The 70577-nt window shown below is 39.8% G+C and overlaps 7 protein-coding genes, 1 long non-coding RNA gene and 3 pseudogenes across 17 annotated transcripts in view; 4 read left to right on the forward strand and 7 right to left on the reverse strand.

Annotated features, from left to right (window-relative positions):
- Nucleotides 1-2530, reverse strand: part of LOC148202552 (uncharacterized) — a 4373-nt gene extending 1843 nt beyond the window's left edge. Inside the window, exons 1-3 of the mRNA XM_088109651.1 lie at nucleotides 653-2530; nucleotides 326-478; nucleotides 84-188 (exon numbers count right to left, since the gene is read on the reverse strand). Of these exons, the coding sequence (XP_087965777.1) occupies nucleotides 84-188; nucleotides 326-478; nucleotides 653-2530 (2136 nt within the window). The remainder of the gene's footprint in view (nucleotides 1-83; nucleotides 189-325; nucleotides 479-652) is intronic.
- A 6195-nt stretch (nucleotides 2531-8725) lies between these two features.
- Nucleotides 8726-9937, reverse strand: LOC148202553 (uncharacterized; annotated as a pseudogene).
- A 4481-nt stretch (nucleotides 9938-14418) lies between these two features.
- LOC148202554 (uncharacterized) lies at nucleotides 14419-15555 on the reverse strand. Its single transcript, XM_088110392.1, has 3 exons — nucleotides 15355-15555; nucleotides 15024-15278; nucleotides 14419-14935 (listed from the first exon to the last, which is right to left on the reverse strand). Exons 1-3 carry the CDS (start codon nucleotides 15462-15464, stop codon nucleotides 14419-14421), a joined length of 882 nt encoding a protein of 293 aa, XP_087966518.1. The 5' UTR covers nucleotides 15465-15555.
- A 5637-nt stretch (nucleotides 15556-21192) lies between these two features.
- Nucleotides 21193-22221, forward strand: LOC124826861 (octanoyltransferase LIP2p, chloroplastic-like; annotated as a pseudogene). Its single transcript, XR_015785130.1, has 3 exons — nucleotides 21193-21599; nucleotides 21676-21940; nucleotides 22033-22221. The product of XR_015785130.1 is annotated as an octanoyltransferase LIP2p, chloroplastic-like (transcript).
- Nucleotides 22222-22264: 43 nt separating this feature from the next.
- LOC148202555 (uncharacterized) lies at nucleotides 22265-24777 on the reverse strand. Its single transcript, XR_015785131.1, has 2 exons — nucleotides 24350-24777; nucleotides 22265-22475 (listed from the first exon to the last, which is right to left on the reverse strand). It is a non-coding gene; the product is annotated as an uncharacterized LOC148202555 (long non-coding RNA).
- A 7460-nt stretch (nucleotides 24778-32237) lies between these two features.
- Nucleotides 32238-32780, reverse strand: LOC148202556 (uncharacterized). Its single transcript, XM_088109652.1, has one exon. It carries the CDS (start codon nucleotides 32778-32780, stop codon nucleotides 32238-32240), a length of 543 nt encoding a protein of 180 aa, XP_087965778.1.
- Nucleotides 32781-33092: 312 nt separating this feature from the next.
- On the reverse strand, nucleotides 33093-37381 carry LOC148202557 (uncharacterized). The gene is made up of 5 exons (XM_088109653.1): nucleotides 35512-37381; nucleotides 34271-35379; nucleotides 34012-34209; nucleotides 33717-33806; nucleotides 33093-33593 (listed from the first exon to the last, which is right to left on the reverse strand). Exons 1-5 carry the CDS (start codon nucleotides 37379-37381, stop codon nucleotides 33093-33095), a joined length of 3768 nt encoding a protein of 1255 aa, XP_087965779.1.
- Nucleotides 37382-38111: 730 nt separating this feature from the next.
- LOC124844329 (putative disease resistance protein At3g14460) lies at nucleotides 38112-41208 on the forward strand (annotated as a pseudogene).
- Nucleotides 41209-49328: 8120 nt separating this feature from the next.
- LOC124828207 (Cyclophilin-like peptidyl-prolyl cis-trans isomerase family protein) lies at nucleotides 49329-58355 on the forward strand. Its single transcript, XM_047301445.2, has 7 exons — nucleotides 49329-49573; nucleotides 50198-50221; nucleotides 51112-51199; nucleotides 56797-56889; nucleotides 57312-57344; nucleotides 57444-57500; nucleotides 57993-58355. The coding sequence occupies exons 1-7, from the start codon at nucleotides 49389-49391 to the stop codon at nucleotides 58101-58103; spliced, it is 591 nt and encodes a 196-aa protein (XP_047157401.1). The 5' UTR covers nucleotides 49329-49388; the 3' UTR covers nucleotides 58104-58355.
- Nucleotides 58356-59644: 1289 nt separating this feature from the next.
- Nucleotides 59645-62146, forward strand: LOC124828210 (LYR family of Fe/S cluster biogenesis protein). Its single transcript, XM_047301455.2, has 2 exons — nucleotides 59645-59965; nucleotides 61683-62146. The coding sequence occupies exons 1-2, from the start codon at nucleotides 59753-59755 to the stop codon at nucleotides 61866-61868; spliced, it is 399 nt and encodes a 132-aa protein (XP_047157411.1). The 5' UTR covers nucleotides 59645-59752; the 3' UTR covers nucleotides 61869-62146.
- Nucleotides 62147-64089: 1943 nt separating this feature from the next.
- The window catches only part of TGA6 (TGACG motif-binding factor 6), a 10777-nt gene continuing 4289 nt past the window's right edge, over nucleotides 64090-70577 (reverse strand). For 7 of the 9 annotated variants that reach the window (XM_047301447.2, XM_047301449.2, XM_088110396.1 and 4 more), the window contains exons 4-12: nucleotides 69857-69933; nucleotides 69543-69740; nucleotides 69208-69279; nucleotides 69051-69110; nucleotides 67181-67258; nucleotides 66999-67050; nucleotides 66560-66831; nucleotides 65541-65789; nucleotides 64090-64525 (exon numbers count right to left, since the gene is read on the reverse strand). In XM_047301447.2, coding sequence (XP_047157403.2) covers nucleotides 64379-64525; nucleotides 65541-65789; nucleotides 66560-66831; nucleotides 66999-67050; nucleotides 67181-67258; nucleotides 69051-69110; nucleotides 69208-69279; nucleotides 69543-69740; nucleotides 69857-69933 — 1205 coding nt within the window. In that variant the 3' untranslated portion in view covers nucleotides 64090-64378. The remainder of the gene's footprint in view (nucleotides 64526-65540; nucleotides 65790-66559; nucleotides 66832-66998; nucleotides 67051-67180; nucleotides 67259-69050; nucleotides 69111-69207; nucleotides 69280-69542; nucleotides 69741-69856; nucleotides 69934-70577) is intronic. The other 2 variants (XM_047301453.2, XM_047301454.2) reach the window with 2 other exon arrangements.

Below are 70577 nucleotides of genomic sequence, written 5' to 3' on the forward strand. Positions count from 1 at the left end.
TCAGCTGAGTAAGCGGAGCTACTATTTTGGAAAATCCTTCAATGAACGTCTATAGTACCCGCGAGTCCCACAAAACTACGAACCTCGGTAACTGAGCGTGGACTCTCCCATTCCAGTACTGCTCTTACTTTAGCCGGATCTACTGAGATTCCTTCAGCTGAAACCACATGTCCCAAGAATGGTACTTCCTTCATCCAGAATTCACATTTAGAGAATTTGGCATATAACTCCTTTTCTCTTAGCACACCTAGAACGATCCTCAAGTGATCTCATGCTCTTCATAGCTTTTGGAATAGAAGAGAATGTCATCAATGAAGACGACTACGAACTTGTCTAGATACGGTCTGAAGATACGATTCATGTAGTCCATAAATATTGCTGGGGCGTTTGTCACACCGAACGGCATTACTACATACTCGTAGTGTCCGTATCGAGATCGGAAGGCTGTCTTCTGGATGTCTTCTTCCTTCACCCGAATCTGATGATATCCCGACCGTAAATCAATCTTTGAAAATATGACCGCGCCATGTAATTGATCTAGCAGGTCGTCTATCCGAGGCAAAGGGTACTTGTTCTTGATAGTCAGTTTGTTTAACTGCCTATAATCAATGCAGAGACGAGAGCTACCATCCTTCTTCTTCACTAAGAGTACCGGCGCTCCCCAAGGTGATGCGCTAGGTCTGATAAACTGCTTATCCATTAACTCTTCAATATGTTCCTTGAGTTCAGCTAACTCTGCTGGCGACATCCGATAAGGTGCAATAGAGATAGGTCCAGCATTCGACACTAAGTCGATAGTAAATTCCACCTCGCGTGGAGGAGGTAATCCAGGCACTTCATCGGGAAATACATCAGGGAATTCATCCACGACTGATCGTCCTCCATTCGATTTACTAGACGGTCGCTCATGATTCAAATCTTCAATTCGTTCGTCTGAATGCGTCATGATCAGAAAACAACTGGCACCATCCCCGATGTCTTCTTTCAATTGACCGAGCGTCACAGATAGATCCACTTCATACTCGTCTGGAAACACCAATTCTTTTGCACCGCAATCTATGAGAATGCGATTGGCAGCCAGCCAATCCATTCCTAAGATTACTTCTAAATCTTTCAAGGGTAGACAGATGAGATTCACTTTGTAATTTCGCCCCTCAACCTCTATAGGACACTTAACACATACAGTAGACGTCCTAACCTCACCAGCCGCTGGGGTTGATACTACCAAGTCGAACTGCATCTCGCGTTCGGCTAATCCCAATTTCTCAACACACGCCTTCGAAATGAAGGAGTGCGTTGCCCCCGAATCATACAATACACAAACAGGCATTCCAAACAGCAAACAAGTACTGGTGATGAGCGTACCTGAGCTGGCAGCTTCGGCGCCCGTGATCGCATACACTCGACCGACAGCTTGTGCTCGTCCACCCCGATCCTGTTGCATCCTCCCAGCATTTAGCGGCCTCATTGCCGCTCGTCCGCCCATTCTACACTCACGTTCTATATGACCATTTCTTCCACAACGAGTGCAGGACTTTACTCCCAATAACTGAGGGCAAGACGACCGGTAGTGTGGTCCTCCGCATTGGAAACACTTGACTGATCCGTGCTGTCCAGACTGGCCACCAACAACCATAGCCTGGGAATTAGATGGTTGTGCTGGGCGAGCATATGGCAACCTATTCCGATTCAGATTAGGCCTGGACATGATTGGCCCTCTAGTTGGTTGTTGTTGTTTCTTCAGTCGTTCTACTTCAGCCACATTTTTTTCTAACACTTTTGCTCTCTCAACCATGGCAGGAAAAGACTTAATGCAAAGGCTGGAGATTAGTACCTTTAGATCACTTCTCAGCCCATTTTCGAACTTCCGGCACTGCCACACTTCACTGGTAGCCATGGTATTGAAACGGACCAAGTGCTTGAACCTGTTAGTGTACTCAGAAACAGACATATTGCCCTGCACCAACTGGAGAAACTCCACTTCTTTGCCGAAACGGACACTGTTCGGAAAATACTCCTCATAAAATTTTTCCTTGAACACTTCCCAGGAAATAAGGCTTTCAGCTTCTGTTAGTATCATCTTAACGCTTGTCCACCAGTGACTTGCCTCCCCAGTCAGCAGATACTCAGTATACGCTAACCTGTTGTCTTCTGGACATCGCTTGGCATTGTAGATCTGCTCCATGTCCCTTATCCACTGATCAGCTTCGTCAGGAAGGCATTTCCCATCAAACTTTGCAGGACGATGCTGCAAGAAATTTTCCAAACTCCACTCAGCCTGATGAGTAGTGTTTGAAGCAGATGCTCCTGGCGTACCCCTAGTAGCTGCAAGAATCTCCATCAGCTGCCTCTGAGTCATTTCAGAATTAGCGCGAGCAGCTTCGAGATTTTGTGAATTAGTCGCGTTTTGCTGCATCAGAACAGCATTCTGCTCTTGTAGCCTTTCGATCACCGATACCAACAATCTGGTGTTGTTGGGCACATCATGTTCATTGGTCTGTGGTGGAGGAGGAGGAAGTCTAGGTGCCATTGACTCTTTGGAACGAAGAAAAGAACGAACGTTAGTCCTGTTCAAAGAGTCGAAAATAACTCATTAAACGCAATTTAAGCACACAGCAAAAACACAGTGTACTCATAACCTACAGTGTCCTTAAAAGAACAAAACTGCTCTGATACCACTAATGTGACATCCCAAAAATACAGCATAAACCATAAAATCAGAAAATCACATTTAATAATATTTCAGTACAGTTTTCCAACTAAAACAAAACAACGCTCAAGGACGAACGTCCTTGAGTACAGTCTTACAATAATAACAAAACAGACGTGCAAAACCGCACGTCTTCAGAGTTACAAATGAAAAAGCCGAACGTACACGAAACTTGATCGAACGGTTTACACAGCACAAATACCGAACGGTCTATCGGAATAAAATAACAAGACAAGATGGTCGAACGACCACTCTAATACTGGCTACATAACTGGCCGAGCGCCTCACTGCTCGGTCTTCACTTCGACATCAACCAGGTTCTCTTCATTCAGCGCCTCTTCCAAACGCTCGTCTCCCTCTGCTCACATCCACACGGATGATCATTGCAATGACAAGACGGACGTACAAGGACAATAGACAACACAAGGAAACGAAAGGGTAAGCTTACTTAATTTAACTCATGCATCAGTCATACAATTCATTACATAATTTATCACACATCAAGACATTATAACGCATGCACAAAATAAAACTCGACACGACTGACTGTCCGGACTGTATGAATTCTGCGTAGTTACAGGCGTTCGTGCACCCGGGTGGTGTGGTAACTGGCATTCTCATCAGCTGCCACCCGAGGTTAGTACGTCCGTCCAAAGTACCTCTAAGGACGACGACCTCCTGCCATTCCCACGCATGACGTGCGCCTCTACTTGAGGACGATCACTCACGGAATATCAGGATTGAACAGCCAGCATTAACTTCCCACAGTCATACTTTACGAATTTCAACTTTCATCTGAGTCGTTCCTACCTGGAACCCTCGTTCAATAATCATAGTTTCATTTTCATCTCGTATACTGTTCATCATTCATTACTCATCAATTCATATCCATTTTCATCATTTATAAGGAAATCATCAAAAACGAACGTTCTGTCCCGAATAAGACTAAGGACGAACGCTGTGAGCAAGACCAAGAGACGCTCGTTCGAATACGAGCACGAACGGCAGAATTTCCATGACGTACACTGTTCATTGGACGAACGTTATTTAATTGAAAAATTCAATTGAATGAACGGACGGTCGTTAGGAATCAGAAAACGAACGTGGTAAATCTGAAGTTGGACCTACGGTTTTTCAATAAAACCGAACACCATTTTGAGCGAGCGCTCAGTGTAAGACCGAGCCTCATTTTTAGGACGAACGCTCCTTTCAAAACCGAGCACCATTAGGACGAGCGTTCAGTATAAACCGAACACCCTTTAGGACGAACGCTCAATCAAAACCGAGACCATTAGGACGAACGCTCACTTCAAAACCAAACACCATTTGGACGAACGCTCAGTTAGAGACCGAGCACCAACTAGAGCGAACGCTCAGATCAAAACCGAGCGCCATTTGGACGAACGCTCAGTTCAAAACCGAGCGCCAATTTGGACGAACGCTCAGTTCAAAACCGAGCACCATTAGGACGAACGCTCAGTGTGAGACCGAGCGCTTATTAGAGGGAGCGTTCAGCATAAGACTGAACACCAATTCGGACGAACGTACAGTATAAGACTAGGACGAACGTTCAATATAAGACTAGGACGAACGTTCAATTTAGTATATGGACGAACGCTTAAGCATAGTTTTTAGATAAGAGGACGCTCGTCCAAAACAAGATAAAAACCGAACGGTCAATGACCGTTCAGTACGGATGTGCATTTTCATAGGGAAAATTCTTACAAAAATTCATTTTTCAGTTCATTTCTCATTATACAAGTTCATAAATTCCATTCGTTCATGTCATGGTACAATTTACAATCTTCATATAATCCATATCATCCAAATCTCATATATTTCATACAACATACGTAAACTTAGTCATATATCATTTTTCACTCAGTAAATAACGAACGTTCATGCAACTCAAATCACACCATCATCATGCATTATATTCACACAGTAATTAACGAACGTTCAAACGAAGCACACAACATGAATTAAATCAAATAAGCTTCCCTTACCTGGAATGACGAACGTCCACTGACGCACACAATTTCTCCTTTCCACTATAAATCCTCCGCTCGTCAACGCTCGTTAAACCAAGCTATAATGAACGAGCCCAACCGCCAAATCAGAATTACGCTACACTAAGAAAGGACGAACGCACAACTCAGAATTGAGTTTGCATACGCGGAAAACGAACGTCCAGAGAGTGGGAAAAAGGCTTACCAGCTCAGTCTGAAACGAACGGCTTTTCTGGAAGCCTTGGATGACGTTCGTCCTTCCGCTGCCGGATCCCAGAATTGGAGGAGATGAAACGGTGGTTCCTTAGAGAGAAGGTGCAGAGAGTGAAGAGAGAAGGAAGAGAATTCAGAAACGAAAATGGTGGAGCGTGTGGAGGGTGGAGGATTTATCAGAGTCTCATATCCGTTTTTCCACCTTGCCAGCGTGCGTTCCCATTGCCAGCGCACGTCCACTAACGCTGACAGCCTTCTGCCAATTCCCACTACGTTTTGACTAAATTTCACGCGTCTGTTAGCGTGTGTCAGACGCTGCTGACTTTACGTGCGTCGCTGAGGTGGCGCGCTCTCAGGCTGCCACGTTTTTTTTTTTTTTTTTTTCTTTTTTTCTGAGGCCTGACAATTAACATCATCGAGAACGAACGCTCACAAACACAATTAAACCAAGGTCGAACGTGAAAGATCCAAACCGAACACTTAAAGCCGAACGCTCAAGATTGCTACCCAAGAGTTCCATGTTAAGAACGAACGCTTATACCCACTAATATCTCAATACTGAACACTCAAATCAAACACCATTAATCCGGACATGATAAGGACGAACGTTTTGATACTTAGTCGAACCCCTAAGTCACTTTGCCGAACGGCATTAAAAGAAGCCTGACCGAACGACATAAATCAGCAGCTAACCGAACGGTGCTTAAATCAAAACTTAACCGAACGCTCAATAGTCACTAATACCCCAAGGCCGATCGCTCAAGATTCAACACTTAAGAATAAGCAACTTAAAAACCGAACGCTCACTTATACCCAAGAACAGAACGCTCACTTATACCCACAAACCGAACGCTCATTTAGACTCAAAAACCGAACACTCAATTATACTTAAAAACCGAACGCTCACTTATACCTAAAACCGAACGCTCACTTATACTCAAAAACCGAACGCTCAAAATTACTTCTTGTGCATGCCAATTTAGGGACGGACGCTCAAGTTGAAACCTGGATTACCAATTGCTAACGAACGTTCACAATCATTTGGACGAACGTCTAGAATCCTGGCCGAGCGATTAAATCGAACAGTTTTAAATTCACACTTAACCGGACATTATTAATTTAGGTTTCAACCGAACGGTATTTAAAATAAGTCCTGACCGAACGCTAATATCACTATTACAAACCAAGGACGAACGTTCTAAGTTGGCTGATTCGTGCGGACGCTAAGAACAATAACCGAACGTTCAGAAATTGGACGACCACTATTTGGTGTAGCACTGTTTGAACGAACGTCCAATTTTGATTCACCAAAATTGGACGTACGCGCTTTTTGCAGAAATTCTGCAGAAACGCGCCAAAGTCCAGAAAACCCAGAAAACCTCCATTTTCATCCCCTTCTTCCCAGATTTGCATCAAATACAGATTATTTCAACAATTAATGAAATAAATCAAACTCCCCTTACCTTCTACCCATCATACAATATACATGCACCATCAAACATACATATATAGTCTAGTTTTTAACTACCCCAACATGCATACAGTTATATAAATCCTAGTTTCTCCCCTTACCTTCTACCCACCATACAATATGATATATCCCAAGTTAAACCCCTTACCTCTAGTTCCAGTGAGTTTCCACAATCCCTTTGAGGTTCAAAGCAAAGACCAAGGATGGTTTCCTTTCCTTGCGTAGCGACAGTGCTTCCCACAATTCAAAACTACACTCCCAACCTATGATTTAGCATACTATCTGTATATTCCTCCACTCTCTCACATAGACTAGAGTTTATATAAGAAAAATGGTAGGGTTCTTATCTAAGTCACAACTCACGTTTTTTACGCACCATGCAACTTAACTATATGTTTCTTTTTCTTAACTCTATAATCTATCCAAAACCCTACAAAACAAAAGAAGCCAAGCTATGGAAAAATATTTCCACACCTACTGCCGACAATGTCACCTTCAGAAACTCAAATCATGCAAAAAGAGGAAACACAAGTATAAATACATCCAAAACTAAGTACTAAACTATGTTTTCCTTTCTTATCATAAACATGAAAAGCCAAAACGTATAAAAACTTTAGAAAATTAAAATAAAAGTATATTTTTATTTTACAGAGGTCTTACAGACACTATCAAATCAGGTATCAATCGAATGGTATAAAATAAACCTTGACCGAACGACACAAATCAACACCTAACCGAACGATACCAAATTCAAGGCTTAACCCAACGGTAACAACTAACGACCGAACGCTACACTCACTTAATACATGATCAAGACCGAACGCTAACGCTCGCAGAATACAAGACCGAACGCTCAAATGGCCGACCAGTATTTGGTCGATCACTATACAGACGAACGCGCGTTCTGCAGAATTCTGTAGAATCGCACCAGATTTTCCAAAAACCCATAAACCCCATTTTTTTCACCCCCTCTCTCCAAATTTGCATAAACACAGTATATTTCAATTTTCAAAGAAATAGATCTAGCTCCCCTTACCTCTTGAAGACTTCCTTTGTGAATCTTGAATCTATCTTCCCCAAGACTTGCAGTACCAAGGCCTCCTTGCAACTTCAAAGATCTCCACTTCACCTCTCCCAGATCTTGCAGCAAAGCTTTTCACTCCTCCAGAAATTCAGAACCCAATACCCCCTTGAATCCATGGGTTCTTCCCTATAAGAGGAAGAAAACTGTGCACTGATGCTAGCTGGACGAACCTCAGTCGTCCCCTTCCATTCTCAGTGCCAAGCCCAGTTATGAAGGTAATGATGATGTTTCCCTTGGTGGCTGAAGCACTTCAGAGTGGAGAGACCCACCACCCACCAGCTGTTGTTGCCACTTCTTTGTTGGACGTGGAGCCCCTCTCCCACCACTATCTGCCGAACGTGCAGGTTATCACATTGTCCCCAACAACAAAAAATTTCGTCCTCGAAAATTAAGCTTACCAGAACAAGTCGAGGTAAGTTTCTCTAATCTCATGCTATAACTTCCAGGTAGAGTCGCTTGTTTTACCATCCCCGATGACCTTGACTCGTTTGACAGTTCGTCCTCAATCCTTACTGGTTGTACTTGAACTGACAAATCTTCTCTGACTTGTACACCCTTAACTCCAAGCACGCGAGAAGGATCGGACACGTATTTCCCAGTTGAGATACATGGAACACTGGATGCACTAGTCAACCTTTTTTCTCTAGCTCTTAGAAGCTAGTCTCACCACGGTCTGTCCAAACAAAAGGTTGATCCTTCCTAGTCAGTTGTGTCCACAGCGCCACAACCTGGGAAAAGCTTCTAATAAAACAACGACAGTAGCCCGCTAAACCCACAAAGCTCCTGACTTCAGCAACAATCTTAGGTCTTCCTCACCGAAGTACCGCTTGTGCTTTAGCGGAATCTACAGAAATTCCTCCAGCTGAACTTACGCCCAAGAAAAGAAACTTCTTCCATCCAAAACTCACACTTAGACAGCTTAACATATAATCTCCTTATTACCGCAGCCGACGAGGATGCGATTGGCAGATAACCAATCCATTCCCAAGATTACTTCTAATCTTTGCAAAGGTAAACAGATAGGGTTTACCTTGAACCGACGTCCTTCTACGACCATCGGACAACGAACACACACAGAAGACGTCCCGATTAACCCTGATGCTGGTGTAGATACCACCAGATCAACGCCTAACTCTTCTATAGATGTACCCAACTTTTCAACACATGCCTTCGCTATGAAGGAGTGTGTTGTCCCCAAATTAAAAAGCACAACACAAGGCACACCAAGAAGTAAACAACTACAGATGATGATCTTTACCTGAGCTGACTACCTCTGATCCAACCATGGCGTAAACTCTGCCCACTGCCTGAGGTCTGCCACTTCCCCTGGGTGGAGGCAAACCAGTTCTCTGTGCCTAAGACCCTGATCCTACTGCAGAAGTACACTCAGCAGCAAAATGCCCCTCTTTCCCTCAATTGAAACACTTCATTGCTCCACTTCCCATAGGGCAGTTGTTCCGGTAATGAGGTCCTCCACAGGTATAACATCTAACGATGCCGGATGGACCGGCTGGTCCTGACTGCACCGATGGTTGATAGGATGAACCCCTAGACCCAAAAGAAAAAGATGGTCTAGCGTAAGGGGTCTTCTTAGTGCTAAGTCCACCACGAGATCCAGATGATCCTCCATTCTTAGCAGGTTGATTCAGTTGTCCCTCAGATTCCCTCTTCGTCTTCTCTAGATCACGGGACATCTCCACCAATGTAGGGAACTCTCTGATGCGTAACCCCTTTACCAACAACTTGATATCACTCCTCAAGCCATTCTCAAATTTTCTGCATTGTCACTCTTCATCCACTGCCATAGTGTTGAAGCGAAATAAATGCTTGAAGCGATCTGCATACTCTGACACTGATCTGCTGCCTTGTACCAGCTCTAGGAATTCCACTTCCTTTGCAAATCTCACACTATATGGTAAGTACTCAGTGTAAAATTTGGTCTTAAACAACTCCCAAGTAATAGGAGTCCCACTCCTTTCAAGGATCATCTTCATGCTGTTCCACCAATGGCCAGCTTCCCCAGTAAGCAGATATTGAGTATAGGCTAATTTCTTCTCATCAAGACACCCCTTGGCTTCAAATATCCTCTCCATGTCTCCAAACCAGTGATCGGCTTCATCAGGGCTGCACTTTCCAGTGAATCTTGCTGGGCGATGTTGGAGAAAGCTCTCCAAACTCCACTCTTGCACAAGACTAGCAAAGGAAGAAACACTTGGAGTGTTCCTGGCACTAGTCAATATTTCCATGAACTCCCTTTGGGTGTTCTCAGATGACACTCTCGCGTTCTCTGCCGATACCCTTGCGGCTTCAAGATTTTGTAATGCAATGGTGTTCTGTTAAACCAATGCAGCATTCTGCTGTTGTAACGCTTGGAGCACCGCATTCAGCATCTTATTAGAGTCAGATGGATCGACCCGTGGGGGAGAAGGAGGAGGAGACCTAGGTGCCATCTTTTGTTCACACAGAGAGAAAGACCATTAGCCTGACTCAATGAAACTAATACAACTTCCTACACAAGACTAGAGTACACAATCGCAAACAATACACACCCACAACCTACAGGTTTCTAAGGAAGAAACTGCTCTGATATCATTAATGTAACATCCCAATTATATAATAACCACGATCATATAATATAGGCGTCAATATCCGAATAAAGAGAACAGTTAGAGTATGACGTGTAATTAAGTGTGGAATTACAGTCATCCAAATAAAAATACGGAATTTTAAACTTAAACAATTTAACGTATTGAACACTTCAAGCGTTCAAATAGGAAATTCCTAAGTAGACTACACCGCAACATCGGTATCCTCCAGTTCTTGCTCCAAGGGAATCTCCTCGACAACATCTGCTCCCATCCAAATGGATGATCATCGCCAAAGTAACATACCCAAACAGCACACAACAAAACAAGCAAGGGTGAGCTAGGTAAACAAGCAATAATCATATAGTACAGTTAATTCATGTCATCATGCTTAGTTACGTATAAAAGAACAATTACACGATACTCATTAACCACAACTCACACACTGACACCGACTCATCCGGATTTGTATAACTGTCGAACTAATAGTAGTCTTTGCACTTGCATAGTTCAGCTGGCCCTCCCCAACACTAGTAAGGTAAATCCCCCAACCTGTTTATGTCTAAATTCAAAGACTATAGACGAGGACCTCCCTTTACTCTCACCACTTACACTGTTCTTCTCTATGTGAGCGTGAACAATGCTTTGAGTGTAGGGATAGACATACCAGTGCAAAGTTCACTACAGTTATACAGAACAACCACAACACTCCACATATCACTTTCAATCATCTCACCCTGAGATGTCCAATTCATACTCAAATTCATCATTTAAATTTGCAGTCATATTATCACAGTAATTTAACATATCTCATGCATTCACATACTTTTCACATAAATCACATCACAGTATATATTCCAAACATTGTGCACACTCAATTCAACCCAGAACAAGAGCAAAAGAACTTAGAACCGAACACTATTTGCCGAGCATTATTTGGCCGAACACTATTTGGCCAGACACTATTTGCCGAACGCTATCTGGACGAACACTATTTGGCCGAACGCTATTCACTGCACTATTAGGTAGAACACTCTCTGGGCGAACACTGATAGACCGAGCGCTATCAAACCGAAAACTGATAGATCGAACACTGTCTGGACGAACGCAAAGAAACCGAATACTGTCAGATCAAATACTGTTTGGACGAATTCTAAGAAACCGAATGCTATGAGGTCGAACACTATTTGGACGAACATTAAGAGACCGAACGTTATCAAATCGAATATTGTTTGGACGAACACTAAGAAACCGAACACTATCACTTCGAATACTATTAAGTTGAACACGTTTCGGATGAACACTAAAAGACCGAACGTTATTAGCTCGAATACTACGAATTCAAAAACTGTTTGGATGAACGCGATAGATGAAATACTATGAGACCGAATACTGTGAGGTTGAAAACTGTTTGGACAAACGCATATAGACCAAATACTATGAGACCGAATACTATAAGGCTACACACTGTTTGGACGAAAGCTGATAGGTCAAATACTATGAGATCGAATAAACACTATTTGGACGAACGCTTATAGATCAAATACTATGAGACCGAATACTATAAGGTTACACACTGATTGGACGAACGATTATAGATCAAATACTATGAGACCGAATAAACACTGTTTGGACGAACGCTTTGTAGATCAAATACTATGAGACCGAATACTGTAAGGTTACACACTGTTTGGACGAAAGCTTATAGATCAAATACTATGAGACCGAATGAACATTGTTTGGACGAACACTTATAGATCAAATACTATGAGACCGAATGAACACTGTTTGGACGAACACTTATATATCAAGTACTATGAGACCGAATACTATAAGGTTACACACTGATTGGACGAACGCTTATAGATCAAATACTATGAGACCGAATGAACATTATTGGGTCGAACGCTTATAGATCAAATACTATGACACCGAATGAACACTGTTTGGACGAACACTTATAGATCAAATACTATGAGACCGAATACTATAAGGTTACACACTGTTTGGACGAACGGTATTTTCTAATTCTGCAGAATTATGCAGAATCGTTCCCAGACTTCCAGAGTGCAGCACCGTTTGAAATGATTTGGGAGAGATGATTTGGGGGAGATGATTTGAGTGGATTTGAGAGTAATTTTTTTGTTGTTTTTTTGAGTGGATTTGTGGGTAATTGAAAGTGGATTAGAAGTAAAGTTTGTGAGAATTAGTGTAAGATTTGATTGTTGTGACATATAAAAAAAAGGTTTAATCCTTTACTACATCCCTATTTATGTACGAATGTCTCAATTGGGTCCTCGTTTTTTAAAGTGTATCAAAATGGTCCTTAATTTTGAAAATTCATATCAATTGAGTCCTTCCCGTTAAGTTGGCTGGACGGCGTTAAAAAAATTGATGAGTGGGATGCTGAGATGAGGAAATGTTACTGGCGTGGCATTGACCTGGCTTTATGGTGAGTTTTTTACACAATCAGCGAGTGCTTTATGGTAAATCAAAACGCAACGTTTTGATTTTGAACACAATCAGTGAGTGTTTTATGAGAAGGAGAAATCCCTAAATTGCAGAGGGTTTTGTCGAGGGTTGTCGGTTGTCTTTTGTGGTTCCAATTTGGCGGACAATAGGTATCGTTTCTAGATTTGCAGAAATCCCTAAATTGCAGAAATCCCCAAATCGGTTGACGCAGGTGGGTGGGTTTAAGAACGCAGTTGTTCGACGCAGGTGGGTGGGTTTAAGAACGTAGTTGTTCGTCACAGGTGGGTGGGTTTAAGAACGTAGTTGTTCGTCGCAGGTGGGTGGGTTTAAGAACGTAGTTGTTCGTCGCAGGTGGGTGGGTTTAAGAACGTAGTTGTTCGAAGACGATGTCGAAGGAGCATTCTTGTTGTTCGTCAACATGCAGTGTGTGGCGGAAGGAAAACCGTAATTTGTGTTCACCGATTTGCCACTGTGGACTGAGATGCGCGCTGAGAACTGCTAAAACTTTGAAGAATCGTGGCAAGCAATTTTGGGGATGCTCGAAGTATAAGGTATGATTTATTTGATGTTTGTATTATGTGGAAGTGTTTTTGAGAATCAATTGTTGTTTATACAGAGTGGTGCTGAAGAGGGTGGTTGCAACTACTTCAAATGGTTCAATGATGTTGTGGAAGAGGAAAGGGGCAAATGCTTAAAGTGTGAAGGAAACAAAGAAAGTTCGGTGCACAGTGAAGAAATGGATAGTAATAGGAAAATTTTAGTTAAGTTTGAGAAATCTTTGTTGGTTGTTCAGAACTGGATGAAGGTGTTGATATTTTTGGTTTTTCTTTTATGTGTAATAAATACAATTTGCGTATCAATGTTGATGAGAATGGGCTGATGGGTTGTAACAGTGTTGTACTTTTCTTCCATTTCAATGAAAGTCAGACTTCTTACTAGTGAAAACTTTATTTTTGTTATGAAATGTGATGAGTAAAAATAATGTTATTATGTTGAAGTTGTAATGTTTTTATGAGTCTAAAAAATTCTGCATATCTGAGGTGTTTTTATGAGTCTAAAAAAATCTGCATTGCTCAGGGTCACTGTTTTATGAGTGTATATATTGCTATCATACACCTCCTTTGTGGACGAGCGTCCTATTCTCGCTGGCCGACCGTGCACCGAACGTCGTCTGTGGACGAGCGTCTTTTTTGTCGCTGAGGGAGGGTTCTCTAATGCGTCCATAGTGGACGAGCGTCCACAGTGGACGAGCGTGCTCTTATCGCTTGGCCAGCGTCGTCTCGAGCGTCAACAGTGGACGAGCGTTGTGACACCCGGGCACGGAGACGAGGGCGGGGAGTGACGCCGGTGCAAGAAGCATGGTGCAGGGGGCACAGACAAGGAGCGGCTCCTGGCAGCTTCGGGTGGAAGGGGTACATGGATGAATCGAACATACACCGGAATGAGAGGGATCTGGAGACTGTGTAGGTATGGGACTATACGGTTGAAGGATAGCTTAAAGGAATTGATTTGACTACTCATATCACCAAAAATGCATTTACTTTTCGGTAGCCTGACTCATAAGAACTCCATGGTTAAGCGTGCTTAGCCTGGAGTAATTCTATACACCGGAATGAGAGGGATCTGGAGACTGTGTAGGTATGGGACTATACGGTTGAAGGATAGCTTAAAGGAATTGATTTGACTACTCATATCACCAAAAATGCATTTACTTTTCGGTAGCCTGACTCATAAGAACTCCATGGAAAATACAAAAAGAGTTAAGGGCGACGAGTTATTTACAAAAGAAGACTGTGTAATACAAAAAGAGCACCAAAGTACTGTCTAATACAAAGAGACATTAAAAAATACATTAAAGTTGTTCATTTATCCCCTTAAACTGCAGCTTCTTCTTCATTTGATGATGGGATGTTTGGTTGAGTTGATGGGTTACTTTGTTGTGTTTGTTGTGCTTTGGTGCAAGAAGTCCTGTTGTGGCCGAGTTCCTTACAAATGCCACATCTTTTCTTTAAACCACCCTTCCTCATTCTTTTGTCATCCTTCACCAACTCCCATTGCTCCAACCTTCGCTTCTTCTTTGGTCTTCCAGGCAAAGTTCTTTTTGGTGGAGGGAGAACATCTTCATATGTGGTAATCTCCCACATATTGTTACCATTTATTGGATAGATAATTGAAGAGTATGTTTCTTCATATGTTGACTTCCTAAAACAACATGGAATGAATTCCTCTGCATCAAGATTTAGGAATTTCATAGCAGCTAACGAGTGGCAACATGGTATGGCAATGATTTCCCACTTCCTGCATGTACACAAATTTTCATCTAAATTGACTACAAATTTGTCACCGGCTTGGGACACATGTCGAACTTCAAAAATCTTGTTTCCTGACCAGCTGTAAAATCCAAACAAGAAACACATTATAATCATAAACCACTAACACATTTAAAAAGAAATCATAAGTGAACAAACCTCATTCTTACCACGGTATCCAATATTTAGTTAACTGAGACTCCTTCTTTAGTCTAGTCTTGATTTTTGGACAAATGTTCCCAGAAAGTGATTGACTTTTTGTCCTGTTAGTTGCCCATCTCTTCATCAAGTAAAGCCGGATTTCCTCCATCATGGTTACGATTGGCTTAGACCTTGTATGCAGCATTACACTATTGAAAGCCTCCGACAAGTTGTTAACCAAAGTATCACACTGATTGCTGCTGAATCTTGATCTTGACCAGTACCTACAACATATATATGTTCATCAATGTTACTGTGAATATTTGGCAGATTTTTAAGAATAGAAATTTAAATACAAACCTGGGAGGGATTTTTAACAAGTATTTGAAAGCCTCATCGTTAAGCTGTTTAATATTTCTCATTTCTGCTTCCCATGCTTGTGGATGGGTTGCTGTAGCTGCCTTCCACATCAAACGCTTGAGTTGTTTTCCAGGGAATTTCTTCCTAAAATTAGCGTATAAGTGCCTAACACAGAAACGTTGATCAACTCTAGGCACGACTTCTTGTACAGCTTGTAGTAGTCCCTGTTGAATCAAATTATGACAGTGTTGTTAGAGATATGATTTCAACCTCAAAGATAATTAACATAATCGGGGAATAGGTCATGTGCATTACCTTTTGCTGGTCCGACATGAATGTAAATGATGAACTTACTTCCTCCCCACCGAGATCTTCAACCAGAAGTTGAAGGAACCATTTCCAAGTATCCTTGTTCTCTACTTCGACCACGGCATACGCAAGAGGTAACATTTGATCATTTGCGTCTCTACCAACAGCAGTTAACATTTCACCACCATACTTTCCTTTCAAAAAAGCACCATCCAACCCGATTATTGGCCTGCAGGACACAAAACTATCCTTGCAGGCCTTTAGACATGTATAAAACCTCATAAAACTGATTCCATCCACATTCTCTTGAACTTTGACTTTTACTGTGGATCCTGGATTACTAACCTGAACACGTGGTTCACTTCGAACACTTTCGCCACTGCTTTCCACGTGCTTCACCACCAACACCTTCCTAATTCTACCGAAATACCACCGATAGATCACTCGCAAATCTAGAAACGATACTTATTGTCCGCCAAATTGGAACCACAAAAGACAACCGACAACCCTCGACAAAACCCTCTGCAATTTAGGGATTTCTCCTTCTCATAAAACACTCACTGATTGTGTTCGAAATCAAAACGTTGCGTTTTGATTTACCATAAAGCACTCGCTGATTGTGTAAAAAACTCACCATAAAGCCAGGTCAATGCCACGTCAGTAACATTTCCTCATCTCAACATCCCACTCATCAATTTTTTTAACGCCGTCCAGCCAACTTAACGGGAAGGACTCAATTGATATGAATTTTCAAAATTAAGGACCATTTTGATACACTTTAAAAAACGAGGACCCAATTGAGACATTCGTACATAAATAGGGATGTAGTAAAGGATTAAACCTGAAAAAAATTGTTTAATTGATAGAAATTGAAGATTACGAAAATGCCCTTAGTTATTAATGTAATATAAAATGATAATTGTTAATGTTATATTTAATTGTAAAAGAGTTTATAAAGAGTAAAAAATTAATATTAATTATTAAAGTTAATTTTAGTATTGTACAAAAAAAGAAAAATAAAAAGAAAAATTAATTTTTTAGATGAAAATAAATTGTGTTATTATTATTATTATTATTTTATTATTATTTTTATTATTTTTATTATTATTATTATTATTATAATTATTATTATTATTATTATTGTAATATTACAGCATCACTACACAATCAAAATGAAAAGCGTGAACCTATTATAATAAAAAAAGAGTAAATCTGTGAGACCCTGGAAAGTAACGTACGCTGGAGTACGCGTGGCAGCTGGAGAATGAGACACCTCAACAACGTACGTGGCAGCCGCAGGAAGAAACATTTCAACAGCGGACTCCAGGTGTCGCGCTGCATGGAGTCTGGAGTGGAGAGCGCAGTGCAGTTTGCGTGTCACTCGGAGAACGTGACATTTCATTATTGAACGCCAGGTGTCATGCCGATGGGAGTCAGGAATCGGTAGTGGAAAGCACGTGTCCGCCGAAGAGAGGACGTTCGTTCGACTCTGGAAGCAAAACTGACATTTCTCAGAAAAATGCTCCACTCTCTGCACGCAACCCCTTTTTCCGATTTCTGAAGAGAACCTTTCTCTCCTCCTTCTCTCTGCATTTTCTTAACCTTCCCTCTAAGAAAACCCCCGTTTCATCTACTCTAATCACCGTTCAAGCACCGTGGAAGCATTCCCGGAGTCTCAAGCTCCATCTTGAACCAATTGGGTTTCCAGTTTGAGCTGGTAAGTCTTCTCCCCTTAGTCGTTAGTTCTTTTGTTGCATGCAAGCCACGTTTTGGTTTCATTCGAGGGTATAGTCTAAGTTATCTTGGTTTCTTATTGTTTGGTTTAGTTTGGAAGAATGAGTGAGCATTGAGAGTAGAAGAAATCTTAGTACCGTGAAGTGAGAATTATCCTGAAGGACGTACGTTCACACTAGAGGTAAGGGAAGCTTATATATTTAATTCGTATTTTTGTTGTATGATTGATGAAAACGAATGCCTGTTGATGAATGAATGAATGTATATATACAGTATGAGTTTGAATGCATGATGGATGATGACTGGAATGTGTGAGTATGAACATGAAAATTATTGGTGTATGAAATAAATCTGTATGAGGATGTTGGATATGAATTATTAGAAGGAATGTTATAAAGTTTATAAATGGACATTGATATGAATCATAAAGTATGAACTGATATGTTGAATCTGAAATCTGTAATAGATGAAAAAATCTGAAACGTGAATTACTCCTTATGATAAATTACGCTCGTCATCGTACGGTCTTATACCGTTCGGTTTCCCTGAAAATGACTTAGAATGGAATTCTTTCATTCGGAAAGAACTCTGATCGAGAACGAGCGTTCCCATTTGAATTACTATGTTTGAGCGTTCGGCTTAGCATAGAGATGTCGTATACCTTAAATCAAATAATATTAAATTACACCTTAAAATAAGTAACGCTCGGTCTTATACCAAGCATTCGTTCTAAATAGCGCTCAGTCTTAAACCAAGCGTTCGTCTTAAGTAGCGCTTGGTTTTGTACCAAACGTTCGTCATAATTGGTGCTCGGTCATCCACCCAGCGTTCGTTCTAATGTAGTGTTCGGTCTTATACCGAACGCTCGTCCTTACCTTGGATTTTCTTAACGGACGTAACTAGCGTTCGTCCAAATACTTCGTAAAAATATATTGTCGCTTTAGGTCATTGACTGGCAGTCGACTCCTTTAAACTAATAGTTCACAATGTAGTCAATTCCTCATCTTGTGTATCTTCATCCGATTGGATTCTGATTAACATCTTGGTACTTAGAATATTCTGAATATTGATGGTATCATTCTAGAGTCATTTCATTCAACTGAATTGAGTAGCAGTAACGTTCGTCAAATAATCATATGTCAAGTTAGTCTGATTGGCGACGAGTACTTCTCGGTCTCGTTGTTCACGTTCGTCCTCATCCTTCAGGGGGTTGAACGTTCGTTATTTTGGGTATTTGAAACGAATGATGAAAATGATAATAAAGTATGAAGATTTAAAAGGTGAACGATTATACAATTATGGATTTTTGGACGAGCGTTCCAGGGAGGAACGTCTCATACATGTTGAATATTGGATTGGTAAAGTATGACTGTGGACATGCTAATGCTGGCTTGGTCCATCCTGATATTCCGTGATACTCATCTTCACATAGAGGAGAGTAGTTCATGTGTGGGAATGGCAGGAGGTCCTTAGTCCATAAGTTAACATGGGCGACGTAAGAACGGACTAACCTCGAGTGGCAGCTGTTGAGTGTATCCCAGTTACCACACCACTCGGGTGCAAGGACGCCTGTAGCTACACAGATTCATACAGTCCGGACGGTCTGTCTAGTATATATATATATATATATATATATATATATATATATATATATATATATATATATATATATATCTATTTCTATGTTAAGTTACATGATGTGTGTGAATTGAAATGTTAAATGTATATGTTGATTGTATGAATTAAATTATATAAGCTTACCCTTTCGTTTCCTTGTGTTGTCACTTGTCTATGTACGTTCGTCCTGTCCTTGCAATGATCATCCGTGTGGATGTGAGCAGAAGGCGAGGCCACTCTGGGAGACGTGTTTGAAGAAGAGAACCTGGTTGAATTGGAAGTCAAGGCCGAGCCTTAGACCGCTCGTTCACTTTTTAGCTTAGATGTTAGTTTATTTTGACGTTCGGCTGTTTAATTTTGTAAAGCCGTTCGTTCTAGACAATTCACTGTTTCCGCTTCGTACATGTTAATTCTGTATTCAAGCCGTTCGGCTTTTTGAACTTCGTTTATTAATATAAAGACTGCATTGATTTACTGTTAATTGTAATTAATTCTGATTTATAGTAATTACTGTATTTTGGGATGTTACACTAATTTCTACTAATTTATAGTAAAGACTGCATTTTTGAACTTCGTTTGGTAATCTTTAATTTCTACCAATTAAACTAATTTTTAAAATCTATCACATCAATCAAATCCTACACTAATTCTCACAAACTTTACTTCCAAATCCACTCTCAATTACCCACAAATCCACTCAAAAAAACAACTAAAAATTACCTTCAAATCCACTCAAATCTATTCAAATCATCTCTCCCAAATCATCTCCCCCAAATCTATCCAAACAAACACAGCCTTAGAGTAGTAATAGAATGACACGCCTACGTGTCAGTTACATTCATATGACACGGTCCACGTAATTTTTTTTTAAAAAAATGGCATTCTACTTGAGGGTAAAAAGGGAAGAAATGTAAATTTAGTTTTCGTTCTTCCTTTCAACGATGAATAAAAAAACCATTTAGGTTAACTTTCTCTGACCTGCTTCTCTCACATTCTCCCTCCTTCTTCGTTGCTTCCCATTTGTGTTTTTGAAGTGGTTGAATCGGTGGTTGTAGAGGTTTTTCGTGGGTTTGAAGGTGTAGCATCATTGTGCCGATCCCAATCGGTGGTTGTGGAAGTTTCCAATGGCTGTGAGGTTTCAGGTTGGCGTTTCATTTTTGTGGCTTATTTCGTGTGTGACTTTGAGGTAAGGGTTTTCTAATTTTTTCTTTTGTAGTTTTACCCTTTTGAGCAGTTGGGGTGATGGATTGTATAACAGTTAGTTTCTGGAACGGTGGAAGACGGTAAGGGAGAAGAAGGGCACCGAACGGTGGAAGGTGTGGAGAGGTCTAGCCGAACGGAGGAAGGCGGGAAGCGACCAGGTCGAACGGTGGACAACGGGGAGTGACCAGGCCGAACGGTGGAAGGCGGGGAGCGATCAGGTCGAACGGTGGGAAGCAGCGAAAGACCTGATTCGAACGGTTGAAGAGTGACTATCCTAACTGGGACGACAGTTAAGATAGGCGAGAAATATTTATAAATAATTACAGTAAATAAGGCTATATTTCAGTATAAGGTTCAGTATAAAATAATTATAGTAAATAGAGCTATATCCTAGGGAAATATTCAGTATAAGATATTTACCGTAAATAAGGATGTATCCTAGGGAATTATAGAGAATAAGATAATTACAGTAAATAAGAATATATCTTAGGAAAATATTCAGTATAGGATGAGCGGAAAATAATTAGTATAAATAAAGCTAGAGTCTAGAGTTAAGGATATGCTTTTGATTATTGAGTTTGGTTGACAGGCGACTATGCGTCCTGCGAGGAGGTTATGCTCCCAAGTAATTAAAGGAGGTTATGCTCCTAATTATTGTTTACTTTTGTTATTCATATATTATCATCAATAACAAAAATTCTTTAGTTCAATTGCATTATTTCATTACTATTTTGCTTACGTTGAGTGTGTGAGAGGTTGTTCTAGTTAAGTTTCGTACTCAGGCGTAACAACTTTGGTGGCTTGTGTATGCTTTTATTAGTTCTGTTTTAGTTGAAAATATAAAAGTTATGTTTGATGAATCAATTAAATATGTGAGAAAGGAAGTCGTTTCTAAACTCAAATTATGAGTCATTGATATTGATATATTGGACTTGTCCCTTCTAAATATGTTGAGAAATACTATGAAATGGTTTTAATATGATCACTAAATTAGTATATTTATCAAGTGCAGAAGGGCGTTGAAGAAGATTGTTCCTCTCCCTTTTCATGTTCTGTTTGCAAGCTCATAATCTGTGAACTCAGGTGGCAATGTTCAGACTTTGGGATTTTGGGTTGAGTCCAATGATCCCCTCATTCCGTCCAATTTCCTTTGATTGCTCCATTGTTTTCACACTACACATACAGTAGGTATAATTTCAGAGAGTTAGTTATAGCAAATTAGACATGATTTTGTTAGGTACATATTGTTTCACCACAGTCCCATCAACAGCACCAGCATACCCTTCTCTACCTCTAGGGTCCTACTTTGATCTGCACAAGCCACTTCTATATTCCAAACCATCCAAATTCACCTCTCTTGTAATCAATGGCGACAGAAGGATGTAAGTTGCATTGTTCTTATCTTCCCTTGCCATTAATATTACTCTGAAAAATCTAACCATTAAACTAAATTTGCAGCTGTGATCTCTTTGATTTGCACCAGGAGCAAGTCCCTTATGAAGTGGCATGGTCTTGGCAAAAGGAAATTGTCAGGGACAAGAGGGCACAGATTGAAAAGGAAGGAGATTGTAATGACACCCTTATTATTCTACAACACCCTCCTGTTTATACATTGGGCACTGCTAGTACTGTGGAGAACCTCAAGTTTGACATGAAAAATGCTCCTTTTAATATTTATCGCACTGAGCGTGGTGGAGAGGTTACATACCATGGCCCTGGCCAGGTGCTTGCACTAAATCACTTGTTACAGTTTAGGTTCCTATTTTGATTTATTTTGTATGGCAATTGATAACATACCTGTGCTTTGCATTACAGTTAGTTATGTACCCAATTATCAACCTCTGATCGCACAAGATGGATCTTCATTGGTACCTTAGGACTCTTGAAGAGGTTGTCATTCGTGTTCTTTCTTCAACATTTTCAATTCAGGCTTCTACAGTGAAAGGTTTAACTGGTGTTTGGGTTGGTAAATGTAACACCCCGATTTAGGCGTTACAATTTATTTTCCACAAAATACATATGTAATTCGTCTTTAACAAATTTCAACACCCATAAAATATTAAGTTCTTTATTACAGCACAAGTCTTCTGAAGATAAAATTCCACACAGTTCATAGACTTCTGAAATTTAAAATTTCTCACAGTTCGGAAATTCAAACACAGATTTATTTTAGAAATTCCCCATGTCTCCTTTTCCCCACAGATCTCTCATCTTCTAAGCGAGTCCAGAACCATCTGCTAATTCATCTGATATAGTTTCTGCTCCCGTATAATATCACACATTATACGATCATCGCATTCACATGCACAAACACAAACACAAACAGTAGGGTGAGCTAACCGATTCAAGAAATATACATCATCCACAATCTTACTAACATCACAAGTATGGCAATCAGTCAAATACATGCATCTCAAACATACTCAAAAACCAACTATTACACTGATACTTTATAATATTTCTCCAGTCAAAATCATCAGTCGATTCACTAGAGTCAATACAACATATTATTAATCTGCCTACTTACCAAAGCACAATAGTCAACAATCCTTCTGTCTACTTACCAAAGTAGTATAACCATGATATACTGATTACTTACCAAAGTAATCTAACAAGGTGATTTTTATTATCTACTTACCAAAGTAGCACAAACCAAGTTCTTCTGCCTACTTACCAAAGTAGCGCAGCAAGATAATACTGTCTACTTACCAAAGCAGCACAGTATAGTTAATCTGCCTACTCATCAAAGTAGCCCGATTTATATCATTCTCTTTATCTCTTCATTCATCATCTCATCCTGCCTACTTATCAAAGTAGCGCAAATCACCCTGCTTACTTACCAAAGTAACGCAGACCCAACATCTTCTCGCCTACTTACCAAAGTAGTGCAAACCAAGTTCTTCTGCCTACTTACCAAAGTAGCGCAGCAAGACAATACTGTCTACTTACCAAAGTAGCTCAAATTAACCAAATTACATTTTCCTAACATATCATTCATAACCAATCACATTCCATCTCAACCACTAATCCCAAACCAATCATGTTCAACAAGCACATAATAACCAATTAACATATCCCAGTTTCAATTCTGCCTACTTACCAAAGTAGCACAAATTAACCAAATTACCTTTCTCAACATATTATTTATCAACGATCTGAACCAATCAAACTAATCAACAACATGTTTAGATCATATGGTAAGATTTTCAGTCCAATCCAACGGGTAATGAGGCGGAAATCATCAATTTTGTATAAATGATCCAAAAACATAAATTAAGCAATATTAAGATCCCTGAGAAGATACGAAATTAATATCTCTAAATCTGTAACTCCGATCTAAAATCCGAACGGTCTAAGTATGCCACTATCTCTTAGGAACAACATACTAAAAGTTTAGATTAATCTAACGGTTATCTAAGTAGATATGGAGATTTTACCGAGGTAACTCAGAGACAGAAATTTAAGTGGTTCTCGGTTAAACTCAAAATGCGGAATGAATTCCTCTAAGCACAGACATCTAATTCCAAATCTGAACGGTCAAGATCACTTAATATGTCTTATGAACTACATACTAAAGTTTGGGCTCAATCTAACGGTAGATGAAATATATACAAAATTGGTACCATGATAGCTTAAGAACAGCAATACAGTGTTCATCCGATTGTTTCACACTTTCGAAATTTCTTTCTCTAAACATAGACCTTCAATTATAAATCCGATCGGTCAAATTGTATTAATATGTCCTAAGAATCATATATCAAATTTTGAGGTTGATCTAACGGTTAAATAGGTCAAAATCTATATTTTTACCGAGACAACTTAGTAACAGAACTACAGGGTAACTAATTTACTCAAAATTGCAGTATTTATTTCTCCAAGTACAGACTTTTATTTTCAAATCCGAACGGTCAAAGTTTAGTAATAGGTCTTGGGATTCACATACTAATATTTTAGCTAAATCCAACGGTGAAAACAATTAATAGAAATTTTTCAACACAGTAACTCGAAAATAAGAAATTATAATCATGAAAACCAAATTTTACACAAGTCAATATATAACTACCATTACCAAATTTTAACACATTCATACTCATATTCATGATCATAATCAAGAAAGGATTAGCTCCCCTACCTCTTCTCCTTGCAAGAAATTCTTCACTCTTGATACCTCTAGACCACCACCTTTGCTTGTTTTCACTTTCAATTTCAAGGAAAATTCTAACTTAAATCTCTCTTCTTCCAAGAGAGCAATTCTTCTCCTCCTTGCTAGACCAAGTCAGTCTCCACACTTAGAACACTTAGGATTTTCGTTCACCTCCCACCAAGGACCTCTCTACTCTCCCCCAAAACTCCAAATCTGATTTGGAATTAAAGAAGATGCCTTAGACAACAAAGGACCTATGCACTTGGTACTTAGCAATAATAAACAACCAATGAACCATCCTAAACCATTTTTTTTTCAGCCCTAAAACATGGTAGGAAAGTCTCCAAAGGTTCCAAAATGTTCTCCTAGTTCAGAACACAACCTACCCACTCCAAAAAAAATCGCAACTTGTAAAAATGTACCTAAAATTAAGGTTGGACGCTAGCCCCTGGACAGCAACACTGTCACGTTTTCCCCAGCTCAGTTAGACACCTTCCCGAAGTCCAAAATATGCGTATGAGTAGTCAAATTGAAGCTCTTTGAGTCTAGTTTCCAATGAAACAAGAATCAACTCAATTGGAGTTCGGTAGAGAAAGTAATAAGCAAAACAGTCATCATAGGTCAAAACTGAACATACCTGAGCGTGATTAACGTTTCCGAGTTTTAATAATTTTACTGCAGCTAGCCCGGTAGTCCAAAAATTTATATTTATATGTCCAATTAAAGATATTTGAGTCTAGTTTCCAATAAAACAAGAATCAACTCAATTGATATTTTCTACAAAAAGTTATAATTAAAATAGTAAACCATGTCAAACCTGACAGCATTCCATTTTACATTATAACTTGAACTTTTTACAACTTGGTAAATTCTTGAGGTTCTAGGGTCTTACAGTAAACCTCTAAATCCTATTTAACACTTGTAATTTGGTATTTTTTGCTCTGCACCGCCTGCCCTATTCTGAATTATCTTGGTTATTACACATTAGCAGATAATAGTTATTCTGCCTTGGAGTTATCTAGTTTAACTCTAAAGTATTTTCAAATATGATCCAATAAGATCTTTCTCTCTTGGCTATAACATTTGTGTCCATTTCATGTGACATTCCCTGAGGGATTTATTTGAGATGATAAGATTTTAGTTTCATACATAAATATCCAAATTAAATCAAGATTAGTAATACATTACAAATTAAATCAAAATTATGCTTGTGAGTTTGTGATGATTCAAATAATTTTTCTTTTACCTTAGTAATGCATTACAGGAAATGAGAAACTGGCAGCTGTTGGAAATGAGAAACCATGGTCCTTCCAATCCAACTTCTTTTTTTGTTTTTCTTATACTATTAATTAGCACAATTACTTTAATCCTAAAATACTCTTTAATTTTTTTATAAGATAAGGAATCATTTATTGTGATGATCGTGAAAGTGATGAATTTAATCAAAAACAAAGATAATGTAAATCCATAAAATGAACTTTAGCTTAAATCACCTTCAAAATTTCAGCCAAGATTTAGTGTAGGAAAATGTGATTAGGTTGAGTCAATTACAACTTTCTATGGACTTACCAGAGAAATTTAAAATATGACCTTTCTCAACCGAAAACACTTCATTATGAGTATTCTTACAGATTCGAACTTTATCATCCGCATTGTGCTATAGACATCGGAAGTTCCACTGATAAGCAAGCAATGGAACTTGTGGGAGGTTTCATAGTTAATCTTCCTTAACATGTTTTACTTTTTTTAGTTAATGTCACATTCAAACTATTACACTATTCATGGTTTAAAACAACATACTTACAAGCTATAAAAGTGAGGAAACTTGACATGATTTTGGTTACTGTACAATTCTACAGGTGAAAGAAAAACAAGAGCCTATTTTATTAACAACATAATATATATGAACATGCATCTAATATAACAAATATCGTATTAATCACAGGCACAAAATTTAACATTATTATCATCATCCCCTAATGAAGACAACCTTCCCTTGTAAACTTTTAAACGTACTGATTTTGTCAAAACTGGGCATATCACGGATTGTAATTTTTTTGAAACACAAATTAACTTACAAAGCAATAAACAAATGTATCCACACTCAGATTCAACCAGAGAACAAATATAGACCCTTATCTGGCTCGAACCAAAATAATAACAACCCACATTGTATCCAAACTGCCTTAATAAAAACATTCCAACTTCGTATGCAGAGAATAGACATAACATTTCCAGAAACTAACTGTTATACAATCCATCACCCCAACGGCTCAAAAGGGTAAAACTACAAAAGAAAAAATTAGAAAACCCTTACCTCAAAGTCACACACGAAATAAGCCACAAAAATGAAACGCCAACCTGAAACCTCACAGCCATTGGAAACTTCCACAACCACCGATTGGGATCGGCACAATGATGCTACACCTTCAAACCCACGAAAAACCTCTACAACCACCGATTCAACCACTTCAAAAACACAAATGGGAAGCAACGAAGAAGGAGGGAGAACGTGAGAGAAGCAGGTCAAAGTTAACCTAAATGGTTTTTTTATTCACCGTCGAAAGGAAGAACGAAAACTAAATTTACATTTCTTCCCTTTTTACCCTTAAGTAGAATGCCATTTTAAAAAAAAAAATTACGTGCACCGTGTCATATGAATGTAACTGACACGTAGGCGTGTCATTCTATTACTCTTGCATATGTAGAAATTCCTGACAAGTGAAAATCTGGTGACCCACATAGAGAGAGACCATCTTGCATATATCAAGCTCTCTCTCACCTTTTATTAGTCAACTTCTACCCATCAAAGAGATGATCATTCATTTCATCATAAAACCATCATTCATAAAATACACGCACTCAGTCATCTTAAATATGTAAATTATACCAGAATATATATCACATTCCAAAAGAAAATACATGGAGTGTAAGATTATTCTACAATGATTAAATGTTGGATTATTACTATAAATACTATTTTATAATATGAAAAAAATTCAGATAGTAAAATACTCTTCAGAAAAGTTAATAAACGGACTAATAAAATAATAGATTATAACATGTTTTTAATATATCTCTTTGATCAATCATTCATCAAAGGGATTCAGCCGTTGAAATATGTGACTTGGGGAAGACTCAGCAATCATTGACGACTAATCATCGCAGAAGAAAAGCGTTGGTCAAATACCTTATTTTGCTCTTTCATTACTACATTAACCCTGCACTGCACTGAGTCATTGGCACAAGCTAGCAGCACTTGAATCCATACCATGGCATTAGAATTTGTTGGTAGTGCTCTTCTTTCTGCTTTCCTTCAGGTTGCATTCCAGAAGCTAGCTTCTCCCCAAATTCTCGATTTCTTTCGTGCAAGAAAGCTTGATCAGAAGCTGCTGACCAAGTTGGAAACAAAGCTGCACTCCATCCATTCTCTGGCTGATGATGCAGAGCGGAAGCAGTTCACGGATCCACATGTCAGAAACTGGCTGCTTAAGGTCAAAGATGCTGTCCTTGATGCAGAAGATCTCTTGGATGATATACAAAAGCTCTCCAGAAGCCAAGTGGATGCTGATTCTGAATCTGAAACCTTTTCAGGCTGTACTTGCAAGGTACTCAATTTCTTCAAATCTTCTCCTATTAGTTCCTTTATCAAGGAAATTGAATCTAGGATGGAACATGTTTCGGATGTGAGGGGCTGTGCAGATCCCACGTCTCTATGTCACTCGCTTCTTCTCTTCCGTACGTCGGACTTCCTGTGTTAACTTCTTAGTTCATCGATGGGAGACCTGTAAAAGATTCTCCGATGCCAAAGTCAGTTGAGAGCTAAGGTGTTTTTCTCAGACAGTAATGAATGTGCAGTAAATGCAACCTATCTACCACTTACCTTAGATATGTATTTATAGTTTTTGCTATGGGCTTGGGATTAGTGAAAAGTTAATCACGGCCCAATTTAGCCCAAATAGCTTTTAAACCGTACTTACCTTGAACCAAGGTGATTAATACGGCAGCCGGCCGTCCTCCCCGGTCTTACCTTCTTGAGCGGCCGGTCCTGATTGGTCCCGGCCCGGACGGCCAGCTTCGGGTGAGTCTTGGGTATGGGTTCAGTACCCCGGCCTTTCCTATCAGTACGTAGAAGGGTATTTTCCTAAGTCTCCTACGATAATACGGGCGGCCGGTCCGTCTGGGAATCCCATGACGTGGATGTTCTTTCGTACGGCGGCCGGTCCCCTCTGGTACACAAGCCCCCCAAGTCCTAGCGTACATAGTGCGCGTAGGATTTCGAGTGATGTGCGGCGCGGGCTAACAATTCGTAGTTGGGCTAGATCTGGTGGGCCAGCGAGGGGTTTGGACTTTTGGCGGGAAAACATGTGGTGCATTCACACTGGCGGAAGGTGAAAAGTCCTCAAATCTGGGGCGTTGATTGCGTTGGATCTGGACGGCACGTATGCCTTCAACGGTCACCTAAATTTGTCTATAAATAGCGGATGGGAACGGTGTCATTTTCACTTCTCTCCGTTTCCTTCAAGCTTTCAAATTCTTTTTCCCTCAGGTAATAAATGGTCGTTGTCCATACTGAGTCTTCTGGTTCTGAGTCATCGGGCGGAGTCCCGGGGGGGTCGACAAGGAGCGGCGACGATTCTCCCAGTTCGGCTTCTTCTTGTTTCCTGCATGAGGCTGTTGAGTTCGCGAGGCCGGCTCCGGGGGCGTCGAGTGCTGCGGGCGATCGGATTTTTCATGGGGTGCCTCTCTTCTTGCTCCAGGGCGGTGTCCGGGTAGAGGGTTCTCCTTACGAGCCGGACGGTCACGGGGTAGTGGTATCTGAATGGGCTCCCTACGTCCCCGGTCTGTATGCTTCCGCGTATGGCTCCCGGAAGGATTTGGAGTGGAGGGTCAATCGTACGCACATCGTCCGGGATATAGAGGACTCACGATTGATCCGGGCGGGAGTTAGCATGAGAAACGAAAGAGTTTTCTACGAGAAGAGATCAAGCCCGGACGATTTCTTTTATGTGTATGTGAATTTCTTTACCCATCTCTTCGTCCGGGTGCCCTCTACCAAGTTTCAAATGGCCATCCTCCAGGAGGTTAACGTGGCTCCTGCACAACTGCACCCTAACTCTTGGGCGGCCGTTCAAGCATTCTTGGCCATGTGCCTGGCCGTGGGCGTCACTCCCACGATTCCTGTCTTCTTTCACTATTTCGAAGTCCGGCCGTCCCCCACTGGCGGTTGGGTGTCCTTCACCTCCGTCCGGGAAAGGGTCCTCTTTCGTCCATTTTCGGATTCGTTTAAGAACTTCAAGCACCACTATTTTAAAATAATAATCGATGCTGCCGGCCGCCATGAATTCCATGATGGCGAGGGGGAACCGTTGTTCCCTTTTTACTGGACGAGGGAGCCCCGGAGAATAAAGGCGTCCCCTGTTGGAGCGTTGAGTCCAACCGACTTAGAGGCCGTACGCACCATCAATGCCCTTCCCCGCCGGATTTCCGCCCGTCACTTGGTCGAATGCCTTAGTCTTGAGGATTGTGGACAAAAGGCGTTCGGTATGGTATTTTATGTTAAGTTTGTTCGTTCTTTGTACTGGTCTTGATGTTTCTGAATGTTTGTTTTTTCCATAACTTATGACGACTCCTGCTCCCCGCCAATCCAACTTCCTAACTTCCCGAAAACGGGGCGGAGCCAGCTCATCCTCCGCCCGGCTGAGGGTCGCGCCGAACGCACCCCGTCCTCCGCCTTTGGGATCATCGGGCGGATGCCTTCCCGTAGTGCGCCCCACGCAGACGCAACAAACCCCCCAAGTTGAAAAAGCTGGGGGTACTACATCCGGAGGCCGGGGGTCGGGTCCGGACACTCTTCCTGATCTTGCTGGCGTTCGGGTGGATCCTACTTCTAAGGCGACCACTACTTCCGGAGCTCCTTTGGTGCGTAAAAGGAAGGGTCCTGCGGTTGAGGGCCGCAAGGATAGGAAAGGCTCATCATCCCGTTCGACGTCGAAGAAAGCCCGTAAGGGCAAAGAGAAGGAGAGGGGGTCCGTGATGCCCCTGCCGGGCGGTGTATTTAGTCCGGCCTTCAGCATGAGTGACCGGACCAAGTTTCACATGAGCTCCTCTCAGCGGGCGCTGATTGAACCTCTTTCTGAGGTGGAGTTGACTAATGCCATGCTCGAGATGTCGACTCGGGCGGCCTCCCTGGCTTGGTACTTGAAGGAATCTGCCGTTCGTCCGGGAGTAGAGGAGGTGCGTGCCGAGCTACTGGCGGAGAAAAAGAACTCGTCCTCCCTCCAATCAGCGATGGAGCAGCTGCTCCTGAATCAGGACGAGTACGACAAGAAGATCGAACAGCTGGAGGCCGATCTTGAAAAGTCGAAGAGGGAGGTCGCTGAAGCCAACGACCGTCTGGCCGTCACCCGAGGTGATCATGAGCAACTACTGGGGGAGTGCAGTCAGCTGCAGGTCAAGATTTCTTGTCATCAGAAATCTGAGGCCGAGCTCCACAAGGCGAATCGGGCTCTGACCGATGATCTGACCAAGGTCAAGGGTGAACTAACTAAGGCCAATGAGAGGGTCGCCGAGCTCGAGGCGACTATTGTTTTTGAGCATGAGGAGGGTTTTAACAAAGCCCTTCGGTAGGCGTCCATTCTGGCCGGTATTCCGGAACCGTACGCCCTGGGTTTCGACATCGAAAAGGACGTTTTTGATGGCGTCCTTGTGGATCTCAACACTCTGGCCAGCGAAGATCCAGCTGTTGGAGGGCCTTCCGAAGCTGACGCCGTTGAAGTGGTGCGGGATGAAGGCGCTGCTAGAAGCGAATAGCTATTTCCTTTCGTACATTTTTTGCAATGTGTATTCTTGTGACCGCCCGCCCAGCATCTTGGTTTGTCGAGTTGTTGGCCGGGCGGTCTTTTTGTAAATGATGGTCCGTTTTATCGCTCTCGCCAATTAATACACAACATTTGCTTTGCTTCGCATGAATTTCTGTCTTTCTTTTGCGCTTTGATCTTTCGGAGGGGACATTTTCTATTGAAGTAAATTGAATTTTTAATCATGGTCTGGCCAAGTTGAGAGTTGTTTTTGTAAAACGGCGATGGTCCTTTTTGAGGCGGACGGTCAAGGTTCTTTTGTCGAAGAACTATTCGGTTATTGACCGACCAAATTGAGGGTTGTTCTCGGTGGAACACGGTCACCAACTCGGTCTTTATGTGGCGAATGCCTCTTCGTTCGTAGCCCGACCAAGTTGAGTCGTTCTCGGTGGAACACTTTTTCACCAACTTGGTCTTTATGGGGCGGACGCCTCTTCTTTCGTTGCCCGACCAAGTTGAGAGTCGTTCTCGGTGGAACGCTCTTTTTCGCCAACTTGGTCTTTATGGGGGCGGACGCCTCTTCTTTCGTTGCCCGACCAAGTTGAGAGTCGTTCTCGGTTGAACGCTCTTTTTCGCCAACTTGGTCTTTATGGGGCGGACGCCTCTTCTTTCGTTGCCCGACCAAGTTGAGAGTCGTTCTCGGTGAAATGCTCTTTTTCGCCAACTCGGTCTTTATGGGGCGGACGTCTCTTCTTTCGTTGCCCGACCAAGTTGAGAGTCATTCTCGGTGGAACGCTCTTTTTCGCCAACTCGGTCTTTATGGGGCGGACGCCTCTTCTTTCGTTGCCCGACCAAGTTGAGAGTCGTTCTCGGTGGAACGCTCTTTTTCGCCAACTCGGTCTTTATGGGGCGGACGCCTCTTCTTTCGTTGCCCGACCAAGTTGAGAGTCGTTCTCGGTGGAACGCTCTTTTTCGCCAACTTGGTCTTTATGGGGAATGAGATCGTGTATGGAAGACGGACATCCTGTCATTTATTTATTGAAAACAACAGTACATGGTTCATTCGAGCATAAAATTCAACTGAAATAAAATTTTAGATGTGTGGCATTCCAAGTATTGGGGATTGGACGTCCGTCTGATCGTTGTAGCCTGTAGGCCCCATTTCCTAGCGCTTCGGCTATTCGGAACGGGCCCTCCCATTTGGCAGCGAGTTTCCCATGGGCCGGGTTTCGGCGGGCTTCCCCAGCTTTCCTCCATACTAGGTCTCCTTCCTGGAAACTCCTCGGTCGAACCTTGGAGTTGTACTTCCTCTCCACCATGCGTTTGCATGCTTCGGCCCGCAAAGCCGCTCGGTCTCGCTGTTCACTTAAGGAATCTAGTTCGATTCTCAACTCTTGTTCGTTTATTTGCAGGTCTTCAATCTGTCGCCTCAGCGATGGTTCTCCCAGCTCGACCGGCAACATGGCATCAGTACCATAGGTTAAGTTAAAGGGGGTTTCTCCGGTGGTCCCGTGAGGGGTGCATCGATAGGCCCATAGGACTTCGGGTAGCTCGTCAACCCATGCCCCCTTCCTTTCTCCCAACCGCCGCTTCAGCTCAGCGACCACGGTCTTATTCATGGCTTCAGCTTGACCGTTCGTCTGGGGGTGCTCTACTGAGCTGGTGGTGTGCCTAATCCCCAATCCTCTAAAGAATTCGGCGAGTTTCTTGTCGATAAACTGCCGGCCGTTATCTGTGATGATTGAGTGAGGGAGGCCGAAGCGGCACACCAACGTCTAGCAAAATTTTTGGACCTGGGCGGCCGTTATGGTTGCTAAGGGTTCTGCTTCTACCCATTTGGTGAAGTAATCTACCGCCACTAGGAGGAACTTCTTTTGTGCTCGGCCAACGGGGAATGGTCCCACAATGTCCATACCCCATTGAGCGAACGGCTAGGGGGACGTCATTGAATGTAGCGAGTGCGGGGGCAAATGGGTATTATTGGCGTGCGCTTGGCAGCTGACGCATTTCTGGACGAACGTCTTAGTATCCACCTCCATGGTTGGCCAGTAATATCCCGCTCTCAGTAGTCGGGCCTTCAGCGCTCGCCATCCCGTATGGAGACCACAGATGCCGTTGTGGAGTTCGTCCATAACATAGTGTGCCTCTTTCGCCCCTAAGCATTTAAGGAGGGGAAAGGAGAACCCTCTCCTGTACAAGTCGTTCCCCACCATAAGGTAACGAGCGACTTTCTTCGCGTCGCCTGACCGCACCGTCTGCCCTTCGTCTTGGCGAGACATCACTTCTCTGATATCCGTCCGCCAATCCTTCCCCTCGTCGGATACCGCCGAACACTCTACTGAGGGCTGAAGCAAGACGTGTCGCACGACAGTAGTCAACTGTCCCTTCTCTTTCCCGGAACTAAGTTTGGACAGTAGATCGGCCCTGGCGTTCTATTCCCGGGGGATGTGCAGTATGGTGGCCTTGTCGAACGTCCTTGCTAGCTTTGTTGCACGATGGAAGTATTGTAGCAGTCGCTCCTCTTTAACTTGGAAGTTCCCGTTCATTTGACTGACCACCAGCTCCGAGTCCGTGCGGCAAGTGACCTTCTTCGCCCCCATGTCCTTTGCTAATTCGAGGCCAGCCACCAGGGCTTCGTACTCAGCCTGATTGTTGGAGACTTTAAATTTAAAGATCAGGGAGTGTTCCAATAAGAATCCGTTGGGTCCCTCCAGGACGATGCCTGCTCCACTGACCGATCTGCCGGATGCTCCGTCCACGTACAACGTCCACTCGTCCTGGCTGGAAAGGGGTAGCTCGGCCGCGAAGTCCGCTAAGTGTTGGCCCCTGATCGACCCTCTTGGCTCATACCGCAAGCCGAACTCTGACAGTTCCACCGCCCATGCTACCATCCGCCCGGCTAAGTCCGGCTTTCTCAGGATTTTTGAAATGGGGAAGTCGATTCTGACGACCACCTGATGACTCTGGAAGTAGGGGCGGAGTCTCCGAGATGCATTTAGCAAGGCCAATTCCCCACTTTCTCCACCCGTTGATACCGGGTTTCGGGGTCTAGGAGCGTACGGCTCACAAAATAAATCAGTCTTGGGTGAGGCCGTTCTTGCATCAATACGGCGCTGATGGCCGTCTCCGATACTCCAAGGAAGACGTGTAGCTCTTCTCCTGGCACCGGGCGATTCATGACCGGCGGATTAACCAGGATGGTTTTAACATCCTGGAACGCTCGCTCGCACTCGTCATCCCACACCGGACCGGCCCCTTTCTTCAGCTTACGCAGGACCGGCCTTACTTTCTCGGCCATTTTAGGTATGAATCGTGATAGGGCGGTGAGGCGTCCGACCAGTCTTTGGATTTCTTTAAGGGTGGTCGGACTGTGCATTTGCAGTATGGCCTCGCATTTGTCCGGATTGGCCTCGATTCCCCGTGACGTTAGCATGAACCCGAGGAATTTTCCGCCGGCGACTCCGAATGTACACTTGGCGGGGTTCAAACGCATACCGAACTTCCTCACTTGGCGAAAAACCTCCTCCAGATCCTTAATGTGGCTATCTTCCTCCGAGGAACGGACGACCATGTCGTCCACGTATACGTCCATGCACCGGCCCACCTGCTCTTGGAAGATCCGGTCCATCAAACGTTGGTAAGTCGCCCCTGCGTTCTTTAAGCCAAACGGCATTACTTCGTAACAGAAGTTAGCCTTCTCTGTGATGAACGCTGTCTTTTCGACGTTCGGTCCGTACATGGGGATTTGGTTATACCCGGAGTATGCGTCCAGGAAGCTTAACACGCGATGCCCTGAGGCGCCGTCCACCAAGGCGTCTATGCTAGGTAGGGGGTGAGAATCCTTCGACCAGGCTTTGTTCAGATCAGTATAGTCGGTGCACATGCGCCATTTTCCACTCGCTTTCTTCACCATTATGACATTGGCCAACCACGTTGTATAGGTGACCTCTCGAACAAAGCCAGCTTCCTTTAGTTTCGTCACTTCCTCTTCAATGGCCCTTCGCTTCTCTTCGCCCATCCTCCTATTCTTCTGAGAAACCGGACGGGCGTCTTTGAGGAGTGAGAGTTTGTGACACATGACCTCGGGGTGGATCCCCGGCATGTCGGCCGCCGTCCATGCAAATAGGTCCCTGTTCTTCCACAGGAGCGCCCTCAGCTTCTTCTCCATCCCAAGGTTTAGCTCCCTGGCGATGAGGGTTGTCTGGGTGGGATCCCTTCCTATCAAGACAGGTTAGGTTTCCCCCATCGGTTCCAGGCGATCCTCCGTATTCGTCCTGGGGTCGAGGTCGGCCATGGCAACCTCGGAGCCGACAGTCCGCCGTTTGACCTGTCGGGTTTGCAACTTCAAACCCGCAGCGTAGCATTCCCGTGCTGTTTTCTGGTCCGCCCGGATCGTGCATATAGCTCCCTTCTCGGAGGGGTACTTCATCGTGAGGTGGGGAGTGGACACGATCGCCCCGAACGCGTTCAAGCAAGGTCGTCCGATCAACACGTTGTACGAGGTGTTAGCCTCCACCAGCAAATACCGGATCCGCTTCTCCTTGCTGGACCGGCCAATCCCCAGCCTCGTCCTCAACTCCACGTACCCTCGAGTGTCGACCCTTTCCCCCGCAAATCCTACGATCTGCCCGTCGTAGGGAACAATGAGATCTTCCGAGATGTCCATCTGCAGGAAGGTTTTCCAGTAAAGGATATTCATCGAGCTTCCTTGATCTACCAGGACCTTGCTGACTCCATATCGCGCTATCTCGGCGGTTATGACCATCGGGTCGTCCTGGTCGGGGTCAGGCGCGTGGAAGTCTTCGTCCGAGAAGGTGATGGGCGGCATAGTGCGCCGTGGTTTGTCCACCAAGTGCACGGACTGGAGGGCTCGTACATGGCGTTTACGAGCGGAGGATGATGATCCTCCCCCCGCAAACCCTCCAGAGATGGTATTTATGTGTCCTCGCAAGCGGTGTTCAGGGCTTCGGCTGCGACTTCGGCTAGGTCCCCGCTCCGAGCGGGGTCGTTCGTCCTTACGATTTCTCGGCCTTCCCGACTGGTAAACCGATCGCTGAGTGGGCCGTTCGGCCGGTTGTTGAGGACGCTCGACCAGGACATATTTCTTGAGCCTCCCTGCCCGGATCAGCTCCTCTATTTTATCCTTAAGAGTCACACACTCCTCAGTGGTGTGACCCATATTCTTGTGATAGGCACAGTGTTTACTTCCATCTGCGCCGGGTGGTGTCAGTCGCTTTAGGGGTTCTGAAAGCAGGTCCGCGCTGAGCGCCTCCCTTAGGATCTTCTCCCGGGGGGCGTTCAGGGGGGTATAATGTTGGAAACGGGGCCCTCGGCGCGGTTCCTTCTGCCTGTTGCCGCCCGATTTTCCTCCCGAATTACCGGGTTTCCCCCCGTCCGCCCTCTCGCTCCGCAGCTCCTGACCTTCCTTCTTGTAAGACAACTTCATCTCCTCAACCCTGATCTCGTCTGCCGCGCGTTCCCTTAACTCCTCCATAGTCTTAGGGGCTCGCCGACAGACGCTGTCTTTGAACGGTCCGGGCTTGAGGGCGGGTAGGATGTAATGAAGGGCGAGTTTCGGACTTAACGCCTTTACCCGCCGGACGGTTTTCTGGTATTTGTCCATGAATGTTCTGAGCGTTTCTTCCTTTCCTTGCTTCAAGGTGACTAATTCGAACACGGTTAAGTCTTGCGTGCTATTAGCCGCAAATTGCCGGATAAACAACTGCTTCAGTCCGGTGAAATTTTCTATGGAATTGGGAGGCAGGTTGTTGAACCATTCAAGGGCCTCGTCTTCCAGAGACAACGAGAACGCCCGGCACCAGATGGCGTCATTGCCCGTTCTGAATGCCATAGCGTTCGTGAAGGTTTTGATGTGGCCCTCGGGATCGGTGGTTCCGTCGTACATTTTGAATTGGGGTGCAATGAACTGTTCAGAAATTTGAACATCCATTATGTTTTGCGCGAAGGGGAGTAACAGCGTGGAGGAGGGCTCTGGTTTGACTACCATTCGCCTATCTTCGGCCGTGCTTTCCGCGTGCACTGACTTGGCCTTACTACCCTCGGCCTCGGTGCCGGTCGGCCTCCAAGTCTCGTCGCGTTCGGTATTTTGTTCCGAACGTTCGTCCGCGGCAGCCTTCCCCTTCCTCGCGCGCTCGTCCTCGTCCTTCCTGGCAACCTCCCGGCTTATTCGGGCTTCACAGTCGGCCTTCACCGCCGCCATCTCATCTTCATGACGCTATTGCATCTCGTCCATTTTCTGTTGTAGAATTCTCATCATTTCGATTGGGTCGTCGGTGTTCATGTTTCTCGTGGTCACCATTGGGTATTTAAAATCACACGGCCCCACGGTGGGCGCCAAATGTTTCGGATGTGAGGGGCTGTGCAGATCCCACGTCTCTACGTCACTCGCTTCTCCTCTTCCATACGTCGGACTTCCTGTGTTAACTTCTCAGTTCACCGGTGGGAAACCTGCAAAAGATTTTCCGATGCCAAAGTCAGTTGAGAGCTAAGGCGTTTTTCTCAGACAGTAATGAATGTGCAGTAAATGCAACCTATCTACCACTTACCTTGGATATGTATTTATAGTTTTTGCTATGGGCTTGGGATTAGTGAAAAGTTAATCAGGACCCAATTTAGCCCAAATAGCTTTTAAACCGTACTTAACCTTGAACCAAGGCGATTAATACGGCAGCGGGCCGTCCTCCCCGGTCTTACCTTCTTGGGCGGCCGGTCCTGATTGGTCCCGGCCCGAACGGTCGGCTTCGGGTGAGTCTTGGGTATGGATGGGTTCAGTACCCCGGCCTTTCCTATCAGTACGTAGAAGGGTATTTTCCTAAGTCTCCTACGATAATACGGGCGGCCGGTCCGTCTGGGAATCCCATGAAGTGGATGTTCTTCCGTACGGCGGCCGGTCCCCTCTGGTACAGAACAAAACCTTGACGATTTCGAATTTCTCTCAAGCCAAAAGGGTGCTCTAGGATTGAAAACAGCTAGCGGTGTTGGATATGGGATGAGTAATGAACTGCCACAGAAATCACAAACAACATCGTTGGTTGTTGGAACTGATATCTATGGCCGAGATGATGATAAAGAACTGATCTTTGAATGGCTGACATCTGACATCAACAATCGTAACCAGCCATCAATTCTTTCTATTGTGGGAATGGGTGGAGTGGGTAAGACCACTCTTGCTCAACATGTATTCAATGACACAAGGGTTGATGAGCCTAAATTTAATATCAAAGTTTGGGTTTGTGTTTCAGAAGAATTTGATGTTTTCAAGGTATCAAGAGCAATTCTTGAAGCTGTCACTAAATCAACTGATGATAGTAGAGATCTGGAGATGGTTCATAGAAGATTGAAAGAAAAATTGTTGGGAAAGAAATTCCTTCTCGTTTTGGATGACGTTTGGAACGAAAACCAACCTAAATGGGAAGAAGTGAAGAAGCCCCTTGTTTTCGCTGCCCAAGAGAGTAGGATTCTTGTCACCACACGTAGTAAGGAAGTTGCTTCTACCATGCGGTCAGAAGTTCACTCCCTAAAGCAATTACATGAAGATCATTGCTGGAAGTTGTTTGCTAAACATGCATTCCAAGATGATGATACTAAACTAAATCCAGAGTGCAGGGAAATTGGCATGAAAATAGTACAAAAATGTAAAGGACTACCTCTTGCCTATTATACAACAAATCATCTGTTTCAGAATGGAACACTGTGTTCCGAAGCGAAATATGGGAACTTTCGAAGGAGCGTTGTGATATTATTCCTGCTTTAGCATTGAGCTATATTCACCTTCCTTCCCATCTTAAGGTATGCTTTGCATACTGTGCCCTATTCCCCAAGGATTATAAGTTTGAGAAGGAGTGTTTGATTCAGCTGTGGATGACTGAAAATTTGTTTAATTGTCAACACAGCAGAACTCCAGAAGAAGTTGGCCAACAATAATTCAATGATCTATTATCAAGGTCCTTCTTCCAACAATCAGTTGAAGACGAGGAAGTATTTGTTATGCACGACCTTCTTAATGATTTGGCAAAATATGTTGGTGGAGGCATATACTTCATGTGGGAATTTGATCAAAGAGAGAAGATACAAAAAGTAACTCGTCATTTTTCAATTGAACTTGGATACAGACAATATTTTGATGGGTTTGGAAAGTTATGTAATACAGAAAGGTTACGTACATTTACGCAAATGGGTGAACACGTGTTTCGTATGAATATGTCAATACATGAATTGCTCTCCAAGTTTAAATTTTTACGAATCTTATCTCTGTTTAATTGTTATGCCCTTGAAGAACTACCTGACTCTGTTGGCAATCTTGAGCATCTTCGTTCATTAGACCTCTCCTTTACGGCAATAAAAAAACTAACTGAAAAGATATGTTCACTCACCCACTTGCAAATACTGAAGTTGAACTATTGTCGTGATTTGGAGGAGTTACCCTCAGATTTGCATTTACTCACAAATTTGTGTCGACTTGAATTTATGAAGACTAAAGTGAGAAAGGTGCCACTGCATTTGAGAAAACTGAAGAATCTAAAAGTAATGATGAGTCCCTTTATTGTTGGCCATAGCAAGGAGTTCGGTATTCACCGGCTAGGAGAGCTCAACCTTGATGGAAGTCTATCAATTGAGGAGCTACAGAATATTGAGAATTCTATAGATGCATTAGAAGCAGATTTGAAGAATAAAACATGCCTTGTGAAGCTAAAGTTGCGATGGGACTCGAGGAGGAATATTGATTCCAAAAAGGAAGAGGATGTAATCGAGAATATGCAACCTTCCAAAAACTTAAAGGAGTTGTCAATCTTTAGCTATGGTGGAAAACAAGTTCCAAATTGGTTACTAGAAAATTCATTATGGAATATGATGTCCTTAGTGTTGGAGGAATGTGAATCTTGTCAACGTTTACCTCCCCTTGGACTTTTGCCATTTCTCAAGGACTTGAGGATTGCAAGACTTGATGGGATAGTGAGTATTGATGCTGATTTTCATGGGAACAATTCTTCTTCATTTAAATCCCTTGAAACATTGTCGTTCTCCTCTATGAAACAATGGGAAAAATGGGAATGCCAAGTTGTGGCAGGTGTTTTCCCAAATCTTCAAAGACTTTATATAAATGATTGTCCCAAGCTGAAAGGAGAGCTCCCAGAGCAACTTGTTCCTTTGGAAATACTAGAAATTACAGACTGCCAACAACTTGAGGCTTCCGCTCCCAGGGCTGTAGAATTACGAATACAAGACTATGGAAAGCTGCAAATTAACGGGGCAACTTTGAAAGAGCTTAGCATCGGCGGACACAACATGGAAGCATGGTTCGTGGAAATGGCTGGGCACATTGTTTCTTGCTCATTTGCTTTGTGTAGCGATTGCCAAATCAGTGATGAGTCTGTCTCTCTATGGACCTTTCCATTACATTTCTTCCCGACACTCACGATGCTTAGTCTCAAAGGCTTTACTAATTTGCAGATGATTTCACAGGATCAAGTTCATAATCATCTCCAATATCTGAAAATCAGAGACTGCCCTAAATTTGAATCATTGCCTGCAAACATGCATATGCTGCTTCCATCTCTCACAATGCTTAGCATAAAAGATTGTCCAAGACTTGAGTCCTTCCCTGATGGAGGTTTGCCACCAAATCTAAATGAAATGAGCCTCAAGAGTTGCTTCAGACTTATTGGCTCATTGAAAGGAGCTTTGGGAGACAATCCTTCTCTGAAAAACTTGTGGATTGAAAATGTGGATGCAGAGTGTTTTCCTGATGAAGGTTTGCTTCCTTTTTCTCTTACTTCTCTAATGATTACTAAGAGTCCAAATCTAATAAAACTGGACTACAAGGGCCTCTATCAACTCTCATCATCTCTCGAAACACTGACCCTTTACGCTTGCCCCAACCTCCAATGCTTACCAAAGGAGGGCCTTCCCAAATCACTTTCATGTCTTGAAATCTATGAGTGTCCTTTGCTCAAACAGCGTTGCAAGGAAGGAGGCGAAGACTGGGAAAAGATTGCTCACATTCAAAATCTGTATATACAGCAGTGATGATGTGTTAGGATTTAATATTTGTTATGATCTTGTTAGGATTTAATATTTGTTATGATTTAATATCTTGTTAGGATTTGTTATTATTTATGTTTGGTATTATTATGTTGATATTATAACTAATTTTGTTATAATCTTAATGTATAAATACATGTATCTGCATTATGCAGATCAGGGAATAATACACAAACTATTTTTGCTTCTCTGTTTTTCTTCCTCTACATTGCAATCTCAATACTGAGTTTGAATGATGATTCTCATTATTTAAGATGGTATCAGAGCTCTTCAATTGAAGAGTTCTGTTGTGCCTCTGATCTTCATTCAGTTCTTGCCCCTTCTTGATTTCTTTGCGTTGTTTTTTTACCAAACCAACTCATGGCTGCTATTGATCACAATAGCCCTTACTATTTACATCCTGGAGAAAATCCCTCGGCAGCGTTGGTTTCTCCTCTTTTGGATCCAACCAATTACAATTCATGGAGCCGAAGTATGCTCACTGCTTTGAGTGCAAAGAATAAATCAGAATTTGTGGATCACACCCTGCCTAAACCATCCACGAATGATGCCCTATATCCTGCATGGAAAAGATGCAATAACATGGTAGTCTCATGGCTGGTGCATTCAGTTTCGCCTTCAATTCGTCAAAGCATATTATGGATGAATCAAGCTGATGATATCTGGAAGGATTTGAAGTCAAGGTATTCTCAAGGTGATTTACTAAGAATAGCAGAACTGCAACAAGAAGCTGCATCATTAAAACAAGGTGATACATCTATTTCAGAGTATTTTTCTAAGCTGCGTGTAATCTGGGATGAATTGGAATGTTATAGACCAGATTTGTCTTGCACATGCATACCAGCGTGTTCGTGTAAAGCACTCACTGAAAGTATTGAAAGAAAGCAACAAGATCAGATTATGCAGTTCCTAGGTGGATTAAATGATCAATATAATGTTGTAAGAACGAACATTTTGATGATGGATCCTCTTCCTCTTATTTCTAAGGTTTTTTTTTATGCTGTTCAGCAAGAAAGACAATGTACTAATTTTACCATGAGTAATATGAGTATGCTAAATGCAGCCACAACAAATGCCAGTAACAAGGTGCCTTGCACATTCTGTGGAAAAGATTACCACACGGCTGAAAATTGTTACAAAAAGAATGGCTATCCATCAGGATCTTCAGGATCCTCATACAACAAAGGGATAAGAGGAGGTCGAGGCTATTCATCAAATAGAGGAGGCTTTGGCGGAAGATCAAATTCAGGTTCATACAACTCAAAGGTTTGCACTTTTTGCAATATCACTGGACACACTATTGATGAATGCTTTAAGAAGCATGGTTACCCTCCTGGGCATAAACTACACAAACCTGTTATGGTGAACAATGCTGCCACAAGTAACAATGAAGGACCCATTGATCACACTCAAGTATCTGACTCGAATGAGTTAAAAATCACTCCTCAGCAATATCAACATTTGATAGCCCTACTACAACAACAAACACAATTGGGATCCTCTACAACTACTTCCCACATAAATCAAATTGGTACAACTTTCTCTCCAAATACTTCTTTTATAGGTAATGTGCTACCAATTTCTCATGCTACAGACCATGTCATGTGGATCATAGATTCAGGAGCCAGTGATCATGTATCTTCTTCCTTGAATCTATACTCATCCTATAAGGCTATTGATCCCATCACAGTAAAACTACCAAATGGACAACAAACCATAGCCTCATATTCTGGAACAATAAAGATTAATGATTCTTTGTCTATTTCTAATGTCCTATATCTTCCACAATTTAATTTCAATCTTATATCTGTTTCCAAGCTTACCACAGTTCATAATTGTCAACTAATATTTCTTGACAATCAATGTTTTATACAGGACAAGCACAGCAAGAGGATGATTGGTATAGTTGATGCACAAGATGGATTGTATACACTCAAGACTTCTTTTAGCTCCATCAACACCACAATTTGTAATAAGGAAGCCATTGATATTTGGCATTACAGATTAGGCCACCCATCCCATGATAGGTTACATGTAATGCAACAGTTATATCCTGTGATTAATTTTGATCACTCTTTTATATGTAATCCTTGTCATATGGCTAAACAAAGAAAACCTTCTTTTCCTCATAGTACTTCTCATGCTTCTTCTATTTTTTCCTTATTACATGTTGATATTTGGGGTCCTTGTGCTGCTACTTCCATTCATGGTCATAAATATTTTTTAACCATTGTTGATGATTTTTCTAGATATGTATGGGTGTTTCCTTTAATCTCAAAAGCTGAAACTCAGTCACATTTACAATCCTTCATTACCTATGCTGAAAGACAATTTAAAACCAAGGTCCTAACCATTAGATCTGACAATGGAACTGAGTTTATTATGGCCGAATTTTATAAAAATACTGGAATTGTTCACCAAACAACTTGTGTTGAAACCCCCCAGCAAAATGGCTTAGTTGAGAGAAAACACCAGCACTTATTAAATGTTACCCGTTCTCTTCTTTTTCAAGCACACTTACCAAACATTTTTTGGTCTTATGCTCTTATTCATGCCTCTACCCTCATTAATTGCCTTCCCACTCCTCTCCTAAATAACCATTCTCCACACCTACAATTATACAATTCTCATTTTGATATCACCACCCTTAAAGTTTTTGGTTGTCTTTGCTTTGTCAACACCTTGTCAAACAATAGACATAAACTTGATCCAAGAGCCTTACCCGCTATTTTTCTTGGCTATAAACCACACAAAAAAGGCTTCATCACCTTCAACCTCAAAACCAGAGCCATTGAGATTTCTAGAAATGTTGTCTTCCATGAAAGTTGTTTTCCTTACCACAATGAATCATGCACCACTTCTAATTCTCACCTTCTCACCCACCCACCTTTACTCTATATTGACCAATGTATGCCCACACCCCATACAGATCCTTCGCATCCTTCTCCACCCAGTTCCCCTTCCACTCTACCTGCTCCTAACATTAGAAGATCCACCCGACAGAAAAACAGACCTTCAAGACTATCTGAATTTGAAACTTCTTATGCATCAACTATTACCTCTCATTCTTCAGGTATCAAACATCCTCTTGCTTCTGTCATTTCATATAAGAAACTTGCAGCTCCTTATTATCGATTTATTATGCATATCTCTGCTAACATTGAGCCTAGATCTTATCCTGAGGCATCCAAATATCCTCACTGGGTTAGAGCCATGGATGATGAGCTTGATGCATTGGCCAGAAATAACACTTGGGAAATCACAGATTTACCTGTTGACAAAACTGCTGTAGGCTGCAAATGGGTTTTCAAAATCAAGCACAAGGCTGATGGAAGCATTGAACGATATAAAGCCAGATTGGTAGCCAAGGGTTACACTCAAATTGAAGGTCAAGACTACCTAGATACATTTTCTCCAGTGGTTAAAATTACAACGGTTAGACTGGTTATCGCTCTTGCGGCAACACATAATTGGCATCTTAAGCAACTAGATGTTAATAATGCTTTTCTTCATGGTACATTAAATGAAGAAGTTTATATGATACCTCCTCCAGGGCTCCACTGTATCAAACCCAATCAAGTATGCAAGTCACAAAAATCACTTTATGGTCTTAAACAAGCAGGCAGACAATGGTATGCTCGTTTATCTGATTTCCTCTTATCAAATGGCTTCCTCCAATCTGCATCTGATCATTCATTGTTCACCAAACATTCTGATTCCAATGTCACTATTTTAGTGGTTTATGTTGATGATATAGTGCTCACAGGAAATGATCTCACAGAAATCACTCATATTACTCATCTTCTTGACGCAACATTTAAGATTAAAGACCTTGGCAATCTTAAATTCTTTCTTGGTCTTGAGGTGGCTAGAAACAAAGAAGGTATTTCCATTTCTCAGAGACAATATACTCTGGACATTCTCAAAGATGAAGGTTACTTAAACTCTAAGCCTGTTTCCACTCCTTGTGACTATCATACAAAGCTCAGCACAAATTCTGGCCAACCTCTAAATGATGCAGCTTCATCTTCTTATAGACGATTGATTGGTAGATTGTTATATCTCACCAACACTAGACCAGATATTTCATTTGCAGTACAACAACTAAGTCAATTTCTCTCAAATCCCAACACAGATCATCAACAAGCAGCTTCCAGGACTCTTAGATACCTTAAAGGTGCTCCTGGAAAAGGGATTTTCTTTCCCAGCAATAACATCATACAGTTGAAAGGCTTCAACGATTCTGATTGGGCAGGCTGCATTGATACTAGACGAAGTATCACTGGTTACTCTATCTATCTTGGCTCCTCACTTATTTCATGGAAATCGAAGAAACAAGCCACTGTATCCAAAAGTTCCTCAGAAGCTGAATACAGAGCTCTTGCCACCGCTACTTGCGAAATTCAATGGTTAACTTTTCTTCTACAGGATCTTCACGTACCTTTTCAACAACCAGCAGTCTTGTTCTGTGATAACAAATCTGCCCTTCATATTGCTGCAAATCCGGTTTTCCATGAACGCACGAAGCACATTGAAATAGATTGCCATATTGTAAGGGAAAAGCTTTCTTCTGGCTTACTTAAACTACTGCCGATTCCTTCTACATGTCAGTTAGCTGATATCTACACAAAAGGACTTCCTCCCGCAGCTTTCAAATTTCTGGTTTCCAAGCTGGGAATGATTGACATTCATTCTCCAGCTTGAGGGGGGCTGTTAGGATTTAATATTTGTTATGATCTTGTTAGGATTTAATATTTGTTATGATTTAATATCTTGTTAGGATTTGTTATTATTTATGTTTGGTATTATTATGTTGATATTATAACTAATTTTGTTATAATCTTAATGTATAAATACATGTATCTGCATTATGCAGATCAGGGAATAATACACAAACTATTTTTGCTTCTCTGTTTTTCTTCCTCTACATTGCAATCTCAATACTGAGTTTGAATGATGATTCTCATTATTTAAGATGATGTTTCTTAAGAATTATCATGAAACTTCTACACATACATGCTTGCATTGGGACATTACTAAATATGACCTTGAGTTCTTTCTTATTGGATCAAATTCCACATTGAATTTTGTTTCCCAAATTCTTACGATAAACTGTCATTGATAACTTATTTTGACATATTGTTTTATAATTTAAAAAGTTTACTACTAAATAGATAATTCTTCTTCTTCTATTGTGAAGATTTAATATTATAGTTAAAGCATGTGGTTTTATCTCTTAAATGTACTGATATACTTGAGAGCTTGTTGGAAATTTATTTGTTACATTCCTATGATTAGTTCAGGTTAAAGAGGAATCTATGAAAACATCAATGTGTGTGTGTGTATATATATATATATATATATATATATATATATATATATATATATATATATATATATATATATATATATTAAAATATTAATAAATGTTAAAACGACAACTGTATAATAAAAAAGCTATTAAGAAAATATGAATATGTCCCAAAAATCATTCTAAGAACACTCGTGTTATAGAACTTAACAAGCAGTAATAAGGTGCAAAATTTGAACATAAGACTGATAAAATCATTGTATCTCCAAAACTAGAAGGAACCTACATTTTACAAGCAATAGAAGGAGATCATAAAGAAAAGGTTGACCATAACATTTCCATGTGTCTCTATATTTCTTGCTTCTTAACTTCTTCAATGTATTGCATAATAGTAAAAGCTTTTACGCATAATTCAAAGTTTTAAATTTGATACTAGATTGTATACAAGCAACGCTAGACATACTGTTTTTAAGTAATTGTAATACTCACAAAATATTAAATATATAATTCATTTATTTATTTTTTTCTTTTCATGAGTGATTGATAATTGATAGAAAGCGGCCAAGACCAATCCTTTTTGTACAAATCTTTTTGTGAGAGTTATGACTTATATGTGATTCTTCATTGTTTTCTCACCTTTGTATTTGGTGGTTGAGTGGAATTCTTGAAAAGAAAGAACGTGTGTAGAAGAATCTGTGAGGTAGCAGCAGTGTAAAGAAAGTTAAAGAAGGATTAAGGTGCGATATGGCTGACTCAAGCAATTTGTTATTATAGGATCTTTACCTGATTTCGATGAGAAATTATTTGATAATTGGAGAGTTAAATTTTTTGGTGGTGTTTTGCTTCCAAGATTGTCTTAGAGTTGGGTAGCAACTAGTTTTGCAGAACTTAGTAGGAATGCAACTGAGGAACTAGTTTTCAAACAGCAACAAAAACTTGATAGTAAGGCATGATTTCTCATTTACTAATGTGTCGATTCAAAGAATTCAACAAGATTTCCAAGGTATCTACCTCAGGGAAAGAATGGGAGATTTTGATGAAAACATATGGTGGTAGAGAAAAAAAAAACAAGAAGGTTAAGCTGCATACATTAAGAAGGCAATATGAACTGCTAAGCATTGAAGAGAAAGAATCCATAGTAGATTATTTTAACAGGGTTCAAGAACTGGTCAAAGCCATGGGGCCTGCAAGGAGCAGATTTCATATCTACAAGTGGTAGACAAAATATTGGCGACATTGTAGCCATAATATGATCATATGGCTGTTGCAATTGAGGAGTCAAATGACTTAAGTACTGTGAAGATTGAAGAACTACAACACTTCCTTGAGGAATATGCGATGAGAATCAATGAGAGAAGATCCAGTCAAGAACTGGAACTTCAAGCACGATCAAATTACAAGGGAAAAGGCAAAGGGTTCTAGAAAGAGAACAAATCAAGTGTAACCAGAAACATCAATATCACAAATCTAGTGAAACCCGTCATTCTTTTAAAGGGGAGAAAAATTATCAACCATAAGAGCAAGAGAACAACTCCAACAATTGTAAGGAGAGGAAATTTGACAAGAGAAAAGTGAGATGTCATAACTGTCAAAAACGTGGTCCTTAGCAAAAGAATGTTGGCAAGGAGAAGGTGCCAAGAACAAGCCCGCCAATTGTCTGAATTTGGCTCAAGATGGAGAATCAGATTCTAAAGTTGTGATGCTCATGGAAACCACAAGCATTAAATCCTCAATTAACACTTCATTTTACTTAAATCCTCATCACATCTGTAGAATTGTGTTAATATTGGAGGAATTATGATTGCGAAAATGTGGGTGAAAGTGAGGAAGTGCAGTTGCTGACTAAAAGAGATGTGTAATTACAAAATGTGTAATTAAGTTTTATATTTAGGTTTAATGTCTCGGTAGGTCCCTATTTTCGGCGTGAATCTCAAATAGGTCCCTTTTCTTTTCGGCGTCTCAATTGGGTCTCCATTTTTGTAAAATTGTAACAATTAGGGGTCTGCCGTCAAATTGGACAAACGGCCGTTTAATTGTTTCTTACGTGTCAGATGGGAATCATGCCACGTGTCATTACTGAAAACACTGTTCATGCCACGTAAGAAACAATTAAACGGCCGTTTGTCCAATTTGACGGCAGACCCCTAATTGTTACAATTTTACAAAAATGGAGACCCAATTGAGACGCCGAAAAGAAAAGGGACCTATTTGAGATTCACGCCGAAAATAGGGACCTACCGAGACATTAAACCTTATATTTATTACCCTAGTAATTGTTAAAGTGTTACTGTGTTTTATTTTTTTCAAAAATTTAAATAGTATATAAAAATATGTGTTACAGAAAGTCCCGAAGTTAGTATCAGTTTATTTTCTAACTATGTCAATTTTTTTAACCAAGTTATTGGTCTAAAAACCAACTTATTTTGTCCCTAACTAGTCTCAATCAAATAATTTATCATCTTTAATCAAATGTATCCTCCCAATCTTTTTTTTAAAGATGTCAAGTCGACTTAAACAAAAAGAATAATATTGAAATTTAAAAAAAAAATTAAGATATAAAATTAGGGATTTAAAAAATAGAGGTATGAAATTGAATTTTATAAATAAATAAAATGATTAAGACATTAATTTAACCAATGTTTATTATTCTTAAATCTTTTATAAAAGAACTGACAAAATACTTAATATTTAAAATTAAACAGAAAAATTGAACCGTTAATACTTAATAATTCAGACATTATTATTATTATTATTTTCCATTTGGTTTTTATTCCACACTTTTTCTCTTCACTTCAATTTAAAATGCGAGCGTGAGGCTCTTGGAATCGTTACGCAGTAGTTGTCTGAGGTGAAAATGGCTGCTTCGGTGGCAGGGAACGCGACCACGAACACGAACGCGGGTGTGGAGTGGCACGTGCGTCCTCCAAACCCTAAGAACCCAATCGTCTTCTTCGATGTCACCATCGGCAACATACCTGCTGGTCGAATCAAGATGGAACTCTTCGCCGACATTGCGCCCAAAACCGCCGAGAATTTCAGGTTCGTTACTCCGTTCGATTTTGTAGAGTCTCTATTGTTCCTTATTTAGAATACATGTGGTACAACCACTGTGCTTTATGCTTAGACTTCTTCATTTGAACCTTGGCTTCTGCTATCGTGCTGTGGATGAACTTTCCCGAATTAGGAAAAAAAGTTTTAATATGTTTTATGTGCGAGAAAATATCTCAAGCTTTGATTTTGTTCGTTATAAATTTTTTGTTTGTTTTTAATTCCTCCCGATATTTTATGCTGATAACTATTTCTCTGTGCCTTGACTTTATGTGCTTCTGCTGCAACCACTGAGGGCTATGCTGATAACTATTTTCTGGGCCTTGGCTTGCTTGTTAGTTAACCTTGTTGTTAAGTTGATGAACGAATTTCCACGAATTGGAGAAAAAAAAAAGAGTTTTTGGTTCCCGAAAATATCTCAAGTTTTGATGTTTAGTCCGTAACTTCACGTGCTTGTATAGACCCTAACAAGGGACTGAAACCATTTCATTTTGTTCTCTCTCCTTAAGTTTTGTTTTGGACTTTTTTGTGGGTGTTTGTTTTGCTTTCAGATTCTCTCTAATGACAGAATCATCTCCAGATCAATTGATGAATTTGGCTTATGTTATTTGGCAGGCAGTTCTGCACTGGGGAGTACAGGTAGTGAAGCAGTCTTCTCCAGTCTATCCAACACTTTCTTGTCATTTCCTGCTTTCAAAGTCTGAAAGTTGAATGAGGATCAATGCTAGGGTGGTGTTGCTTTCTTGGCTTTCAGACTTTGTTTTCATGATTGCCATAATGGTAGTATTTCTAAGTCAAATGTTGGTCTGGTGTGATAAGGTTGTTATCTTGTCACCTGACGGTCATGGTTTTATAGTTTGGAAATGGTTTCTCCACTTGTGGGGAAAAAAGGGGATGGATGTTAAAGTCATCCCAATTGTATCCCCATACTGTTTCACTGGGATATTTTGTTTTTATAATTTTCCATTTGGACTCAAGATAGTTATGACGATATGAATCTATTACTGTCATCCCCGTAGTATACTCTGGTTGTTTATACTGGTGAATTTCAATGCAAGATTCTTAGCCTTAATCCTAGTTGGCAGCACTTTCTTGTCGTTTCCTGCTTTCAGAGTCTTAAAATTGAATGACGGCCAGTGCTAGGATGTTTAGTGTTGCTTTCTTGGCTTTCAGCCTTTGTTTTCATGATTGTCATAATGATGAATTGATAATGATAGTATTTCTAAGTCAAATGTTGCCGTGGTGCGATAGTATTTCTAAGTCAAATCTTGTGAGTGGAAGGTCAAGGTTTTGAATTTTAGAAATGGTCTCTCCACTTGATGGGATAAAGCTGCATACATCTATTTGTGGGGAAAGGGGATGATTACTGAAATCATTATTCTACTCATAGAAGTACAATTCTGTGAGTACGGAAGGCTGAAGTCATCCCAATTATATCCCAAAACTCATTCAAAGGGCCAGATTGTTTACATTTTTGGTTGGTGGGTTTAAGTTAAATAATACTTCTCATGATCTGATTTTATTGGCAGAAAAGCTGGACTTCCGGTTGGTTACAAGGGTTGTCAATTTCATAGAGTGATTAAGGATTTTATGATTCAAGCTGGCGATTTTGTAAAGGTACTGTTCTGGTGTGGTTTTTCTGACTTTATCTGTTAAATATGTACTATGCCATAGCTGAGGTGTTTATGTCAACATTCATGAAAATAAAAAAAGATGATGCCTATGCATGGTTTGATCTTTTAGTACAGATACGACATGATGCTTAACTTAGTTATAAAATCCATGTTTCATGCCCAACATTTTTGTGGAAACTATCTTATAGTGATGAATCCTTATAGCTGAAGAGGTTCACTGCGAAACTGCTGTAGTGGGTTAACGCGATGACTGCTATTTTGAAGATTTTAAATACAAATCCATAAAAATTTATACTACACACAAAAATACTCACAATGAAAAAATAATCCAAAATTTAAGACATTAATAATTTGAGTAAATTATAAATGAAAGGTGTAACATCCCAAAATACAGTGATAACCATAATCAGAATTTAATTACATTTAACAGTAAAACGGTGCAGTCTTTACACAAATAAAAACCTAATAAAGTCGAATGGCTTAAGTACAGAGTTAAACATAACGCAGCAGTATTTCCAGGTTCAGATACGAACAGTTTTACAAACATTAACCGAACGTTCAAAAATTCTAAACAGAATTACTTAAAGACTAAGCTTAACGAGCACTCTAGGGCTCGGCTTTAACCTCTACTTCGACCAGATTGGCGTCTTCCAGATTTTCTTCTTCCAGTGTTTCTTCAAGCAACACCTCTCCGTCTGCTCACATCCACACGGATGATCATTGCACAGACAAGACGAACGTACAGGTACGAATGACAACACAAGGAAATAACTCAGGGTAAGCTTATATAAATTTAATTCATAAGTCATTCATACAAATCAACATATCAGTATTTATAGAAATATCTCAACACATAAAATCATCCAAAAACTCTCATAAGACAGACCGTCCGGACTGTATGAATCTGTGTATCTACAGGCGTTCGTGCACCCGGGTGATGTCGTAACTGATAAACACACAACAGCTGCCACCCGAGGTTAGCCCTATCAGTCCAAAGTACTCAGAAGGACTAGGACCTCCTGCCGTTCCCACACATGACCTACTCCCCTCTACTTGAGGATGAGCACTCACGGAACATCAGGATGAACTGCCATCAGCAGCTTTACCACAGTCATACCACACACTTCTCAATACTTAATACAAGAGTCGTTCCTCCACGGAGCGCTCGTCCAAATTCCACAACCATAGTTTCACCTCATATACTGTTCATCGTTAATAATTTTCCAACTCAATATCATTTTCATACATCATCTTAATTCCATAAAAAGACGAACGTTCAGCCCCCTTCATAATGAGGACGAACGTTATGACCACTTGAATCAGTTAAATGAACTGATTCTAGAACGATTCACTTTATACTTGGAATAATTTAAGTATACTAACTATAAATCAACTTCAAAAGAATAAATACAACGCAAGGCTTTTAGATGCTGATACCGAGTACGAATTAATAAAAAGACTAACCGTCAGTCAATGACCGAACGCAGTAATAGATATTTATTAAATATTTGGACGAACGCTATATACATAAGTTTGGTCATCGAGTGTAAGGACGAACGTTCGGTATAAGACCGAACGACACTCATAACGAACGCTTTGGGTCAAGACCCGTCGCTGATGCAAAATATTTATAGAATAGAAATTTATAAGATAAGACTAGGGAAGTGAATTATTTAGGAGTGACTAAGTATAGAAATTTGTATCTTTCAAGTTTCTCAATTCCTCACATCACACTCAGAGCACCTACGTTTGACCGAACGCTCAAACGTAAGATTAATATAAGAGGGCGTTCGTCCTAAATCAGTATTCTTTCCAAATGAAAGAATTCCGTTTTTGAAGGAAATTACAAAAAACACCGAACGGTCAAAGACCGTTCGATAACGAACGTTCATTATTATAGCATTTCATATTCAAATTCTCACTTACAATAACTCATTTTTCAGTATAAACTTGCATATATTTAACTACTCATATCATAGCACATTTCATAAATTCCATATATCATCTCATCATCCAGATCATATACCAAAGATCAATAATACAGATTTCATACTTCATAAATTCACACACGTCATACAGCACAACACATACACATGAATTAAACTTAATAAGCTTCCCTTACCTGGATCAGTAGTGAACGTCCTAACTCAAAGTATTTGGTTCGTCCGCTAACAGTTTCTACCCTCAAGGGATCACTTAATTCTTCCAACCAGATCTAACCATAAAACCAAGAAATACTAAGAACTTAACCCTTCATGCAATCAGAGTTTGACTTTGCATGAGACAGAAAACGTTCGACGAAGAAGAGAAACTTACCGGTGTCAGAACGTTGAGGTGATCGGTTCAAAACGAAGCTTACGACACCAGGGATGGTTCTACGGTTTTTGAAATTTGCTCGAAGAAGAAGAAAGTGAGTTAAGGTAGAGAGAAGATGGAGGTTCTAGAGAGAAGGTAGAGAATTGGAAGGTCAGAGTTTTGGGGAAGAAGAAGAAGCATGCAGAAGAGTGGGAAGAGTTTTTCAGAAAATCATTTTCCCCTTCCCATGCAGGACGAACGTCCATTCTCCTGCTGCCACTTGGATTCCACTAACGATTTCGAATGTTCCAAAGTGACACTTGGCAGTTGCATGCAGAGTGGGTGTGAGTGCGTTTTAATGGCACTGCACGTGTGGCACGGTGCATTTAATGATGGTCAGAGTGTGGGGTTGGGTGCGTTTCTTAACACAAATTCTGAACAGGGTTTTTGGGTAATTAAAATGGGATTTGACAGGTGGAGGCTGGTTGAGTTTTCAAGACCTTACATTCTCCCTAACTAAAAAAAATTTTCGTCCTCGAAAATTAAAGCTTACCAGGAAATAGGTGAGGGTACAAATCCTTCATAGCGTCCTCTATTTCCCAGGTAGTGTCGCCCGTCTTTTCATCCCACACTATCTTCACTAAACGAACGGCTTTTCCCTTGTAATACTTAGTACGGACGTCTTTAGCACGAACAGGCTTCATCTCGAACGTTCGGTCTTGACGAAGACGAACGTCCTCGAGCTCCAATATGTGCGAGGGATCTGCTATATACTTCCGGAGTTGAGAAACGTGAAATACCGGATGAAGGTTGGACAGTTGAGGAGGTAAGGCTAGCTCGTACGCTACTGGGCCAATCTTCCTGAGTATTTGGTAGGGTCCGACGAATTTCGGAGATAATTTCTTTGGTCGTATAGCTCTGCCGACTCCCGTGGTTGGATTCAGTCTAAGGAATACGTGGTCGCCAGCTTGGAAATCTAACGGCCTTCTTCTCTTGTCAGCATAAGATTTCTGTCTACTTCTTGACGTCTTCAACCTCTCCTGGATTAATTTCACCTTTTCAGTCGTTTGTTGTATGAGCTCGGGTCCAGTCAACACGTTCTCTCCTTCTTGAAACCAGCAAAGTGGCGTGCGACACTTACGTCCATAAAGAGCTTCGAAAGGAGCCATTCTAATGCTGGACTGGAAGCTATTGTTGTAGGTGAACTCTACTAACGGCAGTACTTCATCCCAAACGCCCATATGATCAAGAACGCACGTCCTCAGAAAGTCTTCGAGCGTCTGGATGGTCCTCTCAGATTGACCGTCCGTCTGAGGATGATAAGCTGAACTCATTTGTAACCTGCTCCCCAATTCACCTTGCAGAGATTGCCAAAACCGAGATGTGAACCTCGTGTCTCGGTCAGAAATTATACTTGAAGGCACTCCATGTAGACGAACGATCTCCCGGATGTAAAGCTTTGCTAGATTGGTCATTGACATCTTCAAGTTAACTGCCAAGAAGTGGGCGCTCTTCGTGAGTCTATCCACGATCACCCAGATTGAATCATGATTTCTGACCGTTCGAGCAGGTGGGTCACGAAATCCATGGAGATGCTGTCCCACTTCCACTCTGGAATTTCAAGTTGCTGCAACAAACCGCCCGGCCTTTGGTGTTCCGCCTTCGCTCGCTGACAAGTCAAACAAGACGCCACAAAACGTGCGACATCGCCCTTCATTCCAGGCCACCAAAATGATTTCCGGAGGTCTTGATACATCTTAGTCATGCCAGGGTGCATGCTAAGACGGCTGTGATGACCTTCCTCCAGAATAATCCTCTTCAGCTCTCCGTCATTAGGAACGCACGTCCTACCCATGTATCGTAAGAGACCGTCCGTTCCAGTGTTGAATCCTTTAGCTTGATCCGTGCCGAGCGCTCTCCTGATCTTCAACAATTCCTCATCTTCCCGTTGTTTCATTCTGATCTGGTCAAATACATTACTTGATATTCTGAGGTTGCAGCATTTAATACTGTTCGGCTCCAATTCGAACTGCAACCTTAGATTTCTAAAGCTCTCCACCAGATTGAGTTCTCTCACCATCATAACTGAGACATGAACCGATTTCTTGCTTAGGGCGTCCGCCACTACATTAGCCTTCCCTGGATGGTAGAGTAACTCAAACTCATAATCCTTTAGAAACTCAAGCCACCTCCTCTGCCTCATATTTAACTCTTTTTGATCGAAGAGGTACTTGAGACTCTTGTGATCGCTGAAAACCTGAAAGGTTGCTCCATACAAATGATGTCTCCAAATTTTCAGAGCAAATACGACCGCTGCCAACTCCAGGTCGTGCGTCGGATAGTTCTTTTCGTGAATCTTCAATTGTCGAGAAGCGTACGCCACTGCTCGTCTCTCTTGCATCAGAACACAGCCCAAACCTTGATGAGAGGCATCACAGTAGACTTCAAATGGTTTGGCAGTGTCTGGAATCACTAAAACCGGAGCGCTCGTCAATTTCCGCTTAAGCTCTAGAAAACTCTCTTCACACCGATCGGTCCAAGCGAACGGGTGATCTTTGCGCGTAAGCTGCGTCAGTGGTGCTACTATCTTAGAAAAACCTTCAATAAAACGCCTATAGTAGCCCGCGAGACCAACGAAACTCCGCACTTCTGTGACCGAACGCGGACTCGCCCACTCCAAAACCGCTCGTACTTTTGCCGGGTCTACAGAGATTCCTTCAGCCGACACAACGTGCCCCAAGAACTGCACACTCTTCATCCAAAATTCACACTTTGATAACTTGGCGTACAGTTCCTTTTCCTTCAAGACGCCAAGCACTACCCTCAAGTGTTCCTCATGTTCTTCATGGCTCTTGGAGTAAATAAGGATGTCATCAATGAAGACCACCACAAAAGCAAGAAATTTGTGTGACAAAAAGTACTTGAATGAAAATTGAGTTGTGCTAGGGAGTTGTTGCAAACTTCAAGGACCAAAAGCCGACTTAGTGTACTAAGGTTTTCTTCTAGAATTTTCTTGTGATCCTTGCAATGTCTTTTTATTTGGAATCCTGCAAAAAAAAAAACACACAATTTACAACCTCAAAGTTCCCTTATGTAGATAATTAGTTAGTACCGCTGTTCATGTGTATGCATTAATTGATCTATCTTTGAATTTACCTGCATGCAGTTCTGCCCTCCATTTTAATTCGTAAGATTTGTATGGCTTGGATAAATTTGTCAGGAGCAACAATAGAACTAATCCTAGTTTTATACAAAATCCTTACTCTAATAAATTCTTCCTTGCAGGGTGATGGTAGTGGATGTGTTTCAATTTATGGACTTAAGCTTGATGATGAAAACTTTATTGCCAAACACACTGGCCCCGGCCTTCTGTCGATGGTATGTATTCGTTTGTGCCTTCTGTACTGGGATGATTGCAATGTTCATCAATTCCTTAAATAGCTTCGTAACTGGAGTACTAATTGACAGTACTTACACAAATCTAGACGACAGTTCCTAACAAGGTTAATCTACAAAGTTCTTGCATCCTGCACACTGGAATCATACGATGGTTATCAATTCGTGAAATAGCTACTTAACTGGAGCACTAATTGGCAGCACTTACATAAGCAATTCTATATTATATTTCCGAACAGATTTACTTACAATTGTTTTACTTCCTGAACACTTTGAAATCATATTGATTTTTCTTTGCTAACTTCAACCAATTATGGCATCAATTGATTCTATATGATGTCTAAATTATGCTTTCGCTTGTTATAATGTAAAAAAGGATTAAGTCCAGTTTGTCTAATCTGCAGGCAAATAGTGGACCAAATACCAATGGTTGTCAGGTAACTTTCCAATGGTCACCCCCTTTTCCTTTCCCTTTTCTCAGTGGCAACTTTGAATTGGTCATGTATTTGTATTGATAAATCTTCTCTATCTTGCAGTTTTTTATAACATGTGCAAAATGCGACTGGCTTGACAACAAGCATGTCGTTTTCGGGGTATACTTTTCATATCTTCTGTTGCATATATTAATTATTCTTCAAACAGCCACCAGAATCTGAATTTAATTGTTCCTCAAGTTTTATGTCTTCATGAATTCAAATTGAGATGCCGGATATTTGGGTAACAAAGATTGCAAGATTTTATCAGATCTGTAAACTTAGAATAATACCTTAAGCCTGAGAGCTGAACAAACTAAATCAACTTTCAAATTTAAGTTACGCAAGTAGAAAATGTGAAGGTTTTTTCGGCATGCACAGATTGCTAATTGCTTATTATGCCAAATGTGATGGGAAAAAATAATATGTCTCCCTTTGAGGGGAGGACTACATGCCTTGCTCATATCGCAGTTATTGTCTAAAATGAAATTTAACTCAAAAATTCATATGCACTCCTTGTCTATGTGCTTTTTTGGAAATTTTACTAGCATCTTCCTTCTCCCAAAATTTTTAATGTGTTGTGCATTTACAATCTATCTTCCCTTCATGCAGAGAGTGCTTGGAGATGGCCTTTTGGTTGTAAGGAAGATTGAGAACGTGGCAACTGGACCCAATAACCGGCCAAAATTAGCTTGCGTCATTGCAGAATGTGGTGAAATGTAAATTTTAATGCAACTTCGCCAACAAACAATTGTCCCCCAAACAATTGGTTGAATCCTCTACACCAACTGCACTCACTATACAGATGTGGAATTTCTGCACTACATGTATTTCTTTGTGCCCCCTTGAAACTAAAAATTCTTGCCATGGGATTTTTTAATGTAAGACTGTATAATTATATCAGCATACAGTTGAGTAGCACAGCTAATTGAATGGTTATGCTCGAGGATGATAGAATGATCTTACTTTGATGCATCTTTTAGGCCCATAATCATCATACATGTACACGCAGTTGTAGTATGCAAGTTAATAGTGTGTTAGAAATACTTCTAGAGCTACTTCCTGGCACATTATTTCTAAAAGCAGGTGGAGTATAGAATATTTATGGAGGAAAGATTTACACAATACTTGCCTAGTTTATAATCTAATCTCAAAATTAGCAATTTGCTCCCTATGTTCTTAATAAAATCTAGGGAAATTATTAGGAGTTTTGCATTATAACACAAGTATTACATGTCACATTAATTATCGGAAGTAATGACTAATTCCGTTGAAAAAAAAAAGTTATATCTTCTTTATATTAATTTTTAATTAAAATTAAGACTTTGGAATGTGTTAAGTTTTGGAGGGGCTTTTACTTTATAATTTATTGAATCCAAACTCTTATTTTAATTAAAATAATCGCAATCAACACTAATATTGTTATATGCACACTCAAGAAATAGTTTTTAAACATTTAGCATAGCCACTCTACCAGAACAAAAGTCATTCCGTGCCACTTATTTCTCTTGATGATTCCTCCTCACATCCTCCAAAATATTACAATTTTTAATATAAAACTTCTAAAGCCTATTTATATGGTTTGATATTTTTTAATTGTGTAACAAATGAATTCTCACAACTATAAATTCATAATATACAAATAAATTTGTAATAGTTTAGTTTCGGAATATAAATATAATTTTAGAGGTCTAGATACGAAATATACGTCTCAACTTTCAGAATCTTAATTCGAAATGTTAGTGATTATGAAATAATCAACAACGATGGCATAAGGGGAATAACTATTAGCATATTTTAGAATAGATTTAATTCTAGATTCTCTTACTTTATTATTATTACTTTTTAAATGTTATAATTTAGTTTTCTGTCACACATTTTACCTTTTTTTTTTCCTTTCATGGATAAGTAAAATATTAACAACGGTTATATGTCATGAAATTTCTTTTAAAAAATTGTAACTATGTTTTACAAAAATTGGTAACAAAACAATTTCTTAAAAAAATGGTAACACTTTTTATTACTCTATTGACATTTTAATCATTAACATATGTAAAAAAATATGATGGTAAAATACAAAAAAAAAATGAATTGATAAATTTAAGTAATGTAGATGAATGTAAATTGAAAAATGAAAAAAGAAAACAAAAGTTGGTGTACATAGTAATCCGCCAATTGGGTGTACATGGCATAAGCACAAAGCCCAAATTCGAAACGATGCCGTCGAGCGCGTGGCCATCATGTGTTTCTCACGTTCTTTCTTCCATTTTTCTCATCGCAATAAACCAGTGCAATTTCTAGGGAAGAATAGAAGCAAGAAACGAAAAAACGATCGAGTTGTGACTCAGTGAGTTCCGAGTTTCAAGTTAGAAATGGCGAGCGCGCTTCGGAACGTGAAGGTGCTTCCGAACTCGGGGAGTGTGGAGGAGGCGCGTCAACGCGTGTTCGATTTCTTCAGAGCAGCGTGCCGTTCTCTACCCTCTGTCATGGAAATCTACAACCTATACGATGTAACTTCTGTCGCCCAGCTTCGTTCCACCGTCGCCTCCGAGATCCGCAAGAACATCGACGTCAGCGATCCAAAAGTATTTTTCATTTCTTTTCATTATTCTTTAATTTTTTTTAATTTGTTTTTGAACATCTTCTAATCTTCTTCTGAGCTTCAATCAATTTCGGTCTAAGATAGTGGTTGAAGATTATTATTTACTTATTCATTCACCAATTGACCTTCAGTGTTATAGATTTGATTTTGTTCAGTAAGTGCATTGCAGGGAATTAGGGTTATGTAATTACAAAAAATTAATGGCAAAAATATGAATTTGAAACAGAAATAAAAGTAGAGTAAATTCCCTCTTATTGATGCTGTTTCTCGGTAAGATAATAAAGATGTAATATTTTGTTGTTTGTGGTGGAAGCATTGCAATTATTGATTCAATGGGGTCGCTTGTTGTTTCTTTCAAATTGGATTTGGAGCAAGCTAGCTTGGTTAAGTCTAGGAATTCTATAAGAAAGACGTTTTTTGAGATATTAGAAAGGATATACGATAATCTCCCTCAGTTTTAATATTTGACAATTTTGTTTTTAACCACGTTTAATGATGTCATGTTTGCAACGAACCTCACCTTATGGGTAAGGTTATTGTTAAACTATTTCAATGTATAATCTGGTTAGCTTTCAAATCGCCTGTTCTGTTAATGGAATACCATTTGAAACATGCTGTATGAAAATTCTTGTGTACGCCATTTAGTGTTTGTTTGGTAAAGAAAAAAGAAATAAAACCTGCGAAAATAGAAAAGGTAAATGGAACTAATCTAAAAATAAGGTGGAAATTAAAGGTGCTTGGTTGAAGAGAAGTAGAAAACAAATTAGGAGAGAGTTGAAGAGATGAATAAAAAATAGGTAAGAAATAGAGTGGAAAAGTACTAGTGTACACCACTCTATTTTATTCAATCAAACAATGAACAGTATTTCCAATCTCCCCATCTATTTTCTCCAACATAAAAGGGGCTTAGTTTCCCACATTGACTTAACTTATCGAGAGAAAATTTTACAAAGTGTCTTTACTTTGTAAGTTGTGGGCACATTGCTTGATTAAACTATAGGCTAACGAATGGGAAGAGTTTTGTAATGGCTAAGCTTATAGGATTTTCTCCTCTTCTAATTCAAGGGGATGCATTTCTATGATTTACGTATAGTAAAGAGGAGGCTGTATTCTTTGATCTAATGTGTTGCAAATGTGAAGGTGGAGGTTTTAGTTTCAACTTTATCATTGTCATGATAGAAACATGTGGAAAAATAGGATATGTCTTGCTGATATGTGGTTTAATTAAGGCTCCAAATTGGGTTTTCCAGATGGCGACCCATGACTATAATGGTTTTTTTTGTTTTGGCAACCTGTGAATCGTGTTTTGGTTGTCGGCAAATTAACATTTTTTATTAGCTTTGTTATCTCTTATTTCATGCCATGCTTAATGTTGTTATACCTCTGCAAATTTTGTAGAACACCACAATCTTTCTAAATATTTTATGTCTGGATGTGTCCGAAGACATGTCAGATTCTTCCTTTGATCCTTAGACACGATGAAACTTTCAAGCACGAGTTATTTTTGTGTACTTGGGCTCAGTGACTCTCCCCTTCAATGCAAAAAACATATATTCTACTTGGACATATAGTTTTTATTCAAATTCTGTATCTCACAGATGCAATGCATGGAAGACTTTGAAAGTGATACTTCAGTAAAAACTAAAGAATTATATCTGTGAAAGCTTTTAGGAATATCACTAATGTTTGTGGACGTTCAGGTGGTCGATATGCTGCTTTTCAAAGGGATGGAAGAGCTGATGAACGTTGTGAACCATTCCAAGCAGAGGCATCATATCATTGGTCAGTACGTAGTTGGTCAGCAAGGGCAAATGCAGGATTCAGCCTCAAAAGACCCGGCCATCTCTCCCTTTCTGAAGAATTTCTACAGCGGCAACTACTTTTGAAACTTGGTCATAAGCTGTTCTGTTTCCTCAAATAAAGAGTTATCTTAAAATGTTTTTGTATGTCAATACTGGATGAGATAATGCTTTTGGGTTTGGATCAAACTACTGCATTCATTCTTCCTGGCTTAAGTTAAGAAAGTGATGTTTTTGCTTATTGTTGTGCATGCTTGCACACGTGTAAGTCTATTTTATATCATTCCAGATGAATGAATACATTGGATAGCATGTTAGAGAAATAATATTGTATTTTTGTGTAATAATTCCATGATATTCGGTCACCACGATTCGCAGGTGCTAATGATTTTTTATGAAGCATCCTGTCTTTGCATTCCCATTAAGTGCCTTTTACTATTCGTTTGGTATTTTGCAGATATAGGGGGAGTAGAAGAAATAGATGAAAAATAAGTTTGTGCATTTGGTTGTGTAAAAATAGTTGGGTAAGGAAGTATCTATTTTTGTTTAAGATCTGTGATGTAGAAATTATGACAGTTTACACATTTCGCTCAACTGAGTTTAACTCCTTCACAGTTGTGTAAGGAAGGTAAAAGATGCAAAACTTATTGTTAGAAACTACACAATAATTGTGAATCTTATCATGGATGATCGAGATCTGAGAAATTAGGATATTTACTATGGTTTTTGGACAGAGGAAAAAGTTGACCTGCTATGTGTAGTTGTAGTAGTCCTATTCCAAAACATGTTTGTCTACAAAGTTTTAATATATCGATCCTTGGGAATGTAAAACGAGTGTTATACGCGAATTGGTATTGGAAACCACTAATAAACGTTAAATTTAAGGAATCTTTATTTTCTTAACTCATGGATTATTTTTTCAGGCCATTTACCATTTAAGTAATTTATATGAATAATTAATATTTTTTTCATGATTTTTTTTATTTTTTATATGGTTCTTTGCTTCAAAAAGCAAAAAAAAAAATTTACTATTAATAATACCAAATATTCTTTTTATTCTAAGTTTTGCTATTTCGGATAATTTAATCGAAGATTAAAATGCATGAATTCTTGAAATTAGTTCGTAAAATGTAAATAATTGTTTTATTCTTTTCTAGTATTTGGCCTTTTTCAATGAATAATTAAATTTGTAGATTTTCTTCCACTTATTATCTGAGAAATGGAAGGCAGCATTATTTATCACTCTTTTGAACAAAACTCTCATTGATTGATCGAAATTATTTAGGGTTTACAAAATTTAATGGATCGTACGACTTATTTATGTCTTCCTCTCCTAATTTTATATTTTTGAATAAATTTTGACCAACAGAAGAGAATATGTTAAAAGACTGTTTTTAATCACATTGTTTAATACTTTTATATCATCACTTCAAACCAATTAGATAGCCAATCTGACATTGATTTGCCCATGAAAGACAGTAAAAGAGCATCTTTGTAAGTTGTTTATAAAAGTAAAAATAAAATTTTAATGCGAATCTTGCTGGTATGTGTTTTTAAATTGAAAAACTCTATTGAGTTTTGGGAAATATGAAATCCCCATTAATAATGTTTATTAATAAGTTTCGTTCATCAATTTTCATGGGAAATGTTATCAAAACTAACTAAATTCGAAAGAAGTGATTCACGATCGCTTTTGTAACAGGACCAGTTCACACACTTTTGTGATGCAATTAAATTCACAATGGGTTCATGGCAGGTTTTCGTGATTGCCAAAGTCGGGTGATTTAAGGTGGTTCAAGCTAAAACGGCTTACCTATAATTCAATTGAGCATCCAAGTTTTGTGGAATGTTACACTAAATTTTAGGGGTTAGTCTCACTTTATCCATAAATATATTGCCGTAAAGATTTATTAAAAATTATTACTGTTAGAAGGTGAAATCTTACTCATTTTAAAAATTTTCTATACAAATAAAGCTGTAATTATTTTGGAACTAAGGTAACATAACTTCAAACGATTCACGGAGTTGTAGTAATTTTGTGAAAGAATAAATATTTATCTTGTAAGTAAAACCATGATGACTGCAATCTTCCATAATTCTACAAGTATTTCTCAGAATATTCGTATAAATATAAAGTGTATTATAATAAGTAAGCTCTTAGGATCAAACCTCATGATAAAAAAAAAAATAGTCCAAAATCGAAAATTCTTTGATTTGGTGCTATTTACTATTACAATGGTCAAAACTATTAAATAAAAGAATAAAATATAACCAATTTGTATGGATTCACATCCAAGGGAAAACAATGGCAACTAAAACAACTCTTAAAATATATCATAAGCAACTATATTTCTATGGAAGAAACAAGGCCATTCAACAATTTCAATGGTGAATATTATTAGTAGAGACAACAAGCATACTTTTTGTCACCAATTTCGTTTCTAGACTATGTGCCTTAATGAAGCACTAACATCAGTGTTACAAAGACTGCAATACAACACAAGTAAACTTGTCAAAGTAAAACCTATGATGAGCAAGTATTGCTGGTTGGTGATGGATCCATTAAATTTAATTTAACATACTATTTACCATGCCGATCAATCTCTTGGGCGAGCCAGCCAGAGTGAACTGAGAGCACGCAGCCGCGAAAAATAGTCGTGTATGGCAAGGAGGGCACGAGCCGATTGGCGAGTCGTCAGAATTCGGTGCATTTGTTGAAGAGTCTGCTGGCGAAGATTATCGGCCTTATATAAACACCACAAAAAGAGTAACAAGTTAGATATTTGAATAGCGTTGTTTGTTGCAAATAATAAGACATGAAATGTTTGTTTACAAGAGCATGTTCTTGGAGATTGTTTACAACACATGAGAAACTTCAATGGAACCAAAATGAGTTGGTCTAGGTAAGCAAATGATTCTTGCTTTGGTGGTTGAGATGCTAAATTGACATGAGTTCAGACAAAAGCAAAATCAGTACTACAGATGTTACATAGGAGATGAAAATTCTTGTGCAAACCAGCTCTAACAGTTATAACAACATAAAATTCTTGCCTTCCAACCAAAAATCTTTTGCTAATTAAACCAATCTTGAAATAGTATCATATTATTATCCTTTTGGCATGTTTCTATTTTGACATTTTTTTGTTAATTATATCTTGAAATAATATTAGTGTAATGTTATATCTCATCTATAAACATGTTAATTATTCTTTATGGAATAATAATAATAGAGTTAAATATGTTTCTCATCCTCAAAGTGTTGTAAAATATTGTATTTCATTCCTAAACTAAATTATAAAGTATTCAGTCCTTACACTACATAAAATTCATGCAAAACATCATTTTCAGCAAACATGTGGAGTGTTTCTCATATAACAGTTCTACAATGGACTATAATATAACCTCTACATTCCATTTGATGAGGAGAATATTTTACATGACTTCATCATGACTTTCATAAAGTACAAACGAAATACTTTATAATTTGCTTTAGGAACAACACACAATTTTTTATAATAATTTAGAAACAAAAAACATATTTAACCCAATAATAATATTATTATAACGAAAAACTAGTTTACTATGTTTCATGAACAATTAACATTAAATAGGGATGTTTCTGTTTGGTTGGTGTAGGATGTTGATTATCAATTTTAAATAAATTAGGAAATCGAGGATGCAGTGAAAGATTTTTCAATTCTTCACCAAAACCATGCCACTGTGCCAAGCTATTTGCATCGAAGCAGAAGAAGAATGTACCTGTCGAATGAATCCTTCAAGTGTCCCTAGCTTACCCATGGCCATAGCCATTTGACCCATGTAATTTGCCACATTCCCTGACGAACCAGATGAGGCAGGTGCTCCAGTGGACAAGGTCTCCGCAAGGGACTGTTGCAATGCTTCCATACCCTGAGACAATGCATCTTCTGCCTGTTGGGAAGATTGCTGCAAGTTGGTGATACCCATCAGCTGCTGTTCTGTCAGAGGTTCCAATTGATTTGCCAGCAGCTGCAACACAACCAAATTTGTAGGACTCAATCCAAATGCAAGGAAACAAAAAACTAATTTCTCAGTTATGAGAAACTTGGAAGTAGAGGTTAGAACACATGTTAATTATTCTTCTTTTGGCACTTGGCTACCACTACCAGAGCAGATTCTCATTCTTATGTTGATATTTATTGAAATTAGTCGAAGATACAGAGCCAATTGATTACAAAGCACAAGATATATTTAAAATAACAGATATATGGATAATAGCAAAAGATAATTATGGTTGAAAACTACACAGAATTGCTGAGAACAATTAAAGTTTATAAATGAGAATGAGCACAGGAGCATACCAGTTATGCATGTTCATTGAATTACAGCGAGAAAATGCAGAGCAAGATTCTAGGGGCAAATGCTTATTGTATTTTCTACAACTTAACCCTAATCATTTGTGTGTCGAGTAACAACTAAAACTAACTCTATCCTTGATCAAGAGAAAAATCAAAACCACAGACTACAAGAGGCATCAACAGCAGCATTCTCACATATCGTACAAAAGAAGCCCTATGTAATACACCATCACTCTCTTAGATTTTTGACCAGCCAGCAATAGTACATTACACCACAGCAACTAGAAATATATATTCAACAACTGACCTAGCATGCGAATGTCATTACTTCTTTTACACAATATTCTGCAACTAACTTGATAATCCCAAATTCCTCCGAGGGAATTCTACTGTGTCTTGCAACCATGACAACTGAAAAGAAAAGAATCAGTATAACCTCACCTTGAGGAGTTCAGATGACCGAAAACCACCAAGCCACAAAAAGCACCTCTCAGCAGGCGTTTTCCACATACCAGACAACAGATGGAAAACATCAGCCTTGGCTGCAACACCCTTCAACCTAAAAATTTCATCATAATGCGCCAATATACCATCAACAATCATGCGCAGTTCAGTGTCACTTGCATGAGAATTTACAGCTGCTCTTAGCTCATTTATTTGTCGATTCTGCTCTTCCAGCCACCTTGCATATTCTGCATCAAATTGCATTGCCCCTGGAAAATAATGTAATGATGGTTATGGTATGGATAACCTACCATAACTATGGAGAACAATGTTTACTGAAATAAATCGTTACAACACGACAGATTATACTATGTTTTAGACACATTTTTATATCAAACAATAGCAACGAGTAACTTATTTTATAGATGTGAGATACCATTTCCACTTAGTGAATGTGCTTGATCACCCGAGCTTGATATGAAGATCCCCTACAGAGGGAGAAACAAGATATTTTGTTTAAAATTAAACATGATTGCCAAGAAATATGAAGCAAGAGCAGAGAAAAAGAAAGCATGGAATTATGTCCAATTTAACTGTGAGGATTAACTAAAACCTCACCTGCTGTCTAGCTCGCTGAAGCTCTTGCTCTAGTTGGGTCAGCTTCAAGCGACTGCTTTCTAACTGTTGGACATAAGCCTATGTAAAGAAGCCACAGAAGTATGAGGAAAATGAGCTTAAGCCTGATGGTCTTTTTCCTTGCATTTGAATAGGAAGTGGGCACGTAAACATAATTATTCCTTAGAACTACCATAGAGGCCAAAGAAGTTTAAACATTATAAACAAATCACTGAATCAGCTATAAAGAAATTATCTTGACAGAAAGCACAAGAAAAATGTTGAAAATCCACTTCTTAACATAATATGAGAATCATTGTTAGAGCTTATTCTAACGAAATTTGTTGGGTTTAAATTGTTCTACTCACTATCGGATCGGTATCAGACCACTCATTAATGTTTAGTTCCAAGCTCGAGATGTATATACCTTGGAATGAGGAAGAATGTTGACAGTCTCACATTGACTAGAGATAAGACCAATTTAATGTATATAAGTGGGTGCAAACCTCACCTTACAAGTCAATTTTGCAGGATTTAGTTAGTTTTAAAGTCCACCCCTTAACAACAAAAAAAAAACAAAAAATTTCTTGAAGCACAATACTGAATAAGAAAGTAATACATCAATTTCCAATTCCCTTTTGCTATGAAAACACCTTCTTTAGATTCCAAAAAAATAAAATAAACCAATAATCAAGGAAATTGGCATTTGAAACATTGGTAAGCTCCAACAACACACACAGGACCAGTAGATACTGTTCATGTTCTTTGTTGTATCTAGCATCTTATCCTACCATTGCATTATCAAGCAGACCCAGATAACCTGTATATCCAAAATTATTCAAATACACATCCATAAAGCCAATGAGAAATTTAACTCAGGACCCCAATTATTTTATATTCCTTTAATAACTTTGCCTTCATTTTGGATTTTACCTTCCATTTTGGAATTTACCTTCCTCCTACCTAATAAAAAGGCTATATAAAATAATATGATGCTTAAATTTAACCAATGAATCTAATATTGATGATTAAAAGAAATATTTTGATAATGAAACTACACATTTAACTAAAGATTCTTTTATATACATATTACACTAACTGACATCTATTCAAGTGAAAGCAAATTAGAATATCATGAAATCACTTTTAATTTTTTATTTGAATTTTTAAAATTGAAATTAAGTTAATAAGGGAGATCAAAAAATTATTATATTAATCTTCAATTTTTTAATAAAGATATTACTAGAAGAAGCATATAAAAAAGGAACTCAGACTCTACTATAAATATTATTTTATTATCAAAATATTATACTGTATTTCAAAAACATGCATTGTTTGAAAGTAACATTGACCACGTAACTATTTGTATTGCTTAAAAACATTTAAATTAAAATTACTCAAATAGTATATAATGTTTATTCCAATGAATACATTAAATAAATTTGGTATTTTATATATTAAGAGTGAAACGTTCAAAATATTTAATAACAAAACTTTGATCAATGATTTTGAAATTAATTAAAAAATAATAAATAATAAATTAAAGTAAAATTTGAATATAAAGTTCAGGCCTCATAATTTCTAGACACAACTCTGATACTAAATTTTATATAAATTTTAAGGGCAATCTGTACCTTACAAACCCTCTTTTAAAGTTAGATTAGACTCAAATCAACTTTCTAAGAATATGGTCATATACACAAAAATACATGGCAAAGGGAGAGCAACAATGGGCCATTCACTATTTATGTCCTATTTGCACAACCAAAAAACACCATGACACAATAACCATATTAACACAGGGAAGCAAGAAAATATATGCATTTATATGAATGAATATTAAACAAAAAAGCTAAGTAAACACAATCCATACTTTCTTTCTCAAACGGCTTTTTCTTGCAGCTTCACGGTTCTGGGCAAGCCTGCGGAGAGTCTACAATAATATTTTAAAAAACAATTATCATCAGGTAACAGATACCATATGGAATTCTAGATACATTCTATATAACAAAATTTATAATATATTAAACCTTCTGATCTGATTTATCTTTTGATCTGTCACTAGAGTCAGAAACAATAGCAAGGGATTGATTTCTATCAAACTGCAAACACAGGGCACATCGAATGTTAGATTATGAAGAATATCTACCGACAAAGTTTCTTTGCTGATTTAAAGGAACAGATTTAAAACGACTTATATAATCTAACATTTTATTTGAACACTCTGTAGATTAAATTCAATCATGCAATTGGGCACTTGTTGAAAAGTTCATTCTGAACTGGTTGCCAAATATAGGTTAGGAACATTAGATAGCATCAGTTGAACAGTAAGGGGAAAACAGAACAGACGGTAAAGAAACTTCACCGGCTGATTCTTGTCGTCAGTGTCAACATCTGTAGAAATATCAGTCCTGGGACTGGCATCGGCCATGGCAGACTCCTCCTGGTTATCTGTATTACCAATTAATATAATGTCAGGATTTGATGATTGAACCTTCTGTAATTGCAACCTATGCAGCTCTGTTTGATTCGTCAATGGGCTTTTATCAAGTGAAGTTGGTAACTACATCAAAGAGAAAATACATAAAAGTAGAAAATAAGCCTTACTACCCAGCTAAAATTTCACCTCACTTACTAAAGCAGAAAATCCATTGGATGAAAAGAACTAGAGAAACTCACCTGATCAAGGCTATGAATGGGAACAGAACCCGGATAAATTGTTTGGCTACTTACTTTTAGTGAGTTGTAAATTGGGTCTGAATCAACGATTAAGAAAAATTATTAGCCAAAGGTAAGCCTATAAAATAAACAGTGTTTGTAGCATAAAAATAAATGAACCAGGTTATAAACATCCATTTCTAGGTGTTCAGCTAACAGTAGCATTTGTGCATTGATGTGTCTTGGAATGAGATTATTCCTTTTAGTTAATGTTACCTGTGCCAAGTAGGCTATGTTTGTCTCCCAACTTATTTTCACTTAAAAAGTTACTTGAAGGTTAAAGGCTAAAAATAAGAGGAGCAAGACTATGCTCAACCACCTAGATAAGTGGTCCAAAAAGGACCACAACGATCAGACTAATCTAATAATCATAACATTGTCCACACCAGATCCCCACCCCCTCCCACAAACCTCTCGCTACTGTTTGATGCTGCCACTGGAGGCAATTTCTGACTGGCGTTCAGTTTTTATTTTCACGAGACTCTTCTCTCCTAATTTATTTAATGTCTCTACTCTTCTCTTTGAGCTTTATCCTCTTCTTCGCTTTCATCACCTCACTCCCCTCAAACTCAAACCCCACCCTCATCAGCCTCTACACCCACCTCTTCTTCAACACAATCTCTCCTTTCAACTGCACAAGCTCCCCACAGGCCCACCCCATGGTCACCAACACAATGGAGGG

The sequence above is a fragment of the Vigna umbellata genome, chromosome 3 (genome assembly GCF_029865625.1).
Source record: "Vigna umbellata cultivar VRB3 chromosome 3, Vumbellata_1.0, whole genome shotgun sequence".
Lineage (NCBI taxonomy): Eukaryota > Viridiplantae > Streptophyta > Magnoliopsida > Fabales > Fabaceae > Vigna > Vigna umbellata.

Excerpts from the sequence above, each read along its gene's own strand:
- LOC148202554 (XM_088110392.1), bottom strand. The coding sequence starts at position 15,464 with ATGTGGAAGGCAGCTACAGCAACCCATCCACAAGCATGGGAAGCAGAA. Across the intron at positions 15,279-15,354 it reads TTGTTAAAAATCCCTCCCAG|GTACTGGTCAAGATCAAGAT; the intron begins GTTTGTATTTAA and ends TATATGTTGTAG. Across the intron at positions 14,936-15,023 it reads ACTAAATATTGGATACCGTG|CTGGTCAGGAAACAAGATTT; the intron begins GTAAGAATGAGG and ends TGGATTTTACAG.
- LOC148202556 (XM_088109652.1), bottom strand. The coding sequence starts at position 32,780 with ATGAATAAGACCGTGGTCGCTGAGCTGAAGCGGCGGTTGGGAGAAAGG.
- LOC148202557 (XM_088109653.1), bottom strand. The coding sequence starts at position 37,381 with ATGGCGGCGGTGAAGGCCGACTGTGAAGCCCGAATAAGCCGGGAGGTT. Across the intron at positions 35,380-35,511 it reads ACGGGAATGCTACGCTGCGG|GAAGGGATCCCACCCAGACA; the intron begins GTTTGAAGTTGC and ends CTGTCTTGATAG. Across the intron at positions 33,594-33,716 it reads GCACGGACTCGGAGCTGGTG|AACGCCAGGGCCGATCTACT; the intron begins GTCAGTCAAATG and ends CCCCGGGAATAG.
- LOC124828207 (XM_047301445.2), top strand. The coding sequence starts at position 49,389 with ATGGCTGCTTCGGTGGCAGGGAACGCGACCACGAACACGAACGCGGGT. Across the intron at positions 50,222-51,111 it reads TTCTGCACTGGGGAGTACAG|AAAAGCTGGACTTCCGGTTG; the intron begins GTAGTGAAGCAG and ends TTTTATTGGCAG. Across the intron at positions 51,200-56,796 it reads AAGCTGGCGATTTTGTAAAG|GGTGATGGTAGTGGATGTGT; the intron begins GTACTGTTCTGG and ends TCTTCCTTGCAG.
- LOC124828210 (XM_047301455.2), top strand. The coding sequence starts at position 59,753 with ATGGCGAGCGCGCTTCGGAACGTGAAGGTGCTTCCGAACTCGGGGAGT. Across the intron at positions 59,966-61,682 it reads TCGACGTCAGCGATCCAAAA|GTGGTCGATATGCTGCTTTT; the intron begins GTATTTTTCATT and ends GTGGACGTTCAG.